At 44.1% G+C, this 72089-nt stretch overlaps 1 protein-coding gene and 1 pseudogene across 3 annotated transcripts; one reads left to right on the forward strand and one right to left on the reverse strand.

The window, feature by feature from the left end:
• Positions 1-5027: 5027 nt before the first annotated feature.
• Positions 5028-50997, reverse strand: EPHA10 (EPH receptor A10). 3 transcript variants are annotated; one of them, XM_043997682.1, is made up of 17 exons: positions 50726-50997; positions 48879-48943; positions 45271-45985; positions 36297-36452; positions 35262-35648; positions 26363-26496; positions 23798-23969; positions 23474-23582; positions 13912-13970; positions 13575-13700; positions 11525-11590; positions 10409-10470; positions 9681-9884; positions 9175-9324; positions 8566-8825; positions 8109-8213; positions 5028-7703 (listed from the first exon to the last, which is right to left on the reverse strand). In XM_043997682.1, exons 1-17 carry the CDS (start codon positions 50829-50831, stop codon positions 7589-7591), a joined length of 2991 nt encoding a protein of 996 aa, XP_043853617.1. In that variant the 5' UTR covers positions 50832-50997; the 3' UTR covers positions 5028-7588. The 3 variants fall into 3 exon arrangements, with proteins under 3 accessions (XP_043853617.1, XP_043853616.1, XP_043853618.1); XM_043997681.1 differs by having other exon boundaries at positions 11525-11710; XM_043997683.1 differs by lacking the exons at positions 35262-35648; positions 36297-36452 and having other exon boundaries at positions 11525-11710.
• On the forward strand, positions 30901-31305 carry LOC122746206 (annotated as a pseudogene).
• Positions 50998-72089: the final 21092 nt, after the last annotated feature.

Here is a 72089-nt window from a genome sequence, read left to right on the forward strand (position 1 = left end):
TGATACAAAAGCAATACATTTTTGTTGGTTTTGGAGGCTTGCATTAGGGATTGGGGAAAATACATTTAGGTAAGACAGGACTCAGCAGTTAAGAGTTCAGTGTCAGCATCAAAAGAGGAGTACTCCAAGGATATGTGCTCTTTGACATTTTTATTAATGATTTGGAATTTTAAAAACAATGTGGATAGTATGCCCATCAAATTTGCAAATGATACTAAGCTGGGAGGGAATGCTAAAACATTGTGTGACTAAACTAGAACAGTGGCTCGATCCTAACGATGAAATTCAATAGGAATAAAGGCAAATTCTTATACTTGGTTACAAAAAGGTCAACTTTGAAATTATAATTTGGGAAGGCATGGGTGGTCAATTATTCTGAAAAAGATCTTAGAGTTTTAGTGAACCACAAGCTCAATAGTCAGCAGTTTGATTCATTGGCCAAAGAAGCTCAAGTAATCCTGGGCTGCTTCCTGGGATGGGGAAGATGGTTGATCCCCGGTGCTCCACCCTATCAAACCTCATTTGGAATATTTTGTTCTGTTCTAGACCTTATTAAGTATTAAGCTGGAATGGTGCCTATTTAAGGACACTAAGACACTGGAGAATGTCCATAGTACAGTAATCAGGGCGGTCTTGAGGTCATCGGAGGTTAGTCGAGGGAACTGAGGATGCTCAGCTTGAAGAGGAGCCCCCAGTTGGGTGTGCTGGGTGTCTCCAAGGATCTGAAGGGCTGTCATGGGAAGGGAGGGTTTAGCCTTCGTTCATTTAATCCCAGAGGGCTACATCAGGAGCAGTGAGTAGGAAGAGCAAAGTGGCAAATTGGGGTTTGAGAGCTGTGCTGCTTGAGGATGGGTCCCCCCTCTGTGGAGGTCTTTGAGCAGAGGCCCACTCGCTCATCGAGCATGTTATGGCAAGGATTCCTTTCACGTACAGATTGGACTACACAGCTGCTGCGCTCCCAACTCTCCAATTCTAGAATTCTTTGGATTCCTGTCCTCAAGGAACTTACAGTAGAGGGAAGGGGAAGGAAACAGGCATTTATATAGCATTTACTATGTGCCAGACACTGTGCCAAGTGCTTTATAAATATATCTTTTAATAAATATCTCATTAGATTTCAACAACCCTGCAAAGTAAGCCCTCATTTTACAGCTAAGGAAACCGAGACAAAGATTAGTTAAGTGACTTGCCCAGGGTCACAGAGCTATTAAATGTCCGAGAACCAGATTTAAACTTCCTAACTCCAGGTTCAGGATTCTCTTCACTGGGCCACCTAGTAGGGTGATAAGACAGACAATAAGAACTATAACACCTGTATTTATGGAAAATGCATCAGAACGCAAAGAGCAGATGAACTGCCAAATCCTGTTGAGTCTTACTCCCCCTATTTCCACTGTAATTACCCTAAGTTTATATCCTTGTTTCTCAACCTATTTTAAGACCCCCCCCAACTAACTGGCATCCTTGACACCGGCATCACCCTCCTCCTTTCCGTGCCAACAGATCCACGCTCCTGGTACACCCCTTCTCAGAAACCTTCAGTGTCTACCGGAAAAAAAAAAAAAAAGGTCAAAATCCTGAGCTTGGTATTCAAGGCTTTTGATGAAGTGGCTCCAGTCTGTGCACACGGTGAATCAGACAGTCTCTGGTGCCACCAACAGAGCTTCCATCTGCTTTGACACCAGCTGCCACAGCAGCTGGTGCTAAAACTCTGGCAGGCTGAGTCCACAGCTCCAATGGAAACGTGGAGTTACAGATGTTTGTCTAACTCCTAAAGGCTAGCATCTGCAAGGTGAAGGCCTTCGAGCAGCTTTGACGCTATTGTGCAGTTGTTTCCACTAGAATGGGCAATCAAGGCTTAACTGAGGAAAAACCCTGGATTCTTTTTCTCCCAGAGCAAACATCTATCTAACATTTAGTGTTCGCTTTCTGGTATGTTTTAGGAAAGACACTGGCATCTTAGAGAGTGAATAGTGTAAAAAAGGGACATTGATGGAATGGATTGGGTGAAGGAACAGCAGGATGCTTAGCTGGGAGAAGACACGAGGGGTGGGGGAAATGTGTGCAGTGTTGGTATGAGGAAAAGAGATTAGGGCCAAGAAGGTGGATTTCTACTCAGCTTAGGGAAGGAAGAACTTGCTAGCAATCAGGGATGTCTGAGGCTGGAGCAGGCTACCCTATTTAGGTGGTGAGGGCTCTTACAGAAGGTCCTTATGGAGAGGGAGAATGATCCCTTATTTGGCATGAATTCCCTGCATTATGGCTTGACTCCTAATGAAAGACACATCCGCCCTTCTGTAACTGACAAAAACCAACTGTGATCTATGAGAAAAAGGGATGGATTTTCCGAGCATGAGATCTGGGCTTAAATTCCCTTTCTCCTACTTCCTACCTGGTTGACTTTAGGTCTTTTAAGCTTTCTGTGCCTCCATTTGTTATGTGCTTATCAAATTCAATCAACTTCCTCGCCTGCCACTGTACCTAATAAGGCCTGACTGGTCCCTGCGGCCGATCCTTACCCAGAGCCAGCCCCTCGTCCCATGGAGGTTCAGACCTGGGGACTCGACAGGGAGGAGAATGGGGATGGGTCATGAAGAAGCCTGTTCATTTCACAGAGAGCAGCATCCCACTTAGCTCTCCTGCCGTCTGACAAGCAGGAATCTCTAACCTTTTGATGCAGCATCCTATTGTGGAAAGAACCACTGACCTAGAAATCAGGATACTTGTTGTTTACTTGTTCAGTCATGTCTGACCTTCTGTGACCCCAATTGGGGTTTTCTTGGCAGAGATATTAGAGCAGTTTGCCATTTCCTTCTCCAGCTCATTCTACAGATGAGGAAACTGGAGCAAACAGGGTGAAGTGATTTGTCCAGGGTCACCCAGCTAGTAAGTGCCTGAGGAGAGTTTGGACTCAGTCAAGTCTTTCTGACTCCAGGCCGGGTGCTCTATCCACTGTGCCACCTAGCTGCCAAAACATGTGAGTTGACATTTACTGGTTGTGTGAGCTTAGGTCTCTCCCCTCTTCTGTGCCTCAATTTCCTCATTTGCAAAATGAGAATAATAATAGTTTACATTTACATAGTACTTAAAAATACTCTCCCAATTTTGCAAATGAGGAAACTGAGGTCCAGAGCAGGTTAGTACCTTCCCCGTGGTCACGTGGCTAAAAAGTGAGCTTCAAATTCAAGTTCCTCCTGACCCCAAGCCCAAATCACTTTTCACTATACCAATTAATAATCAATGGCTTTGTTAATCACACTTGTAATGCCTAAAGGCTTGTCTGACTGCCTGTGTCTACATCTCCGGATTATTGCATATTTTAAAGTTGTCAGGAGAGTTTTTATAATTTTAATATTAACTTGTTACAATCCCGTTTTCCGTTTGGCACGGGCATACAGAAAGCACAGGCTTGTTGCCCGCCTCCCCTCCTGCCAAATTCTTGTTGCTCTCCTCTTGTAACCAGGATCCTTCATTCTGCCAAGCACGGCCCAACTCTTTCACACCAGGATTCTCCTGGAAGATGCTCCTAGTAATGCTATGAATCATGAAGCTCCATGATCTCAGACGGCATCCCAACCACAGCTGAACCCAATAGGCATTATGAAGACTCATGATGGGTGTGAGCATCTTGTAGCATAAGGGCTTATGTATAAGGACTGCCACAGGGACATTAAGGATAGGAGACAGCGGGCCATGGAAGATAGAGGACCTACCTTAGCATCGGGAATACCCAATGATCAAGCCCTGCCTCTGAAGTCTATGAACCTGGTCGATCTGGGTCAGATCACTTAAGCTTTCAGGCCTCCTCCAGGCTTTCAAAGACTACAAGTTTCTGACATCAGTAGAGGGAGTGTTCCACATTTTTGGAGTCACATACTCAGACCAAAAGCAAGCTAAGGGAGCTGGGTGGCCAGTAAAGGGAATGTTCCAGTTGTGTAGCAAGAGTGAAGAGGTGACTAACGGTGGACAGTGGCGATGGTGTGAGAGGAAGGGTGACAGGGACAAGGACACTGGCATCTGAGAAATATTGAACCACCCAGAGAAAGGCCTCCTGCAGGTGGAGGGGAACCACAGGTAGAGGATTTATGGGAAGAGCTGGATGAGGAGGCCCGAGTCAGGACCAGCATCCAGGCCTCAGGTGAGCAGAGGGACTGGGGCTTAGCACAGCCTCTGCGACTTATTATATACTTGACCGGCACAACCTAAGTGTGTGAGGACGGTCTGATGCCCCAACTATGGAGTAAGGAGCACAGATACACAAAGCCTTTTGTTCTTTGATAGTTTCTTCTCCAAAAGAATTCTGGCCCTTCCATCTCTTTACTCCCCAATTCAGCCATCCAGCTGAGATGCCCTGGGAACAGGGGAAGGTGGCAGTCAAGTATCTGGGGAAGGTGGGATTATCTGTTTGGTTTCTGGGCATTTGCATTGCTTACTCACCACTCCCGCTCCCTGCTGAGCTCTGCAAAGGCTCAAAACAGGCAAAAAGATGCCTAGGGGCAGCCTAGACCTAAAAGAGGGATTTCAGGGGACAAGCTTTTACCCTATCTCTACCAAAGGAGTCCCACAGGAGGAACCTTAGCTGGTTGGAGACCCACTTCAGCTGTTCTTTGCACAGAGAAAGTGCTTGGTAAGAGTGAATCAAAGGGCAGCTAGGTGGCACAGTGGATAGAGTACCTGCCCTGGAGTCAGGAGTACCTGAGTTCAAATTCGGCCTCAGACACTTAACACTTACTAGCTGTGTGACCCTGGGCAAGTCACTTAACCCCAATTGCCTCACTTAAAAAAAATTTTTAAGTGAATCAGGTAGAACTCCTCGTCTCAACCCACCTCTCCAATCCTGAAGGATCAGAGATCTTGGATTAAGGACGATGCTTCCAGCCCCTTTAAAAAATGCAATAATAAATTCCCAACCTGGCCAGTGTTCCCTTTAATAGCCCCGAGGCTGTGTGGATCTTTCTGGGCCAGGCCCCCCCCCCCGCCCCCCCTCATCATCATCGTCATCACTCGCATCGTTGACCACACAGGAGTTCCCTTTATTTCACAGTCCAGGTGTCCATACGTCTTTATTATTGCATGTAGCAGACAGGACCCCATAAATACAAAACATCTCCAAAATTAAAGAAAGAAATCAAATCACAAAGAACTCCCCGCCCCATCACACCCCACCCCCTCCGCCCCATAGGCTTACACTGTGGTGAAATTAACAACTTTCATAGAAAAATAGATTTGTATAGAATGGGGGGGTGTACCATGTATAACTTGGGTTATCATCACAGAGTATCAGAGCTGGGGGGGGGCCTCCACAAAGACAGAGAATGTTTCCTACCACCATTTCTTTTACAGTAATGCCCTTTACAGCATTCTCCCTAAATCATACTCCAGCACCCCCATCCACCTTGGGACAGCTCTGATGGGAAGGAAATTGTCCCTCCCTGCTCCTGGTCCTGTCCTCTGGGGCTAAGCAGATCCAACCCAATTCCTCTTCCCTGTGATAGCCCTTCAGGTATTTTAAGACAGGCTACCAGCTCCATCAAGGTTTACTTCTCGTCCAAGTTAAACATCACTAGTTCTTTCAGCCCATCTTTAGATGTCACAAGCTACAGTCCAAAAAAGTCTGAAGTCAGCTAACTAGCTGGAGCCTAGGATCACACTCAGGGGAGGAAAAGATCACTCCACTCAGCACCAATAGTTCCCGTCTACACAGAGGTTTCCTCCACAGTAGTCAGCGATGTTTTGCCTTGCAGAAATAATGTGACTGGGAGTGGGAGGGTGAGGGACTTTTTTTCCTCTTTGGGTTTTTTTCCCCCTTTTTTTCCTGCTGTGGGTTCCAGACTAGCGACCCTTGGAAATCTGTTGGTCTGTACCTGGTCCAATACAGACCAATCAGGATTAACTCCTCCCTCTCCCTGGTCTTGTGGCCTTCTGCTTCTGCCCAGCCCACCTAACTTCCCTCCTCCCCAGCCTACCCCACTTATGCCAGGCATTGAACTTGCAACTCACTCGTGCGTCCCAAACCATCATGGATCATCATCAGCTGTGCCGTCCAGCTGTGCCCTACCTCCTGGCTATCTCTATACCCATCCTTCAAAGTCCAGGTCAGCTCCCACCTATTCTAAAAGAACTTCCAAGGCTTCCCTCCTCTGGGCCACTATATCAGAGGGGAATAAAAAACACCAAAGGGTTTTCTAGGAGGCAGCCTGGTGAAATGGGAAAAGCCCTACTCAAAGAAACCTCTGTTCTAGTCCCAGCTCTCCTACTCATTCAGCAACTCAGAATAAGCTGCTTCCTCTCTCTGGGACTCACTTTCTCCATCCATAAAATGGGAAGGCTGGACTCAATTACCTCAGCTGTCTTATAGATCTGACATTCTAGGATTCTCTTCCCTACACTCTGAACACCGGAAAATAGGGCTTTTATGTGCTGAGAACAGAGAAAGCAGCTCCAAGTTCTTACCTGGGGTACAGGGGGGAGTGGGGAGGGAAGGCAAAACTCCTGCTAGTTTATAAAGGAATTCAAAGTAAGAAGCCTGTTTGTCTTCCTCATCCCCCTGGGCTGGCAGCAGGAGTGTGGCAGATCCAGGGTGAATTACTCAGAAGGTGGGTTCCTCTCTGACTCCAGGGTGAAAAGGAACTGGCAGCAATAAAGACTGAAGCTAGACCTGTTGAAGAACTTTCAAGGAGGCAGTGATGTCTTTAAACAGGACAGATTCTCATTGGTCTGGGAGTCAGGGGGATGGATGATAATGGGAGGAGATGACATGGCCTTGAAGAGGTGATAGTTTCGACAAGACTCCGGAGGGCAACAGAGGAACAGAAGACAGACAGAGATTTGTCTCTATAAGCACCTGAGACTGGGAATTCTCAGACCAACCTTCAGGTTAGCTAGCTAGATCCCAAGGTTTCTGGGCGGCTCCCCAGTGCCCACCCGGGCTCCTCTCATGCATGAGAGCTGGGGGTCAGGGAGGGGAGGGGCACCCCGGAGGATCCCTATCTGGCCAACATTCCTAGGACGAGGGAGAACCACGGAAACAGATGTTCCCTTCCAAAGCTCTGGCTCCCTACTCCTCAATCCTCTGAGTCCAATGCCAGAGGGACAAAATAGGGTGTGTGTGGAAGAGAAAAGTGGATGGACTGGGAGAACTGAGAAGGCTCAGCATGTGTACTTCCCAGAGCCCCTCATCTGCTCTCACAGGCCTGAGGGTCCCACAGATTTGGGTATAAAGACTGATTATTGAGATCAGGGGATAGGGATGGGAATTAAGGGGCAGGAAGCTACTAAGGGAACAGAGCAGGTTGGGACTGAGGAGCAGGAGAGTCACTGGTCCCCCCTGCCAATCACACCTGCCCCACTCCTCCAGGCAGGCTCTGTACCCTGGGATCCACTCCAAACTGGGATCCAGCTTAGAGTCTGGTGGCTTGAGGTCAGAAAAGATATCAGAAGCCCGAGGAGGCCACCAACCTCCGGGCAGAGTATGGGCTCCAGATCCCCTGGAGCCCAGCTAGAGAACAGGGCTGAATGGGGAATGGGGCAGGGCACAAGAGCCAGTGTCCTTGGGCCTCACCAACAGGTGACAAAGGGGGAATCCGGCTCACACTTGAACCCCCTGCCCCTGCAGCTCAATTACTCGTGCCCGGAGCATTCGAATCCCACTCAGGAGGATGTCTCGATGTGCTCGAGGAAAGATCCCCAGGCTGAACAAGTCACTGTGGACAAAGGAGAGTTAGGACCTGCTCTGGGAGGGGAAGGCATTCTACAATCCTTTCCTCTCCTGCTTCTGAACTCTCCTCCCACCTTTCCCCGTCCTTCCCCATCCGTAACAACTTCCTCCCTAGCAGATTCTCTAACCACTGTTGTTATGCCCTCTTCCCTCCTTGCCAAGTCTGGCTCCTGGGTCAGGGATAGGGCCCATCCAGAAGCAGGGAGCATAAATGAAGAAGGGGCTCAGCTGCCACCCCTGCAGCTCTGGACAGAGCACAGGGTCTTCAGAACAAAGGTCAAGCTGCCACCATCAGACTAGGGAGCCCCTAACAGGCCAGAGCCCAAGTCCCCATCTCCCCAAGGCCAAAGCCTGGATCTCCACACCCTTCCTCCTACTTCCCAGGACTCACTCAAGATTCATCATGGCCACAGACTCGAGGCAGTCATAACCAGCAGCAGCAAACCTGTCCTTGTACTGGTCCAGATTTAGGGCCTCCAGCCACTCATCCACAGAACTGAAGGAAGGGAAGGTAGAAAAAGGACAATCACACAGGGAGTCCATGGGACAGGGTAGCAGAGCAGACAGTCAGATGAAACTCTGAGAGCCACCTAGAACTAATGGGTGGCAGGGCTTTGCTTGGCATAGGTAAAAACGCCAGGGTTATCCCTGGTATTGGTGAACCTATCAGGGCATATGCTTGGGACAGATAGGTGGGTGGACTGCTTGTTCCTGGCACCTATGAGGGTATCAGGAACTGTATGGCATTCTTGGGGGCATCAGGCATAGGCAGTGCCAGCGTATCAGGAATGTACCTGGCAGTAGTTGGGACATGCCTGGTATAGATAAAGGAGATTTGGGAGACATACCTGGGACAGGTGAGAGTGAGGATGTCAGGGATATATCTAGGACAGGTGAGGTTGTCTGGGACATATCTGGGACAGGTGAGGGTGGCACTTGGGGGAGTCTCTGGGTCTTCCGCCATCTTGCACAGGATACTATGGATCTGTGTGAACCTAGGCCGCTCCCTTGGGTCCTTCCTCCAACAATGGAGCATGAGCTGGTGCAGCGAGGAGGGACAACTCCGGGGAGCTGGGAGCCGGAAGCCATCCTCAATGGCCTTGATCACCTGGATCCAGAACATTGGATGGATGGCCAGGGTCATGTGCAAGAGCAGAGGACAGAGCCAAAGACAACAAAAGAGAAGGAAAAGACTTCAAGTCTCCATTCCTTCCCAACCTAGCATCCTCAGCCTAAGGAGACTTTTGTCTGAGGTAGGTATTTGGTGGGGGGAGGGGGGGAAATGGGGTAGGCAGAGAGTCCTAGGGCAGGGACCAGAGGATCCCAGGCTAGGAAGCAGAGGGTCTCAGGGTAGGGACCAGATGGTCTCAAGGCAGAGCATCAGGGGGAAGGTGAGCCTGCCTGAGCTGCTGAGTCCTTGCTGCCCCACCCCAAACCCCAATCCAGGGACCACTCACATCCTGGCTGGACATGTCCCAGTATGGCCGCTCTCCGAACGCCATCACCTCCCACATGAGGATTCCAAAGCTCCACACGTCACTGGATGAGGTAAACTGACCCAACTGGACAGTCTCGGGGGCAGCCCATAGAACTGGGCTCCGGCCACTCTGCAGGGCCAGGCATAGGGACTCAGCCGAAGGCCTAGGCACTTTGAGCCCCACCTCAACACAAGGCTTCTCCCCTCCTATACTGAGAACTCTTTCCTTTACCAAGATGTCTTCCACCAAAACCCTCCACTCCCCAAACGGACCCCTGTCCTCTCCAGGGAGATTCCTCATGACTGATATACCTCCTCCTCCTCCCTCCTCCCCCCTCGCCCTGGGAAATCCATACCTGAAGAAGGCCCCTTATGCTGATCCCCAAGGTGAGCCAACCAGAAACACACCCAGGGAGGCCCATGAATCTGGGTATAGGTAGGGGGAGGCTGAGCAGGGAGGGCAGAGAGAGAGAGAGAATGCCTCACCAAGGTGGTGTAGACAGCTTCAGCCTGGTCCTGGGGACCCTGCCCAAAGCCTGAGATCTTGCAGTCAAGGCTGCTGCTGACTAGGACGTGTCGGGCAGCCAGGCCCCGGTGGACGTAGCCCATCTCAGACAAGTAGCGCATTCCAGATGCCACCCCAGGCAGCAGCCCCAGCAGCTGGCTCACAGTCAGCTGCCCATCATACCTCTAGGAAAGCAGGGAAAGGAGGAGATGCAGACAGCCTCGCAGTAAACTCAGGCCCCACTCTCAGGCTTGAAGAAATGGCTTTTCTTTTAGAGTTCTTGGATTCCTTCCTTCCCTTTCTTCCCCCGAGCTCCCAGCCCAAGTCACTGTATTCCCTGGAGGTAACAGCCTTCCTGGCCTTCACCTTCCCACGAGTGCCCAGTGAGTACATGGACCAATAGAATAGAGTTAGTGAAAAAAAAATGTAAAACCCAGGACCAAATGCTCGTAATCATGTTGATTGTGACCATAACCACGGCTGTAACAGATGAGAGCACTTTCCTCATGACAACATTTCAAGGTAGGGAATGTAAGTAGTTTTATTCCCATTTTACATGTGAGGAAGTCCAGGGTTATTGAGATGAACTAACCTGTCTAGCTAGGAGGTGATGCCTTGGGCCACAGTCTGAGAACTCCAGAACCTTTATCTCCAGCTCTGATCCCCCCCACCAACCCTTGAAGTTTCGAAGGGAGGGTGAAGTACTCACCCTGAGGAAGTCATCCAGGGCCCCATTGCCCATGTACTCAGTGACGATCATCATAGTGATTCCTAGAACCAGGCAGAGATCGCAGAAGCACATGCTTAACCAGATGTTCACATGGGGGTCCCCCATCCACTTCCCCAACCCAAAGCTTCTGGTTCAATCCTGGATCAGGAGAGGGATTAAGGGCCCTTGGGAGGACCCTGGGATTCTCCTCTACCCCTGGCAAGGATAGGAGTGAAGAATGTGGCATTGGGGAGCCCATGGGAAAAGAAAGGGGAGAAGGAACCCAGAAACTCAGCAGGTTTCTCCAGGTCTGAGTCAATGTTTGCCCAGGATGGGATGGGTATGAGATGGGTCTGGGAGGGAACCTGCCTTGCAGAGCAGCATAGGCTTTTAGAGAAGGAAGGGGCCTTAGAATAGAAAATGTGACCATCAAACTTATAGACTCTGTAGATTTTGAATTTCAAGAGGCCATTAGAAATCCTCAAATCCAATCGCCTCATTTTTTTTTAGTGAGGCAATTGGGGTTAAGTGACTTGCCCAGGGTCACACAGCTAGTAAGTGTTAAGTGTATGAGGCTGGATTTGAACTCAGGTACTCCTGAATCCAGGGCCGGTACTCTATCCACCCAATCACCTCATTTTACGGATGGGGAAATAAACCCAGAGAGGGGAAGGGACTTGCTCAATGTCCCATAGAGAGTCAGTGGCAGAGCCAAATTCAAACCCAGCTCCCTTGTTTTCAAAACTCTATAAGATTTAAAATCAGGTTTTTGGTGGATTTGGTGAGTGAGGAGGCAAACAGAGGGGCTAGGGTTGTGGCTGCTGAGTCAAAGAACTGTATCCCCTAAAGTTTCATCACCCTGAGACAAAGCTCTTATTGCTCTGCCTTAGTTACAACTCTTTCTGAAGGTGAGGTGATAAGTCATAAAATAAGAAGTAATAAAAAGGCAGGGAACACTTGGAATCCCTGGTGTCTGGGGGAGCTGCCATGGGGGAGGAAAGGACTTAGAGGAAGGTTTCTTTTTCAGACGATGGGGATCGGACTTCTACCAGCCTGTAGGAAGGATGAGTGACATGGGTGAGGAGGAGGCACCCAAGGTCAAGAGGTGTGACTTGCCTCGGGTGACAACGCCTTCCAGCCGGACGATATTGGAATGGTCAAACTGACCCAGGGCACAGGCTGCTGCGAGGAAACGGAGCTTTTGCTTTTCTGAAGCGCCATCCCTGAGGGTGTGCACAGCCACCAACAGCTCCCGCCCGCCTGGCAGCCTCAGGCAGCCACTGCACAGGTCTCCAAACTGGCCTGTGGGGAATAGGATGGCTCACCAGCCAGCTCCATGGGCCACCCCTCCTTTTCCCCACCCTACTTCAGCTCCACCCCTCCCCCACTCTATTTCATCTCTCTCCTTCCCCCACCCCAACCCCACTGCATCTTCCCCCTTCCCCACTCCAACCCCACTGCAGAGCAGCTGAGCCCACTACTGGGAGAGCCCCAGGAAACATCATGAAGATGATCACCAAACAGTTTCCTGTTTCTAAAGCAAATAAGGACTTACAAAGCAGTACTTTCCTCACAACTGCCCTGTGGGGTAAATAGCCAAAGGTCATAGGCTAGGCTCATAGATGAGCTGGAAGGGACCCCCACCTAATCCAACACCGGGCTAGATGAGAATGCCTTCTCACACATCTCCATTTTATTGGTGAGAAAACTGAGGCTCTTGGGCTTGCCCCAGTCATGTAGCTATAGCAAGTGTCAGTTACTGCAACTGGTCTGAGGGCAGGGCCAGAACCCATCATTTTCTGCATCTGGGCTGGGGGCGTGGTGATGCAGAGTGGGATGGGGGGTGTCATTATTACCCTGCTTAGTTATGGCTCTGTCCTCTGTCTCAGGGGGAGGTAATAATTCCAACCCCTTCTCAACGATCCTCATAGAGGAGTGATCAAAATTCATTTCTCTCTGTCCCTCTCTCTGTCTCTTTCTGTGTTTCTCTCTCCTCTCTCCTTTCTCATGCATTGTGGGAACAGAACAGAAGGATGTCAAGGAATCATGGGAAAATATAGTGAAACAGTCTGTCCTCAGGAAGCTTATATTCTATTGGAGGAGACAACATATACACATATAAGCATATATACATATATGCATGCATATACATGTGTGTATTATATATACATATATACATATACATATATATATATAAATAAAATACACACACACACATAGAGCTCTTCATGACCACATCTGGGGGTTTCTTATTAAAGATACAGGAGTGGTCTGCCATTTCCTTCTCCAGCTCATTTTACAGATGAGGAAACTGAGGCAGATGGGGTTACGTGACTTGCCCAGGGTCACACAGCTAATAAGTGTGTGAGGTTGGTTTTGAACTCAGGGAGATGAGTCTTCCTGACTCCAGGACTAGCGCTCACTCTATCCACTGTGCTTTTTGGATCCAACCTATGATTCCATTGGTAATGGGAACCCCTAGCGAGGAAACTCTCCATACCCATGGAGATCTGTGTCTGCCCTGCAATTTAGAGTTTTAGATAATTACTTGGGGCATCGAGAGGTTAAGTTGCTTGCCCAAGGTCACACAGCCAGTATGGGAAAGAGGTAAGACTTGACCTCAGGTCTTGCTTACTCCAAGATGGCTCCCTAATCACTATGTCATGCTGCCTTTACAAAATAGATACAAGGTAACTTCAGAGGGAGATGAGGCATTAGCAACAAGGGTGGGGGAGGGGTAGAAAAAATTTCATTGAGGAGATGGCACTTGAGCTATGCTTTAAAGTAAACTAGGGGTTCCAAGAGGCAGGGGTGAGGAGGGAGTGCATTCCAGGCATGGGAGACAGCTGGTGCAAAAGCATGAAGATAGGAGATGGAATGGCATTGTTCGTTGAACTGAATTCACACATAGATAATTGAGAGTTCCCATTTTTAGAGGGATGGATTAAGCACCAAGAACAACCCAGAAGAGCTAAGCAGCCTGGGGCCAGGGATAGACATGCCTGGTCAGGCTGCAGTGTTTTCATGAAAACCAAAAGGTAGGGTGTGTGCCTGGCCCAGTCAGCTCTACTACCGTGTGTGTGTGTGTGTGTGTGTGTGTGTGTGTGTGTGTGTGTGTGTGTGCGCACGCACGCGCGCACCAGGAGAGGGGGTGGGAGACACCTACCTGTACCAATGATGCTGTGGACAGACACAGTGGAGCTGTCCAGCTCTTTGGCAAACAGGTGCAAGGCCTGCATGGGATCTGCACAGTTTTCCAGGTCAATATATGTCCTCCTCGTTGGGACCTTAACTGGTATCAGGGACAAAAGATAGATATACCTTTAGGATAAGCTGCTGCCCGGGAAGTAGCATCAGCATGAGGTAGGGGTGGGATGGTATCTCTGCATCCAAGCCTGGGAGGGAATCCCCTCCCCCAACAATCTCTTTGCCCTCTGATGGTGACCAGGGGGAGGAGGTGGTACTGGTCTGTGAAGGAGGGCGGCCAGGGGTCCCAGACTTACAATGGAAGTAGAGCTCTTCATCATTACCATCTCCGAGGCCTTTTCCGTATCCGCACTGCCTGAGAAACAGAGTGGGGGGCACTAAGGAGGGGCAGCACCTGCCCCCCAGCATTGCCCAAGCCCTAGACAGGCCTCTTCCTACACACACACACACACACCCCTAGCCAGAGCCACAATTCCAGGAATCCACACATATTTGCCTGTGTACTTTGAGACTCAGAATGTCAGGGCTCGGAAGGACCTGAGAACACTGGTCTCCAAATTGTTTTTCTATCAGTTACAACAACGGAGCGTGCACTCCTGATTTGCATATTTATTTATTTATAAATTATAGGTCATAGATTTCGAGCTGGAAGGAACTTTGATACTACACGAATCCAACTCTCTCATTTAACAGATTGGAAAACTATTACCAGGACTACTAGTTCCCAGAATTTATATAGAATGCTAAGGTTTGTAAAGTGCTTTACAAATATTATCTCATTTGATCCTCACAATAACCCTGGGAGATGGGTGCTATTTTTTGTTTTGTTTTGTTTCGTTTTGGTTTTTTGCAGGGCAATGAGGGTTAAGTGACTTGCCCAGGGTCACACAGCTAGTAAGTGTCAAATGTCTGAGGCCGGATTTGAACTCAGGTACTCCTGAATCCAGAGCCAGTGCTTTATCCACGGCACCACCTAGCTGCCCGATGGGTGCTATTTTTATCCCTTTTTTATGGATGAGGAAACTCAGGTTAAATTCCCAGAATCCCACAGTCAGTAAGTATCTGAAGCTGGATTTAAACTCAGATCTATCCTGACTCCAGGTCCAGTGTTCTAACCACTGTACTACACAGCTGCCTTGAAGGCACATATAGGTTAAAGAACTTGCCCAGGATCACATCAATGTCTTCCTGACTCTCAGTCCAATCCCCTCTCCCCTGTACCATATTTCTTTTAACATGTAATGTACACAAGTATTACTAATATTTATGTACATTATGAAACCTAAACATAGAAAATTTTAAAGGATGAGATTAAGATTAAAATAATGTTTGGTCCTGGAAACAATTGGGAGCCATTGAGAGTTTATTGGGAGGGAGTGACATGATCAGTCTTTTTCACTTTAGGAATTGTATGGAAGATGACTGGGAGTGAGATGAATCTTGAGGAGGGAGCCTAAATAGAAAGCTATTGTGATATTTCAAGAGAGGTGATGACTTGGGTTAGGGTGGTGGCCGTGGAAGTAGAGAGAAAGAGATGTTGTGGAGGCAGAAACAGCAAGATTTGGCAACTAGCTATGTGAATGAAGCAGAGTAAAGAATTGATGATGACAACAAGGTTGAGAACCCAGATGACTGGAAATAGAAATAGAGAAGCTTGGAAGAAAGGATGAGTTTTGGGGAAAATATAATGTAATGAGAGCTGAGATCAATATAGTCTTCCATCCATGACTGTGCATCCTGTGAAACTCACTCAATCCACTGAAAATTAAAATTTGGGGGTTCAAGCTCCTTTGGGGGTTCACTGCTCATGAGAGCAAAACCCATTCTCTTGGTGGTACCTGCTGGGGCCATTAAGTGATCTGAAAGTCAATGGCACCTGTGCAGCTGCTGCTGTGGGTGGTCAGGTACTGGGTAGGTGTCCCGAACAAATGCTATTTGGCAAGGAAGTGGGAATGTCGGGAACTTGCACAATTGTAGGAGGGAGTAATTGAGGGCTAAGGGTAGACATGGTTGTGTTAGAGACAAACCCCCACAATTTGGTTGTTGAATGGAGGGCTGGGTGCAACCAATTTTCCACATTCTTTTTTTTTTAGGCAACTGGGGTTAAGTGACTTGCCTAGAGTCACACAGCTAGTAAGTGTCAAGTGTCTGAGGCCGGATTTGTACTCAGGTACTCCTGAATCCAGGGCTGCTGCTTTAACCACTGTGCCATCTAGCTGCCCCCAAATCGATTACCTACTTTCTTTCTTTTTTTTAGTGAGTGTGGTAAAATATGAAAGTTTTTAACAGTCAGTTAGGATAACTGAAAGACGCCAGTTTTTCAAGGACCACCCTTTTGGGGACGTGCTGCGCACGTCAAACTGCCTGCGGGACTCGACTTCCGGGGTGGAGAGAACGGAAGTGAGGCTTTTGCCTGCTTGGCGGGACTCCTGATGGCGCGGCACAGACTCTCTCTCTCCAAAGGTGGCCTTTTCGGTTTGGTGAGTTTTTATAAGGAATATAGACTAAGCTTAGACTTAAGACGATTTGTATTGTGTTTCTACTTTCCTATCCTTTGTCCAAATTTAGACATCTAGTTTACTCGGTATTCCTTCATTGTGTTATAGGTCTCCTCCTCACTCACACAGCAAAATCTTTTTGGTATAATGGTATGAGTGTAACTGTCTCCACTGAAAATGTGTTTAATATTAGTAGGAATTTTTTGCCTGCAGTTGAAATAAATTGTAATACCATACTCACGATAGTTCACATGACTGTAACTCTCATTATGGGTATTATCATAGTTGTAATGTGGTAAAATATGAAAGTTTTTAACAGTCGGTTAGGATAACTGAAAGACGCCAGTTTTTCAAGGACCACCCTTTTGGGGAGGAGATGAACAGTCCGCCTGCTGCGCATGTCAGACTGCCTGCCAGGTACAGTGCGCCTGCTGCGCATGTCAGACTGCCTGCCGGGTTTTTTGACTTCCGGGGTGGAGAGAACGAGAGGGGCCTTTTTGCCTGCTTGGCGGGACTCCTGACGGCGCGGCACAGACTCTCTCTCCAAAGGTGGCCTTGTTGGTTTGGTGAGTTGTTATAAGGAATATAGACTAAGCTTAGACTTAAGACGATTTGTATTGTGTTTCTACTTTCCTATCCTTCTAATCAACATCACCTTGTGACTATCATAACTATAAATAAAAAGGTCTATCTAGAAAACCAAAAGCTGCTTCCATTTACTAGTTTGGGAGATAAATTAAGGGAAAGGTTAAGTAGGGGAGATTTATGATCTAATATCCAATTTTAAATCTCACACCTTCTAATCAACATCACCTTGTGACTACCATAACAATAAATAAAAAGGTCTATCTAGAAAACCAAAAGCTTCTTCCATTTACTAGTTTGGGAGATAAATTAAGGGAAAGGTTAAGTAGGGGAGATTTATGATCTAATATCCAATTTTAAATCTCACATGAGGCAGTTGGGGTTAAGTGACTTGCCCAGGGTCACACAGCTAGTAAGTGTTAAGTATCTGAGGCTGGATTTGAACTCAGGTACTCCTGACTCCAGGCCCAGTGCTCTATCCACTGTGCCATCTAGCTGCCCCAATTTTCCACATTCTTGATCAGGTCACAGTTCCCTTTGGAGTCATGTCAAGACCCCCTAGGGGCACCAACTTCGGAGGTCACTGCCTTAGGGTATAAAATGTCACGGGTGGGAGAGAACTCAGAACATAGAATATGAAAACTGCAAGGGTTCTTAGAATATGGGATGTTAGAGTTGGAAGGGACCTAAAAAGAGAGAAAGAAAAAGCAAGGAGGGACTCGATAATAGAAAACATCAGAGCTGGAAAGGACCTTAGAATGTAGGACATCAGATTTCGAACAGACCTGAGAACAGAGAATGAACCAGAAGGAAACCTAGAACTAGAACACAGAATGTGAAGAGCAGAAAGGGCCTTAAAGACCACTTGGTCAATACCATAGTGCTATAAAAAGTAATAAATGTGAAGCATACAAGGAAATACGGACAGAATGACATTGATAGAGTATAGGGATCTTGGAGGCCACTGAACCCAACATTTTATAGACTGAAAGCCACTAAGCCCTCATTTTACAGATGAGGAAACTGAGGCTGAAAGAATTCATGGGATTTGTCCAGCTGTCTAAGGCAGGATTTGAACTCAGGTATTTTTGTTTTGTTTTGTTTTGTTGTGAGGCAATTAGGGTTAAGTGACTTGCCCAGGGTCACACAGCTAGTAAGTGTTAAGTGTCTGAGGCCGAATTTGAACTCAGGTCCTCCTGAATCCAGGGCTGGTGCTTTATCCATTGTGCCACCTAGCTGCCCTGAACTCAGGTATTTGTGACCCCAAGTCCAGCATTATACCCCTTAGCTGACCAATGTGGAATAAAGTCAATTCAGACTAGCAGAACAAGAACGGAATATCAACCTGAAAAGGGACAAAGAACACAATTCTCCCCCACCCCAGTTTGTTGTTCATTTAATTAGTTCTGTCTTATTATATGCTGAGGGTTTTCCTAAATTTTCTTAGGTGGTGTGGGCCACTCATATAATGAGCATGATAAATCATCAACGAACAGCTCGTGCACTTCATTGGAACCAATTCAAGGTGAAGAACTTTAGATGAAAGCCTTCAGCAAGCTGAACAGCACCCTTCTGTGGGTGTGGAGGGAAAGGCCAGGAAGGGATCAGATGAGTGGATTCTAAGGCTGAGTGCATAGGGAGAATGGGGAAACCACTGACAAAAATGAAAGATTGGCTCAAGAAAGATGACGGCTAGTGACTAGAGAGTCTTATTTTACACCTGAAGATTACTTCAGCCCTGGAACTGCACCTCATTTCTTGCCAGAGCCCCCTGCAAGATCACTGGAGTCCTTGAACTCATATCTAATCAATACTTTCTGCCCCTCCCTCCCTCTGATTGCTCCTCCAAGAACCTCCATTTAAGAATGGTACCCAGGGGCAGCTAGGTGGCGCAGTGGATAAAGTACAAGCCCTGGATTCAGGAGGACCTGAGTTCAAATCCGTCCTCAGACACTAGACACTTATTAGCTATGTGACCCTGGACAAGTCATTTAACCCTCACTGCCCTGAAAAAAAAAATAAAAAAAAACAACAAAAAAACCCAGACCAACAAACAAAAATAACGGTGCCCAGATCAGTCATATCTTCATTTCTCACCTGGCTGCATTCTGCTGGCTTCTCCCTCACTTTGTTGGTGTCTTATTACCCTCGTAGACTGTAAGCTCCCTAAGGGCAGGGCCCTGTCTTATTTAAAGCTTATATCTTGGGGTAGCTAGGTGGTGCAGTGGATAAAGCACCAGCTCTGGATTCAGGAGGACCTGAGTTCAAATCAGACCTCAGACACTTGACACTTAATAGCTGTGTGACCCTGGACAAGTTACTTAACCCTCATTGCCCCCCAAAACAAACAAACAAACAAAAATAAAGTTTATGTCTCTCCCAGAGGGTAGAATATGGGTCCTGGAACACAATGAATGTTTGCCTTGAGAAGTGATGCCATAAAAACATTTATGAGGGATGTTAAGAAAGAAAAAGTCCTGAGGACAGGCTTTTAGGCAAGGTCCCATTTAGATGACAGGTAACAGAAACTGAGTCAGCGAAGGGGGAGTTTCAGAGGTAGAAAGATAGCCAGACCACTGGTGTCACAGAATTGACTTAGCATCAGAAGACTGATGCTAAATGCTGTAGGATGGAGGATGAGGAATGAGCAAAGATCCTGTAGTTAGCAATGAGGTCACTGGCGCAACACTGTGCATGGGAGAGAGCTCTATACGTGGAGTCATCAGACCTCAACCTAATTCTACTTCTTCTTACCTGCTGACTCTGAGTCCCCAGCCATAGTCCTATTTCCCTTCAGTCCTTTGTGGCTAAACTCCTGGAAAAAGCCATCTACAATGGGCCCCCCAACTTTCTTTCCTCTCACTCACTTCTTAACCCCTTACAATCCAGCTTCTGACCTCATCTTTGCAGTGACACCACTCTCTCCAAAGTTACTCATGATCTCTTAGTGGCCAAATCCAATGGCCTTTTCTCCTTGACTTCTCTGCAGCCTTGGACACTGTTGATCATTCTCCCTTCCTAGATACCCTTTTCTCTCTTGGTTTTTGGAACAGCATCTCTTATGGTTCTCCTCCTACCCATCTTACCACTCCTTCTTGGCCTCCTTTATGAGATCCTCATCCAGGTCTCACCCTCTAACCATAGGTGTCCTGTATGGTTTTGTCCTGTGCTCTCTTCTCCCTCTCTATTACTTCATTTGCTGATCTCATCAGCTCCTAGGAATTTAATTACCATCTCTTTGCTGACCTCCAATCTCACATCCCCAGCTGCCTTTCAGACATCTCAAACCAGTATATATCTTTTTTTTTCAGGGCAATGAGGGTTAAGTGACTTGCCCAGGATCACACAGCTAGTAAGTGTCAAGTGGCTGAGGTCAGATTTGAATTCAGGTCCTCCTGACTCCAGGACTTGTGCTCTATCTACTGTGCCACATAGCTGCCCTATCTCTGGGCATTTTCACTGGTTCTCCCCCATGACTGGAATGTTCTTCCTCATCATCTCCACTTACTGGCTTCTCTGGCATCCTTTAAGTCCCAACTAAAATTTCATCTTCTATGGGAAACCTTTCTTAACCCTTCTTAATTCTCATGCCTTTCCTCTCTAATTTCCTATTTCTCCTTTATATAGCTCATATGTCTATATTTGTTTGTTGTCTCCCATATTAGATTGTAAGCTTCTTGAGGTCAGGGACTGTCTTTTGCCTCTTTGTGTTTCTTCAGTGCTTAGCATAGGGTCTGGGATCTAGTAGGCCCTTAATAAAAATCTACTAAGTCTCCTGGCTTTTCCAAGCCTCAGTTTTCTAATCCGTAAAATCAGAGGGTTACTCCAGATGCCCAGTGAGGTCCCTCTCAGTTCTCTGATGCTAAACCTTTTAGAGAGTCATTTCAGAGGAGTGGTGTGCATAGATGCTAGACTATGGGGGTTTGAGGACAGAGCAGATGAGGAGGAAGTAGAACCAGATACACATGTATTCTTGGGATGTAGAGGCAAAAGGATAGAGATGGCAGCTCAAGCCAGTAAAAAGGATTAAGCTATTTCAGAATCAGAAAACCAAGTGCATTTGGAGGCAGAGGAAAAGGAGTGGGCTGAGGAGAGAAGGTTAATGGAAGAAGCACGAAGAGATACCATGGTGTAGTAGAAAGGTAGTGTTCCAGCTCAGCTACTTGTCATCTGTGTGACCCTGCACAAGTCACTTCCCTGTCCAGAGCCTCAGTTTCCTTGTCTATAAGATGAAGTATTGACCAACAAGGTCTCTTCTCCAAGTTCTGACTTTCTGATTCTCTGATTCACTGATAGATGGAATAAGGTCCTTATAGGGGGCAGGAGGGGATGGGAGCCAAAGCATGTATCTCCTCTTTCTCTGAGGCAGGAGGGAAAAAGATGAGAGGATAGGGCAGAAGTGATGAGGTGGTTATGAGGGTGTCCCAGTGAAGTCTTCCTGAGCTGGAGAGAGAGAAGCTGGGGTTGGGAGCTGGAGAAATGAGGAACGGCGTGCCTTGCGCTTAGGAGCTGCTTTAGAAATGTTTCCCAAATTGAGTTGGGAAATTTTTTTCTCGGTCTATGTTGGTCTATCTGAAGGCCCTTTTAAAGCAGGAACCTAATCCGCATATCACTTTACACAGCCCCGATTCCAGTCTCCAAAATGCTTCAGGTGATGTCTCCTCATGCCCCACCCACCCACCCCCGAGCTCCGGCTGTCCCTCTTCTCTGTCTCCGGGATTGTCTTCCTTTTCCACTTCAAATGATTTCCTGAGTCTTCCTGGCTGTGAGACACTCTCCCCATTTGGGGCTGTTTAATCTTGTTCTGATTTGGGAACATTCCCAATTATAGGCCGTAAGGCTGCAGTGTCGGTTTGACTAAGGCAGCCTCAGCAACCCACTCTGCTCCCCTCCCCCCTCCTCCCTCTCAGCTCTGATGGGGTTGAGGAGACTGGGCTGGGGGAAGCTCAGAATCTGACCAAGTGGCTTTGAAATGGGCATAATTATCAGCTTCAGAGACTTCCCCATGCATCAGCTCGTTCTTTGCAGCTGTCCCAAGCTCCCCCAGCCTCCAGAAGAAAACTGTTTTTCCCCCCTGAGCCTTCTACCCCCTCACATACATGCACATAATGCACACATGCACAGCAACGTACACACACACACACACACACACACACACACACACACACACACACACACACACACACTGGAGAAAGCTGCAGCAGGTTCCTTTGAAGTGTTGGCTTTTCCAGCAGCCCCCAATCCAAACAGCTTCAGGGAAAAGAGTGAAGCTCCCCGCCTGGATTGGGGCACTGCCCATCTGCGATACAACATCACACAGAACCCCAGCAGCTCAGCAATCTAACAGCAGAAGCCTGGGGCTTTGGATTGTCAGCCTAGCTAGTTGTTGGTGCAATCCCATTCTCTCAATCGAGCAAGTGTTTAAGTGTCTACAGAGTGCCAACCACTATGCTAGTCCTGGTCAATGGGGTACAAATACAAAAAAAAAAGAAGCAGTCCAGGTCCTCATGTATAGTACTTTAGACTATTGAGTGTATTCAAAGAAACTGAGCCTCCACCTGAGGCTGGGTCATTTTTTTTCTTCCATCTTGTCTATACTCCCCTTCTCCGGGTGATAGCACCCCATAATCTCAGTTTTGCTCACAAACCCTTCTGTCCTCCTCTCCTTTCTTGTGTTAATGCCACCTTCCTCCCACCTCATTCACTGTTATGCCCTCCCTAACACAGCCAGGAGTCAGGGAGGGAAGACAGAATTCCTATTCTCTTGGTGAGATCCCTAATTCTGTTTTCTGCTATAAACTGCAGCAGGATTTAGCATCTACACTGATCCCTACCTTCCCATCTCCTCCTCCTTTCCCAGCCTCTTACACATAATGGCAAAGCTGGGAGGGACTGTCGTAGTCCTAAATTCTCACTGTAGCCCAATGAGAAGTGCCCAGCACAAGAGAAAGGGCCAAAAACGAAAACCAAGGTATCCTGCCTGTCAGCCCTAGGCTCTTTCCACTGTGGGTTTCTAGCCCTGGAGAGCCTCCCATCACATTTATTTTCAGGATTAGTTCCAAGGCTTGCTCAGGCACCGGGAGCTCATTTCCCTTGGGGTCCCATGGCCCTCTGAAGCAAATCCTAATCACTAGGAGCAGTAGCCCAGGAAGGCTGGGTCCACCCTCCCTGTTCCTGCTGAGGCCCGGAGGCTGTTAGCGATTTAAGCAGCCAAATCCCATCCTTTTCAGGGAGTAGAGAGAAGGAAGGGGGAAGGGATGGATGGCACATGGATCTGTTCTTGCATCCCCGAATCTGTGTGCCTGTGTGTGCAAGTCCATGTGAGCATGAACATCCTATTTAACTGTGGATGGTGAGTTATATGTAAATGTGCATGCATGCAAAGACACAGAATGCCAACAAGGATCTTGGGTACTGCCCATACAAAGAACCAGAGAGTGTGCAAGCTGAGAGAGACTCTGAAGCCCACCCCTCATTTTACAGATAAGAAAACAGAGGACCAGAGAGAGAAAGAGACTTGCTCAAGGGCAACACTGAGTTAGAAGAGCTGCAACTAGAATCCAGATCTCTGGACTCCCGAGCCAGTCTGCCAAGCATTGCATCTCATCCTCTTCATCTAGGTGGGTGGAGGTCCCTGTTTATGTACATCTGTATGTGTCATGGGGTAGATGGAGTGAACCCGAGTCTCTACACCCTCCCATCCCAGGCACAACAAGCACTGGGAGCCAGGTCAGATGGAAGCATGGGTTTTTAGAAGGGTTTCTAGGCCACTTACCTCTTCCAGATAGCCAACGAACTGAGCCCGAAGCCAAGGATGAGGAGGGCAGCTACAGCGACTATCACAGCAACCACGGCAGGGTTCTGTTTCCTAGACCCTGGGCCAGCTTTGAAGGAAAAGAAGGGATTGGGCAGTGAGTAGGGGGCTGGATGAGGTCATTATCCCAGGGAAGGACCCCAGATCACATTCAGCACTTGGAGTTTCTTGCTCCTCCGAGGAACCCAGGCCTCACCCTGCCCCTCCCTTCCAGAATCTTCCTCCCATTTCTCTTCTCTCTTGGGGAATGTCCTTCTCCTTTCTCCCCAACCATCCAGTACTTACCCTCCACTAGAGTTTCTACTTCTATGCTGGGAGTGAAGTTTCCAACTTCTGGGGAAAGAGAGGGGGAGGCTGCTCGGATTTGGAAAACATAGAGCGTGGCTGGCTTCAGATTATTGACTGTGACAGCAGGCGCTCCCGTACGGACAGTGGCATAGGTCTGTTCCCTCTGACCCTATTGGAAAGGGAGGAAGAGTGCCCTGATTTTCAGGAGATCAGGATCCTCTGCTCAATAAGGTGACAGGTCCTCTCTCCTTAGAAAGAGAGATGGTGGCTCCTTTGCAGAGCTGGGGGACGATCAGGGTAGAACCTAGAATATATTGTCAGATGTAGCCAATGCATCGACTGGTTTTTGATGAACTGTCATTTTTATTTCTTCATTTTAAAGTCTGTGTTACAAGGGGAAAAGACTCACTGATAGGGACAGGGGGAGGGTAGATTTGAAAATGAATGCATGTAAAAACCAAAGGCATCAATAAAAATGTTTTTTTTTTAAGAAAAGGAGGAAGGAGAGGGCAACTAGGTGGCTCAGTGGATAAAAATTTGGCCCTGAATTCAGGAGGACCTGAGTTCAAATCTGGCCTTAGACACTTGACACTAGCTATGTAACTCTGGGCAAGTCACTTAACCCTCATTGCCCCACAAAAAAAAAAAGAAAGAAAGAAAGAAAGAAAAGGAAGAAGGAGATGGTGTTGGAGCTGAAGACATCCTGCTAAAAGTGGTGTCAGGGAGCCCACAGGGTGAGCAAAGGCCTACACAGAGGATGATAGCACAGCAAACTGAGAAGATGCACAGTAAAAACAATGTGCATTCTACCAAATAGGAAATTGAGGATTAAAGCAAAAACCCTATTTTCTCTCTCTGGCCTGCCCCACCCCATACCCTCGTGCACATTTAGGTATCCAAGGGCAGCCTTTCCCTTCTCTCTCCATTTGCTACTGGTAGAATGGGTAGTGACCCCAGATGCAAGTAAGAACCCCATCCTGAGCCCCAGAATGAAAAAGTTGGCCACCAGTGGTGATTTTTTTTTTGGTCAAAGTTACTCCTTATGACTTCCTAAGGGGTGAAAGGGTTGGGATCTGCATAATCACAAATGATTTGAAGTCTTAGAGTCAGAAGTATCTCCCTCAGCTTTCCCTCTTCTTCCCTATGGGACTGTGCATGCAGTAGGTACTTAATAAATCTCATTGTTGTTGAAGTTAAAGTTGTCAAAGGCAAGGAGGGTTTAGACTTTTGCCCTGGGGCAACTGAGACAACGAAGAAGACATGGAGGAAGGAGGGGGGAGGGAGAAAAGACAGCATGTTAGTGAGGGGCTATGGGAAGACACAAGATGCTGACCACCAGAGAGAATTGCTTAGGGAAGCCCATTTATGAGAGATGGCCCATTAGGCATTTTCAAGTCAAGTAGAGAAGGGAGGCGGTTACACCCATAATTCCAGGTGATCCTTGTAACACCATAAATCAGAGTTTACCTGGTCTACCTGAACCACTTCAACATCCCCACCAAGAGGCCATCAAGACTCTGCTTAAAGACCTCAAGGGGTGTATGATGGCTCACTACCTCCCAAGGAAGCCTAGTTAGTTTTGGACAGGTCTGATTGTTAAGAAGGCTTTCCTTGTCACTGAACTGAAATCTGCTTCTCTTTCAACTTCCCTTTATTGTTCCTAGTTCTTCTTTCTGGGGCACAGCAGAAATCTGATCTCTCCTCTCTGTGTTAGACCTACAGATGACACGTATATATAACTTTTTTTTTGTTTTTTTTGTTGTTGTTTTTATTTTGTTTTTTACATATAAGGTATTTTATTTTTTCCGTTACATGTAAAGATAGTTCTCAACTTTTGTTTATACAAGCTTTACAATTTCAGATTTTTCTCCCTCCCTCCCCTCCCTCCCCCCTCCCCTAGACAGCAGGTAATCTGATATAGGTTATATCTATATATCTATATACATATACATATATATATATATATAACTTTTTAAAATGGCTTTGGCTTTTACATCACAATCATTTCTGTAAACACCCCATTTCTTCTCTCTGCTTCCCAAAACTGAACCCTTCCCTGTAACAACAACAAGTAATATATATAGCATTCTGCCCTAGTAGCCTCCTGCCTGTCCACCAAGAGGAGGCAAGCCCTGGATATATTTCTATTCCTCCTATTCTTCCAATCCTGAAAGTCTTCTCATCACCAAGCTAAATATTTCCAGTTCCTTCAGTAGATATGACATAATTTTTGATACTCTCCTTATAATCCAATACAACTCAACAAATGTTTATTAGGTACCTATTATTAGGCACTGTACCAGATGCTGGACATACAAAGGTGGAAAAGGACAGTCCTTTCCTCAACAAGCATCTAATCTTCTAGTTTTCCTATAACTGCTTCCAACCTCTGCTTCTCCCATCTATGGGAGTCTGGCCACAGGAATTAGATTTCCCAGGAACCCTAAATTTAGAAACAGAAAGAACCAAGGGACTCCCTTCCCCCATCCCGTTCGCCCTGTCTTCCTCCCTCCCCCCCTAGAGAAGGTACCTCAGGGACAACCAGGAAGGCCCTGGACTTACCTTCTCAAAGTACTGAATTTCATACTCAGTGTTGTTGGCTCCTGGGGTCCCTGGGAACCCTGGCTCCTCCCAGGAGAGTGAGACACTCTTGGGTTCTACTCGGTCTGGGTGGATCTCAGTCACTCCACTGGATACTGGAAGATGAAGAGGGATATGGGGTATGAGAGTCCCTGGGGAAGGTGAAGGATTGATGAACAACTGCTAGGGGTTGAGCATATGCTGTGTGGGGGGTACTGACATGTTGGCATCTGCTTGTGGGAGAATGGTGGAGTTAGATGAACCAGGCAGAAATTAGATAAGAGGATTGAAGGGCCCTCATCTAAAAAACTGAGCTGTAGATCAATTTCTCAATAATCCTTCCCCCTCTGGCCCCACCATGCCCACCTCTACATATGGTGCTGGTACCAACCCCAAGCTGCTCTGGTCTCACTCAGTAAATAACTGAATTCAGCCTTTAGCCCAGGCTAGGCTGGTGGATTAGGAGAAAAAAAAGACCAGAAATTGGTGGGGCCATAGATAGCTAGACATAGTTAATGGCAAATCTGCAATCTGCAGACCTCAGTAAAATCACTTTCTATGTGGAGATGTACTCTCAAAGACTCAAACAGATATGTGATCTCATTGATTTTAAAGTTCTCTCCAATGATGCAAATCAAAACCCAGCCATCCCTGACTATCCTGTGTCACTCTTGCCCAAATTTAAAGTTCTCAACTAGATCCGTGATCTTATTGATTTGAAAGTTTCCTCCAACTACACCAACCATGCAGACCACAGCCTATCAATGCCCATCCTATGAGACACTCATACATGTCCTTTCAAAGATTTGCCACAAGAGATCTGACCAATGTGTTGAAGGCTTTCCTCACTTTCTTCTGATGCCTGAGGGTACCTGTGGAACATCTGTTATCCTTTGCTTGTAGCATGTGACTGGCCCATCTTCTCTCTGTGTTACACATTTTTTGAGGATATTCTTGACTCCTGCTATTCTACAGAATTCCTTGCTGATTAGATGCTCACACCAACTACACATCCTTGCCTTCTGTGAGATGTTCACCTTTAGTTCTTCAGAAGCAGTGGTGTTCCAGGTCTTACTGCTGTATCGCAACACTGGTGAAATATTTATATTGAAAAGAAGTGCCTTTGCTATTATGGGAAGCTTGAGGTCAGAAATAGTGTTTTGTGATTTGCCCAAAGCAACATACCCTTCTATCCTCCATTTCTCCAATTCTAGGCCCAGTTTATTATTCATCTCCACTCTTTGTCCCAGATACATATAGATGGAGAGAGAGAGAGAGAGAGAGTGAGAGAGAGAGAGAGAGAGAGAGAGAGAGAGTTGGACACTATAGGGTGCCCATCAAGATACATGTTGAAATCTGGGCAATCATATTTTTCATCCCTTTGGACTTTCAGGCCAAGTTCCTTTGAATGATTCTTTATCTCTTCTAGGAAGTCCTACGATGTCTTGGGGTTTGATGTAATAAGCATAATGTTATATGCAAACAGGAGTATCTGGAGGACCTCACCATGCACAGGGAATCCCTCTTTTGCCTGGACTCTCTGCCGTATATTCTGCATCACAGTGGCAAATGTCTATGTTTTCTCAGTGATTCAAATAAATCCATGATCTAATTGATTTGGAATAATGTAAATCAAAGCCGAGCTATTCTGACTATCCTGTGTGACTCTTGTCCATATTTAAAATAAAAATTTTTAATTGCCCAAATTAAAAATTTTTTTAAATGCCCATAATTTTTATCAATTCAGGAGTTTCTTTTGACCATGCAGACCATAGCATATCAATGTCGACCCCGTGAGACACACATGTCTTGTTTGGTATTTCTTTTCAGAGAGTCTTTGAACAGGGTAATATTGGTTATTATATCTTCTTTGGAATATTGAATAATCTTGATTATGTGGATGGGAGACTTTTTGTTGTTCAGTCGTTTCAGTTATGTCTGACTCTGTGACCCTATTTAGGATTTTTTTCTTTTTTTTATTTTAGTGAGGCAATTGGGGTTAAGTGACTTGCCCAGGGTTACACAGCTAGTAAGTGTTAAGTGTCTGAGGCCGGATTTGAACTCAGGTACTCCTGACTCCAGGGCCGGTGCTCTATCCACTGTGCCATCTAGCTGCCCCTAGGATTTTCTTGACAAAGATACTGCAGTGGTTTGCCATTTTCCTCTCCATTTTACAGATAAGGAAACTGAGGCAAACCGGGTTAAGTCACTTGCCTTTGGTCACACAGCTAATGTCTAAGGTCACATTTGAACTCAAGTCTTCCTGACTCCAGGCCTGATACTCTATCCACTGGGCTATCTTGTAAAAGAGCCTATGAGGAAATGTTTCATTCGACTGAATCAAATGCAGGTAACAAACAACGGGTAAAAGGGATCTCATATTTTCTATATCTTTCACTTAATTGTGAGATGATAACAATAGAGTACATTGTTGAATATTATTTGCAAAAGGCAGCTTGTTCTCTACTGTTACTGTTGTTGCTTGTCCTTTCTTCTTGAAGAAGATTGTGACATTGGGCTGTTATGACTTGCAATGAATTGGATTTAAGTGAGGGAGGGCTATCCATTGCTCCACCTAGTAACCCCCTGTTCTCTACTAATACCATCATCAAGGATGCTCTCAATTTGTGCATATATGACCCTCAGAAAGATTTTTTAATAGAAGGTGACATAAGCATTATAAACAAATAGTTGTTCAAATTTTCTCAAAACTCTTTTTTTGGAATCAATAAGATCTAAGTTCCCCCCTGCTTTTGGTATCTTTTGCTCATTTCGGTATCCTGTAAACTAGGGGAAGCTAGGTGGATAAAGCACTGGCCCTGGAGTCAGGAGGACCTGAGTTAAAATTTTACCTCATACACTTACTAGCTGTGTAACCCTGGGCAAGTCACTTAACATCAATTGCCTCAAACATCCAGGGTCATATCTAGTTGTCCTGATATATATCTTGCCACTGGACCCAGATGGCTCTGGAGGAGAGAGTGAAGTTGGTGACTTTGCACAGCCCTCCTTCACTTAAATCCAATTCACCCTGACATCATGGTCCTCTTCAAGAACGAAGGACCAACTACAACAACCTTGTAAACTGGTCCCTAGGTTCCCCTCACAATTGTATCCCCTCCAACATGGATCAGTGACTAGCCCACAGCTAGTAAGTGTCAAGTGTCTGAGGCTGGATTTGAACTCAGGTACTCCTGAATCCAGGGCCAGTGCTTTATCCACTTCGCCACTTAGCCACCCCCCTGTCTATATATTCTTAATCCAATCCAGTGGCTTTACTGATTTTTGTTCCCTTTAGTGCCATTCTACATCTTCTGTAAGCACTTCAGGGACTATGTTGTTAGGATCCAAATGAATGGCTTCACTCTCCTGGATAGAGAAAAGTTTGTAGTAATGATTTTTGTAAAATTTTCCATTGTTCTTATTTGTAGTCAACTTTTTCATCCTTGAACGTTCTTGAGATAACTTTGCTTAGTTGGTTACTTAACAAGCTTGCTTTATACTAGACTAGGTTTACCTTCCAGTGCTTCTTTTTGCTTTAAAAGATGATACTTCTTATAATTACCTATCATCCTCCTTTGTAAGATTTTAAAGATGAGCTTGTATTTTAACCTGGTATTATCTTTGACAACGTAAATCAAATGCTTTTGGGGTACTTTCTATACCCTTTTGGTGTCCTTGTTGTAGCAATTAATTTACACTGGCAAATTTAATTGGTTAATTTACATTAACTTCTGTACTATTATAATGTTGATGTCATGTCTATTGTCCATTTCCCACTTTTCAGTTTCCATAGCTTGTTTAAATAATTTGATATTAAATCTTCTTAGTTGTATGCCATATCCTCTTCTCTTTACTATTCTTTCTTCTTGTTTCCTATAAAATTTTATCTTATTTCTAAATAATTGATGGTTTGACAGTGCACAGAGAATTGACGTGGGGACAACTCCCACATCCATAAGTCCTATACTATCTGTTAAAATGTAGTCAGTTTGATGTTTACCATGCCTCATGCCTACAAATTCTTTTATAAAAAATACTCAACATAAAATCATGAGGCTTCTGTATAATCAACATGTTTTTGGCATTTCTCATTTCTTTCTACTGAATCATGCTTTCCCATATAATTCTTTCCATTCTCATCTGTCTTCACCTTTGCACTCACATTGTTAAGTATCCTAGTATGTGATCATTTAATTTGGAGTATCTTATCAAGATCATCAGGGGCAGCTAGATGGCGAAGTGGATAGAGCACTGGCCTTGGAGTCGGGAGTACCTGAGTTCAAATCTGGCCTCAGACACTTAACACTTACTAGCTGTGTGACCCTGGGCAAGTCACTTAACCCCAATTGCCTCACTAAAAAAAAAAAAAGATCATCATAAAATTCCTCTATCATTTTATCTTCAACAACTGATGTTTTGTAAGCTACAATTATTTTCATTGTATTTTTCCCCCAAACAGTGATCATTATTACTGAAACATGCAAGGATCACATGTCCCTTGAAATACTATTTATCTTTCCACCTCCTCGATCATCAAAGCTCCTGTGAAGAAATATGTGATGAAAGGTGGCAAAAAAAGAAGCAAGTCATCAAATTTACCCTGGATTGTACCCATCCTGTGGAAGATGGTATTATGGGATGCTGCTAATTTTGAGCAGTTTTTACATGAACTAATCAAAGTGAATGAAAAGGCTGGCAACCTTGGTGGTGAAGTTGTAACCACTGAGAGAAGCAAGAGTAAGATAACTGTGACTTCAGAGGTGCCATTTTCTAAAAGGTTTTTGAAGTACCTGACAAAGCAATACCTAAAGAAGAACAATCTTCGGGATTGGCTCCGAGTGGTGGCCAATAGCAAGGAGAGTTACAAATTACAGTACTTCCAGATCAACCAGGATGAAGAGGAAGAAGAGGAAGAGGATTAGACCCTCTTGGGTCTAGAAACATTTTGTATATGATATTGAATAAAACCTAAACAAAAAAAATACTATTTCTTACCATTTGGGGGCATGTGATCAGACCACTCCACAGATACTTTCCTTTGCATCTCCAAGGGGTATTTGTGAGCCATTCTTCCAATTATCTTCTTTGGTCTAATTTTGAATATAGTAAGAATGCCAAGACTGGTATGCTTCAACTCCTCTCACACTATATCTATTCCTTGGTCATTGGATCTCACATTTGAAGCACCAACAGTCAAATTAAAGCAGTCTCTAGCCTGTGCGAAATCTTTCCCACAGCTCTGCCACCATCATTGCAGAAGGTGAAGGGGGAGGGGCATGCAGGACCAAGGGCCATTTAAAATTTTTCTCTGTTTCATGAGTTGTCAAGGTCAAATATGTTTCATCATCAGGTTCCTCTTCATGGTTACTTAGGTTCGTCCTCAGAAAATAGAGTCATTCTGTTTCTAGGGACATACTTCAAGCCCTTCCAGTACTTCATAGGCATCACCTTGAAGAACCCAAGGTCATCTCTGTATCATAGTAAGACATCAGAGTAGGATTTTAGGGGGGCCTTTTGTATCCATATGTTCCACCAAATTAACCAACATGCCAGAGGCCTTCCTTAATTTCTCTTGACATTGCAAGGATATTAGTAAAGCACTCTGGCTGTCCACCTGTTATTCCTGGCTATCTCCAAGTGACCAAGCTGTCTTCTTTTCTTATCATGTTTCCCAGTAAGATCTTTTAGTCTTATTCTTCTTTAAAGTTCCTCATTGGTTATAAGTTAGAGCCATGTGCCTCTCTATTGCCTGCTGTGTAATATTTGTTGTCAGTTTTCCAAAAAGTATTTTGATGGATTTCTTACAACTATTTAATAAATACCAGTGGAATTTTGGTATTAAAAAGATATGACTAGGGGCGGCTAGGTGGCATAGTGGATAAAGCACCAGCCTTGGATTCAGGAGTACCTGAGTTCAAATCCAACCTCAGACACTTACTAGCCGTGTGACCCTAGGCAAGTCACTTAACCCTCACTGCCCACAAAAAAAAAAAGAAAAAGATATGATTGGGGGCAGCTAGGTGGCACAGTGGATAGAGCACCGGCCCTGGAGTCAGGAGTACCTGAGTTCAAATCTGGCCTCAGACACTTAACACTTACTAGCTGTGTGACCCTAGGCAAGTCACTTAACCCCAATTGCAGATATGACTTAGTTTCCAGGAGAAGACTGGGATCATTAAAAGAGTGGTGCACTTTCCTAAAAGTAATCCAACTTGCTCTCCTCCTTTTAAATTCTAATTAGCCATTTGTATTGTCTATACAATATAAACATACTATTTAACAAGCTCTATCAGGTATCCATCTAACTGCATTCATGACTTGGACTTTTTTTTTTTTTTTTGGTCTTTCATACACTTGATCTTTCCTGTATGGATGATCAATACAATCGCTTTTGAAAGTTGGAGGAGAGCTTTCAGGAAGCTCTGCAATGTTATGGGGCTTGATACCACTAACACAATGTCATCTATAAACAGGAGTACCTGGATGACCTCAACAGTGACAGGAATTCCCTTTTTGTCTTGGACTCTGGGCTGGATCTCCTCTATCATGGTGGTGAATACCTTAGGCAAAGCTATAGATCTCCCTGTTTCATTCTTCATCTTATGTTTGTAACCAGTGGGTCTTTGAACAAAATTATTTCTTTTGTTATATTTTTATGGAGTTCTGAATGATGTTGATGGAAGACATCCTGTTAGATTCAAGGTGGTAGTTTGCTCTACCAAATAATTGCTTTTTCATAATCAAAAAGAATAAGTACAGTATGATCTTGAATCCTCTATATCTTTCAGTCATTTTCAGTATTAATAATGTCCGAGATTTCTTCCCTATACACACATATCTTTGGTATCAACCCTTTTTTAGCTACATTATGAACTGATACCTCCATGCCCTTGCATTCTCACCTTCAAAACATACTGGCTCTATTGACACTTGGTCCAACCTTGCTTCTTTGCCATCTTTTTATAGTCCTATTTCTAACCCCCCATAAGAATATCCCTGATGTGATGTTGAGTTCTATCTTCTACCAACCTTTATAGCAAAAGTAGTTTGTTATTTAAAAAACACTTTATATTTCTTATTAATTTTTCTTCTGTTTCTTGACATCTTTTTTACTTGTAAAGTGCCCTTGTTTTGTTGGTGGTGGTGGTGGTAGTCCTTTATTCTCCTGAGGGTGATATGTCCCTTGGGAATGACCTTGCTTAGCTGCCTTTCTTGCTAAGCTTTCTTTAATCAGGTTCTATATTCCACTGCTTTTCTATTTATATGAGGCAATACTACTTAAAATCATACATCATACATCATTCTTCTTCCCTTTTAACAAATGAGTTGATATTCTAAACCAGTTGCCTTGAGCAGTTTAGTCAAGTGTTTTCATACTGGGGTGCACAATTAGGCTCTTTTGGTTTCTTTGTTGTGGCAACTAATTTATGTCAATTAAACTATATAAAATTATTATAATCAGTGCTGATGTCGTTTTTACTGTCTGTTGTTCATTTTTTATCATAATACTATGACGCACTTAACATACATCATCTCAATTCACCCTTATAACAACTCTATGAGGAGGGTACTATTATTATCCCCATTTTACAGATGAGCAAACTGAGATTGACAGAGGGTAAGTGACTTGCTACTTGTTTAAATAGGTCAGGATTGAATTGTCTCAATGGAATGCCATCTTTTTCTCATTATTATATCATTATACATATTCTTCTATAGTCTTTTTCTTTTTATTAATTCTGATCTTTACAAGTTGGTGGTGTAACTCAACACAGACATCATGATGACATCAATGGACAGTCTTTTCCTGTCAAGAGATAATCAGTCTCATATCTTGTGATTTTGAGGGGGTGCTCTCTGTGCATTTTTTTAAAGCCTTCATGAGATTCTATGAAGTCTCTGGCCTCTCTCCTGCCTTTTTCCTGACCCATGCTTTCTAATCTATTTCTCACTATCCATATCTCTTTCTAATCTATTTCTCACTGTCCCTATCTGTTCCCACTTTTGCATGGAAGTCAACAGGTATCAGAGCATGTACTGATTGAATGTGTATTCGGAGGGGTGTTTTATCAAATTTTTAAAGCATAGGTCATCACTCCCCTACTCAATAAACTCCAGTGATTCCCTATTACCTGTAGGAGCAAAAATAAACTCCTCTGTTTTAGCATTTAAAGCCCTCATAATCTGGCCATAATATATCTTTGCAGCCTTATTCCACCTTAGTCCACTTCATGGACTCTATTATAGTTCAGGTGAACCAGGCCTTCTTACATAAAAAGTATTCCATTTCTCACCTCTGTGGATTTGCACTGTTTGTCCCTCCTGCCTTAAATGCACTTTCTCCTTACTTCTGCTCTTAGACTGATTAGTTTCTTTCAAGACTCAGCTCCTGTTCCTTCTTGTATATTAAACTTTTCCTGAGTCACTAACCTGGCCTTCCCAGTAAATCACCACATAGCCGGCAATGTGTACACCCACTGATAGAAGATACACTCCTTATGGGCAGGAACTGTTTTGCTTTTGCCTTTTTGACTGTTATACTCAAGTTTCTATATATAGATGTGTGTGAGCAACACCTGGGAGGAGGGAACAGCGACAACAAACAAACAACAAACAAACAACAACAACAGTGGGAGTGGGGAGGTGGTGTGTAGGAGTGAGGGCAGCTGAGCAGAGGAAATGGGATTTGCCTTCCCTAACAGCCCTCCGGAGCAGAGGAGTCCCTGCCTTGAGGTTACCTTTCCAAAGGGGAGGACTAGCTTCTACTTTCCCCCAAAGGGGAGGAGAAGGTATGGGGAGACTAATCCATCCTAGGGGCCTGCGGACAGGGAATTCGGATGGGCCTAGGAGAACAGATGGGGCAAGCCTGGGGCCTTACCCGCCAGACCCGTGGACACGGTGACTTGGGCATAAGTGGTCCCCACGGCGCCCAGGCCTGAGACGCCGTTGAGAGCTGCCACCCGGATGGTGTAGTGGGAGTGCGGGAGCAGGTTGAGCAAGGTGACTGTTCTCTCTCGCAGTCCGGTCTGGCGCGGCACGAAACTCACGCTGGGCCCACAGGACTCGCAGGTGCCCCCGGAGCCCCCGTGTCCCTGGACAAGACCCTGCCCCTGCCCCACGCCCGGGCCATCCTCGCCGCAACGCTGGCACAGGACCGTGTAAGTGATGTCGGAACGGCCGCCAGAGTCCTCAGGGGGACTCCAGCGCAGCAACAGGGTGGAGCGGCTCAGCCTGTAGACCAGATCCCTGGGGGCAGATGGAGGACCTGGAGTGGGAGCGGGTGCAGTGAGACGGCGTCTGGTTGGCCTACCTGGCCTCGGCAGCGCAGAATGAGGTCCTGGGATGGAGCAGGCAGGGGCGGGACCGCGAGGATCAGGGTTTGGGGAAGGGGTAAGTCTGGAATAGGCCACTAGAGGCGGAGAGTCCGTGAGGTCTGGGATAGACAGTGGCAAAGGTAACGTGGGCTGTCACTCGAGAGAGAATCCGAGGAGCAGAGACTTTGAACGGGAAGAGACCATAGATCTCTAAGACCCAACTCATTTTACAAAAGACGGAAACTGAGAACTGGAAGGGAAGTGACTTGACTGAGGTCACGCTGATAGAAAATAGTGAATAAGAAAGGAGTGCTACCTCGCATTTTGTCTGTTTGTACCTTAGAAAGGCTATGGGGTTTGAAGACTGGAACTGAGAAGCCACAGGAAATGGGACTGGGGCTTTGAAGAGGAGCAGGGCATCGAGTTAGCAGGTAGGACCTGGGATTGGGTGGAGGATGGGGTGGGGCTGCGATTGGGTGGCGGGAGTGGGGCTCTGCCAGGGCTGGAAGATGCGTGAGAGAAGCTAGGGTCCGGAGTTCGGCGCTGCCTGACCAGGTCTGAGGGCATCGCTGGGCCCACCCCCGCCCCGGGTGACTCACGGGTGCAGGAGGCTGAGGGTGGGTCCGCTGGGGAGCGGGAGTAGCTGTCCTGGCAGACGCAGAGCGTGGAGGCGTTGGCCAGAGCGCTGCTATGCTCGGGGCACGGGGAGCAGAGTGGCCTCCGCGGGGACACCTTGTAAAATCCAGGGGGGCAGGCTGTGGAGAGAGGCGACAGTCAGGGCCAGGGGGCGAGATGAAAGGCGGAACGGTCTGGGAGCAAATCTGGGACAGGTGATAGTTAGGAAGGCTCTCCCTTGAGATGGAAAATTCAAGGATCGACCCAATCCCTTTCCTTCTCTACATCTCCACCACCACCCAAATGGGCCCTTAGACCAGCTTTCTTGCCTGGCTCTGGCAGGGCTCTGGGTTGGAGGTGGCTGTGTCCAGACACACATTTAGACTTCCTATACGGCCTCCCTGTTTAGATGTAGGTGCTTTAAGACCCTTTTCTTTCCGCTATGGCCTGGTTGTTATAAGCCATTAATGGCAAGCATCGTCAAAGTTCCTAGGGAGTCAGGAAGACTTTTAGAGACCTGGGCTCTCAGATCTTCCTGTAAGAGCCACAGCTGATCTTCCCAGGGCTTCCCATTTCCCCAATTCTCCCCCCAAAAAGGTTTTCCCCCACACATCTCCATTACAATTGAAAGAATCCTGGAAGAATGAGTTGAAGTAGGCAAATCACTCTCCCTCTATGATCCTCAGTTTCTCCATGTGTAAAATGGGGGTAGTTATATTTTTACTGATTGACCCATGCAGTTACTAACAATATCAAATGAGGCAATGTGTGTGAAGAGCTTAGTGTTGTAGAAATATGAGCTGGTGTTACTAATTTAATGTGGGTAGTAGGGGTGGCAAGGCAAGAAAGCTGTTGCTGCAATGAAAGAGAGACAAATCAGACCATAGGAAGAATTATTTTCCTGTCAAGGGCATAAGATCAGGTGAACAGAGATAACTAAGGACCTTCCTTTCCTTAGAACTTCTTACTGAGTAGCAGAAGTCTTGGGCTGACTGGTTAACTGACCTGAGTGGGGGAAGGGATCATCCTGTCCTAAAGGCAGGGGACTAGACAGGATGACTTGTGGAGACCCTCATCCCTTAGAGGCATCACTAGTCTCTGCTTTCAAGACTAAGCACAGGAAATAATTGGTGAAGGTCTGCTAATTCTCAACCTTGGAAAGGCAGTGTGCCCTTAGTGGGCAAAATCTAAGGCTGAGAATGAGACCTGATCCCCTAAATCTCTTTCCTGAGTCATTTGCTCTTCTTCCTCCATACTATTTAACTTGGTTATCTCATCAATTGCCATGATTTTTCTTTTTCTTTTTTTTCAGTGATGAGTTTTATGGGTTTATTTGATATACTACTACTTTTGGGGGAGGTGAGGCAATTGGGGTCAAGTGACTTGCCCAGGGTCACACAGCTAGTAAGTGTCAAGTGTCCGAGGCCTGATTCGAACCCAGGTACTCCTGAATCCAGGGCTGGTGCTTCATCCACTGCACCATCTAGCTGCCCCAATTGCCATGATTTTTCAATCAATATCTCTATGCAGATGACTCTCAGATCTACCTGTATTAACTTAACCTCTCTTCCAATATCCAGTCTTGCATCTTCAACTGCCTTTTAGACATTTCTAATTGGATTTCCTGTAGATATCTTAAACTCAATATATTTAAAATTTAACTCATTCCCCTCCCCCAAACCTTCCACTTCCTAACTTCCCTATTACTGCTGAGGGTGCCACTATTCTCATCACCACCCAAGCTTTCAATCTTGAAACCATCCTCTACTCTTTACTCTCTCCCCCTATCCCTATATCCAATCCTGCCACTTCTACCTTTTTTATATATACATACATACATGCATGCATGCATACATACACATCTAATATCATATATTATACAATATAATATATGTGTACATGCATATATTATAGGTATACTATATTATATATACATTATAGGTAACATGTCATAAGAAAGTATAATATATTACATATACATACACACATATATAGATCTATAATATCTTCCCTTTTCTCCTGTGAAACTGCAACCACACTGGTATAAGCCCTCATCAGCGCATACCTGTACTGGGTCAGTCTCCCTGTTTCAACTCTTCCCACTCTAATCTATTTTATACTCAGCTGTCAAATGTATCTTTCTAAAGTACAAAGTCTGATTCTATCACCCCCTCCCTCATTCAATAAACTCCAGTTTTATTTATTACTCCTCATTACCTCCAGGAACAAGTATAAAATCCTGTTAGATTTTTGACGCCCTTCATAAACTAATCCCTTTCTATCTTACCAGTTGGCTTACACCCACTTCCCTCCATGTAGTCTACAACCAGTGTGACACCAGGCTTCTTTGCTATTCCTTGAACAAGACATTCCATCTCTTGACCCTGAACATTTTCACTGTCTGTACTCCATACCTGGATAGGTTCAAACACTTGTGCTACCATAGCACTTTTACAGCTTTTAAATAATCTAATAGTGTAATATTGATTATCATAGTTTATTGCCTGTTTTCTTATCCATCAAAGTTGACTGTGAGCTATATGAGGACAGGGACATATGCCGTAGCCACTCACAATAAATATTTTTGAATCTAATTCAGTGAACTAAGGCATTGGGACTAATAGGTAAGGCCTAGAGAGTTGCCTCTCATCTAGCAGTGAGAGGCTTTTGGTACAAATCCTTCCACCTCACCAATATATGACTTAATACAGGGGTTTTTAAGCCTTTTTGCATCATGAACTTTTGTGGCTATCTAGTGAAGCCTATAAACTCTTTCTCAGAATAATGTTTTTATATGCATAACATAAAATAAAAACATATGATTATAAAATAAACCAAAGGTGAGTGAAAATGAAGATATAATTTTTTTCCAGCCAAGTCCATAAACTCCCTGAAATCTATCCACAGATCCCTGAGTTAGTGGATAAATTTTAGGACGTTACCTCGCATGTAACAATGAGAGACTTAATAGATACAATCCTCTCCTTCGTTTGTCAATGAGAAGACTTATAGATGCAAATCCTCAATCAAAACCATCTACGACTTAGTAGATAAGTTCTAGAGAGTTGCTTCTCATTTAGCAATGAGAAACTTCACAAGTACAAGTCTTTGGGATTACTGCTTGCTCCTAGGACTGAAAAGGAGAGAAATGAGAGGAAAGTTTGAGGGACACTCTCCCAGGATAGTTGTCTTCAGGATAAGGCTTGTTTTCCTGAAGATAAACATATGTCTGGGAAGAGTGTATCATCTATGACCCTGTCTGTCTCAGAGCGAAAAGACTTGGGCTCTCCAATAGTTATTGTTTCTGTGATCCTGGAAAAGTAATTTAAGCTTTCTGAGTCACTTTCCTTACCAAGAAAATGAGAATAATAACATGAGTAGTATTGCTTCTTAGGATTTGGGGGAGGAACGAAATTTTTAAAGCTTAAAGTGTTACTCAATGGGGGGTTATTATTTCATTAAAGTGACTTTCATAAGCCCCTAATTTCCAGGCCTCCTGTCCTAAGGTTTGGATCTGAAGGTACAGAACAAAGATACTACAGAGTCTTAGACCAGGGAGTCTCTTCCAGCTCTGTGCTCAGTCTGCTCCCTGCCCCTAGTTGGGGGCATTTAGAGACCTGGGACTTTTTTCAGTTCCCTACATACAACTTCAGACAAAAGCATAGAGAAAGAAAGGGGTGATGACCCTTTCGAACAACAAATGAAACCAAACATTGAAAGGCACTAGCCAAGAAAGGGGAAGATCAAGACAAAGGCCATTTTCAAGGGCTGTCCCCTAGCCCTGTAATGTGATCCTGCTTCACCTCCACCTCCTGGCTTCTCTGACTTCCCTCAGGATTCAGCTAAGAAGCTTTTCTCTGTCGCTTTTAATGCTAGTGTCTTTTCTCTGAGACAACCTACATTTTGTCATGTACATGTCTTGTTTATACCTAGTTGCTTGCACATTGGATCCCCCATTAGACTGTGAGCTCCTCAAGAGCAGGGACTTTATTTTTGGTTTTGGTTTGTTTATTTGCCTTTCTTTGTATCAATATTGCTTAGAACAGGGGCCAACATGTAACAGCTGCTTAATAATGCTTGTTGATTTGTTGACTTGAATCAGAGCTGTCCAAGAGTAGAATAGGTTACCACAGTAGGCAGTGAGCTCCCTGTTACTGTATGTATTAAAACAAAGGTGGAATAAATATTGATCAGGGATATTCTAACAGGAATTCTCAACCAGAGGTCCATGAACTCAGAACTTTTCATATTTTGATGAATACATTTCAACATAATTGATTTCCTTTGTAATTCTATGTATTTTATTTTTTGTATTCAAAAACATTATCCTGAGACCAAAGAGGACTACAGCACAAAAAAAGTTAAGAACCCCTGTAAAAGAAGGAATTCCTGCATTTGGTGAGGAGTTAGCCTAGATCATCAGTTTTCAAATTTGTTGGCCTCAGGACCCCTTAACACTTTTAAAATTATTGAAGATGGGGGCAGCTAGGTGGTGCAGTGGATAGAGCACTGGCCCTGGATTCAGGAGAACCTGAGTTCAAATCCAGACTCAGACACTTGACACTTACTAGCTGTGTGACCCTGGGCAAATCACTTAACCCCAATTGACACACACACACACACACACACACACACACACACACACACACACACACACAATTATTGAAGATATCAAAGAAATTTTGTTTACATGGGTTAAATCTTGATATAATATTAGAAATTAAAACAGACAAAATTTCAAAATATTTATTAATTCACTTAAAAGAACAATAATAAGCTATTGCATGTTAACATGAACAAGATATTTTATGAAAAATATACTTTCCAAAACAGAGAATACTAAAAACATTTTTTTTGCAAATATCTTTAATGTCTGACTTAATAGAAGACAGCTGGATTCTGCTTTTGCAGTCAATCTATTGTGATGTGTTCTTTTGGTTGAAGTATATGAAAAAACTCCAGTTTTTAATGTATGTTTGTAGTTGGAAAAGGGAGTTTTCAAATAAGGAAATAACATCTTAGTGTTATTATGGGAGGGAATGCTGACTTCCCAGGTCCCCTGAAAGGGTGTCAGGGACCCTGGGGGGTCCATGGACCACACTTTGAGAACCTCTGACTTAGATGAACTCTGAGATCACTTTCAATTGTATGATAATCCAAGCTGAGTGTGAATTCAACAATTCAATTTAACAAGCACTTACTATGTGTAGGTCACTGTACAAGAGATACCTAGGGATACAATATCAAATACAAGACAGTCCTTGCTCTCAAGATTCTAAAACTCCAAGGATACACACAATTCCTGGCAGGACTGGAGGATTGTTTTCCTAAAATTTACTTTTTTGTCCATTAAGACTTATCTGCCTTGTTTCTCATACACAGGAGAATGGGTCCAGCATCTGGGAACAGATCACACAAAACCAAAAACTACTGAGACTGGAAGAAGGAGGGTGGCTCTATCACTAAACAATATCCACTGTCACTGCCTATCATTCATCACTAGCCATCACACCATCACTGACAATCACCTACTATTACTATCATTTTGTCGGTCAACAATCAATAGCTTGATGGCACATTGAATAAAGCACTGGACCTGGAGTCAGGAAGACTTGAATTCCAATCTTGTCTCAGACACTTGCTAGCTGTGTGACTCTGGGCAAGTCATCCAACCTCTGTTTGTCTCAGTCTCCTTATCAGCAAAATTGGGATAATAATAGCATCTACCTCTGAGGGTTGTTATGAAGATCAAATGAGATGAAATTTGTGAAGTGTTTGCAAACCTTAAAGCACTGTAAACATTCTACTTGTCCATTAACAAGCATATATTAAGCACTTACTATGTGCCAAGGACTTTGCTAAGAGATAAAGCTAAAAAGAAAGGCAAAATCACTATTACCCACAATCCTTGCATTCGTAACCACTGTTTACCACCACTGAACATCACCCACCATTATCGTTCATTACTTACCATCACCAACTAACAATTTCTCATCAATGCATTCATCATTGGTGGTCATTGCTAGCCATCATTACCCATATCACCCACTATCACTGACCATCACTCACCAACATTGTCATCACCCACCATCACTGAATATCATTTCCCATTTCTCTTCATCACTGTCCATTGCCCATCATTATTACCAGAATTGGTGACCATTGCTATTTATCACTACCCCATCACCAACCGTCACTAACCACCATTCAACTCTTACAAGGTTAGGAGACTTAGGAAACAAGCATCTCTCAGGAGCAAACACCTCTCCATCCTACCCCAGCCCCTCTCCCTCTTTTAGAGCCTCATGAGAACCTACTTCTTTATTTCCTTTAACATTTGATGGTACAATTGGGCAAGACATTTCCTTGCCACATGGGTACTGGGCTTTCTTATGAGGTTTTGGGAGTCTATATGGGCTTAGGCCCAGGCAGTGTCAGGAAAGGTGTGAGAGCTGCCCTCCATTCCCAAAGGTGGTCCCCTGGAGTGGCCATTCTCTTAAGTCTTCCCTCATTTATAGGCTAGTGTTGGGAAGTCCCCTTTTTTCTATCTCTGAGCAGACAGTCTGGGTCCCCCAGGGAGGACAGCTAATGGCCTGATTCCTCCTAAAGAGTGGGAAGGAATTTAATTATATTCATAAGTGACATCAAATATTTTCCCTTCAAGAATGTGCATTATTTAAAACCTATGACAGTAGAAATTAGAGGCTGGGGCTAGACCCTTGGGTTGAGGCTGGCAATAGCGGATCAGAGGCAGAACCCTAGTCAGAGTCCAAATCTGAAGGGAGATGTGGCAAACAGAAAAGCTGATGTGGTAGTCTCCTTTACTACCCTGTTAAGGTCCAAGAATTGTTACTGTGAGCCATATGTCCCTCCACCAATAGAGCTCACAGTTCCCATTAAACCTTAATAGTAGCTATGACAAAAAAAACACCCCAATATCAGCCATTGTAGTCAATCCTACCCACACTTAGGAGGGTATCTTTCCACACTGAGATAGGCTGGTTCTTGGACATCAGACACAGTCTATTGATAGGACTTTTCCAGCTCAACAGAAACTGAAAGCTTTGTGACCTTGGGCAAGCCCCTTCCCTTCAACTTTTGAAATAAGGAGTATTAGAGATGATATCTACAATACATTTGATCTCTAAATCAATGACTGATCATTTGTTGATATATGAAAGAATGGCAGACCAGTCTTTCTGATGCTACTAAATCTTTACAGCTTTTTCCCAGGCCAGGAAAACTTGAGTCTCTGTCCCTCCTTCTTCAATCCTCTCTCAATGTGTCCCTCCTCCCCTGGGTTGGTCCCTGTAGTCAGCAGTCCCTTCAAGCTCATAGAACTACAGGCCAAATCCTCAATGCACCAAAGCCTTGTATACAACAAGGTCCCTCAAAATCTGAGACTTAGGACAGGGGCAGGAACATAGAGGAGACCCACTGGAAAGGGAGATTTAGATGTGGATGGCAAGACAGGGATCTATGAAACAAGTGTTGGGATGGAATGTCTGGAGATCAGAGGGAGCTGGAGAGAGAGATCTCAATTCAACTCATCCAAAATGTTTTACTGGACTATTATGTCCAATGCACTGTATTAGATGTGGAGAAAGGGATACAAAGATAAAGTCAAAAGAATTCTTGCCCCCATGGAGCTCACAACCTAGCAAGGAGATATGATGTATACTCAGATACTTGTGTGATCTATTTACACATCAAAACACAGCCAGGACATCAAAGATATACAAACAAAGTGCTCTGTGATGACTGAAAAGGAGGGTCTATTGACTGAGGGAATCAAGGAAGGCTTCTGGGATGAAGTTCCATTTGAGTTGGGCTTTGAAGTAGGATGGTAACAGGTGGAGATAATGTTGGGGAAGGGAAGGAGATGGAAGAAGACGTAGGGAATGTTTGTGAGCAAAGGCACAGAGATAGGAAAGCATGGGATTTGTATGGTAATTTAGTCTTAATGGAGTGTACTTTACATGCTGGAGAATAGTGGAAGATAAACATGGAAGGGTTGGGTGACATCAAATGGTGGAGGAACCTTGAATGCCAGGCTAAGTAAACTATAGGAGACCAATGAAGGCTACTGGACAGAGTGACATGATCAAAGCAGTGCCTAAGATATGATAGGCACCTAATCTGCCTGCCTTTCTGCTCACCTTAACCCTGAGTTCCCTCTTGTCTTGCCATGAGCCCATATGCAGCTTGGATTTTCCCCAGGGATAATGGGACATTATTCTGGACCTTGATAAGTCAATGGGGAATCTTCACTATTTGTATTTTTCCTGAAGTGGTTGGGGGACAGGGAGGGATCTACAGTGGTCTAAGTCCCAACAGAGTCTATCAAAACCCCTATAGTTATGGAAATGGGAATGGGTCTGCATCAGGCTCTGGAAAGGGATCCCATCCTGGGAAATCAGACCCTCTCCTAACTATCCTGCTCTGACTGTGCCCTCACAAAGATTTCACCTTCAGCTTCCAAAAAGGACTCCCATCTAGTGTAGACCAAGTAAACTTCTCCCCCACCTCATGAAAGTCCTTCCTCATCCATCTGAGTCAATGGATGTAATAGAACACTAGATACATAGGGGACCTGGGTTCAAATTCCAGCTCAACAACTGACCAGCTTTGTGACCTTGGGCAAGTCACTTAACTTCTCACCTTTCTAATCTGTAATATGGGAATTTCTCTACTTCACTGGACTGTTGTGCTTGGAATAATGCTCTGTAAATGTAAGCTATCATTATTACTGTTCTCAGAGGCAGTGCAATGCCCTTCTTAGATTAAATCCTGGATAGTGAGCAAGTCACTTCCCCTTTGAGCTTTGGTTTCTTCATCTGTCAAATAAGAATAATAAGCCCTAGTTTTCCTATTGCCACTGGGTGGTGTTGAGACTTGAATGAGGTCGTGTCTACCAAATGCTTTGTGTTGCCAAAGCGTAGCAGAACGTCCACTTACCTTCACAGGACTCCTCTCGCTCCTGGAAGCCAGCGCTGCAGCTGCACCTGCCCACAGGCACGAGCCACTCCCCATCGGCACTGCAGTGCATTCGAGGGGGAGGGCGGCCGGGCTCCCCCTCCGAATGGGCCACACACGTGCCAGTGACCTCCACCAGCGATGAAAAGGCAGCCTCTGCCACAGTGTCTGGGAAGGCTGCCAGGTTCTGCACTGTGGCCAGGCACTGCTTGTAATACACCCGCACGGAGACGAGGGCCACGCAGGCTCCCACATCTTGGAAGGCCAGGTGGAAGCCGTCCCTGCTCAGTGGCCCGATCTCCCTCACCTCCACGTTGAGTTTCATCTTCCGCTCGCCCAGGTCCCCTTGGGTGAAGCTCTCATCCGCTGCGATGGTAGCCACCTTGCGCTGGCGGCTCTCGCTCAGACTTCCTCCTAGACCAGCCCCGCCCTTTCCCTCCCCTTCTACTCCTGCCCCAGCCTCCGCCTCTGCCTCAGTATAGTAGAGGTTGAAGGTCTCCTTGCAAGATCCTGCCACCCCCGGGATACTGCTACAGTCCCGAAGTGTGAACTTGAGCTCGATGAAAATCCGCTGCCCGCCGCGCCGCCCAATCCAACCTGTCTGCAGCCAGTTGTTCTGGTTGGGTTCCAGCACATTGCACACCTGGTACGTTCGGATTGGTCGGTCGTTCTCATCCACGCCACTGATTTCCTCCCACTGCAGAAAAGGGCAGGAGAGAAAGGGGCAGATAAGTATCCAGCAAGAGAAGAAGGCTCCTGTTTTGTGTAGAATGGTGTGTAGTGCCACACGCAGCACTGAATTTAGAGCTAGAAAATCTGGGTTCAAATTCTGATTCCCCGCTGGCTTCCTGTGTGATGTTGGACAAATCATTCAACTTCCAGGAACCTCAATTTTCTCATGTCAAAAATTGGAGGGGCAGCTAGGTGGCGCAGTGGATAGAGCACCGGCCCTGGAGTCAGGAGTACCTGAGTTCAAATCCAGCCTCAGACACTTAACACTTACTAGCTGTGTGACCCTGAGCAAGTCACTTAACCCCAATTGCCTCACTAAAAAAAAAAATAAATAAAATTATAACAACAGCAACAATAGGTAGCATTTACAGCGGGTCTACTAGGTGCCAGACACTGTGCCGTGTGCCTTATAAAATGTGTTTTATTTGATCCTTTCAGCAATCTTGGGAAGTAGGTGCTATTACTATCACCATTTTACACTTAAGGAAAGTGAGATAGAATTTAAGTGACTTGTCCAAGGTCACACAGTTAATAGGATTTGAACTTGGTCTTCTTGAAGGGCACGTGAGATGATCTCTACGGTTCCTTCCAGCCCTAAAATTCTATGATTTTATGAATTGAACCTTTGACATACAGTGTAACCTTGGCAAGTCCATTCCCCTCTGGTTCTATTGTATGAAAGGAGGGTCTTTGACTGGCCAATTTTTAAGGTTCCTTCAAATTCTGAACCCTATGAAGCTCTAACAACCTTTCCCTCTCTTGTTCTGTTTTACCATCTGTAAAAGTAAGGGATCAGATTAGACTATTCTGACTAAATCCTCTGCTCCCGGATAATTAAACACTCCATAACCTTCAGGGCTTTCTCCTATGTCCATACTCAGGCTGCTCCATGAAAGAACTTGGGTCCAAGTCTTTCCATAAAAGCATATGTGATCTGTGATATATCTTCAGCACTAGGAACTCATCATGTGTAAACTCTCTCCACCAAACCAATCTATGATTTATTAGATAAGTCCTAGGAAATGATCTGACATTCATAGAAGTTAGAGGATAGACTACCAGATTTGGAGCTAGAAAAACTTAGGTTCAAATCCTTCCTTAGACACTAGCTTAGTGACATAGAGGAAGTCACTTAACCTCTCTTATCTGAAGTTTCCTCCTCTGGAAAATGGAGGTGATAATAGCTTTTACCTCATGGTGTTGTTATGAGAGATAAAAAGAGACAATGTCTATAACATGCTTGGAACATCTTAAAAGCAATATGTTAATGTAAACTATTATTATTAAGTGACTTGTCCAGAGTCTCAGATATACTAAGTTTCAGAGGCAGGATTTGAATTCATCATTCCCTGATTCCAAGCCCACCCTCACTTCCTTCATAGGACTGTTGAGAGCATCAAATGGGAAAATGGATGAAGGCCATACAATTTTAAACACTATAGAAATGTGAGCTATTTTATTATCACTATTGACAGATACAATGTGTTAAAGGGGATAGAGGCCTGCCTCCAACACTCAGTGGGTCTGTGACCCTGAGAGCTCTCTTTACCTTACCAGGGGTATCAGTGTTGGACGATGCCTTACATATAACAGATTGTCTATAAATCATAGTTAATTGATTGAGTCTGGGCAATGGGAAGGATCCTGACTTGATCAACAACAAATATTTACCAAAGGCCTATTTTTTCAGGGCACTGTCCAGCACCAATGCCTCTGCAGAAACCATATTTTATAAGGTCAGAGCATGTTAGATCTAACAGATATCTTAGCCATTATATAGTTAATTCCCTCATTTTACACATTAGGAAAGCAATGCCCAGAGAGGGATAAGTGACCTGTCCTAGGTCACTCTGGTAGTATCAGCCCAGATTCCAACCCAGATCCTCCGATTCCAAATCAGATACCCTTTCCATTACACCATGGTGCCCCTTGGTGATTACAGCCTATGAAGTCTAACCAAACTGGCATTATTGATACTTTCTGTTGTTGAAGGGAGTAATAAAAGGATTCATCCAATAGTCATATCTCTTTGTCTTTGATAAACACTGTAAGGACTTCCACTTTAGATTTGCCTGTATAATGATTTTTCATTCAGTTTCATATTAAACAAATCTGAATGCCAGAAGCATACAATAGAAGATGATTTATCCTGCTGAAACATATTGGTTAGTGGGGTGGGGAGCATGGTAGTAAACATTTGCTCTGCCTAATCATTTTGCAAATGGGGAAACTGAGGTAAAATAGAGCAGTTTCGTTTGTCCCCAAACTTTACTTCCCAAGCATTGGCTACAGAAAACAGATGTCAATTACTTTCTTACTGAGCCACTTAATCTAACCCCTTAGTAACCTAGGATCTTCTTTCCCACCCCTATCAGTACACTGACAGATAATCAGACATCTGTAGAGCAGGTGGCTGAGACCAGCTTCCTGGTGGCCAAACTCTGCACCTGAGCTGCAGTGACAGCAGCTGCATTGCAGTACAGATCTCACACCAACTGGGCCCTGGAAACTCAGAACTCTTGAGCTCAGAATCTTGATGTCTGGAATTCTGGGGCCCACAACAGACAGGCTATATGAACTGTGTTCTTCAAAGGAGTAGAAAAGGGGAGAAGGTAAGGTAGATATGGTCAGTTACTCCCAGAGAAGAGCAGTTGGCTCCTTGGACTGACTAATTGGCAAGAGGCACCAAGTCTCCCAATTGGCCATGGTCTAGAGAGAGAAGGGCTGCAGCCCAGAGCTACCTAGGAATCTGTCACTAAAGAGGTTTCTGGCCTCTGCCTACATGAGGGTGGAAGGACTCACCACTCCCATTTCCACCCTTACCAATCAAGGAGCAGGAAAGAGAAGGAAATACTCACCCCGTTACTGGGTAGTGCAGTCCAGCCAAGCTCAGCTTGGGATTCTTTGGAATCTAGAAGGACAACTAGAAAGAGGGAATGATACAGGTTAGTGTGGTGGGAGGGGTGAGATATCCCAAACAAGATTAAGGGGTGCAGGAAGATAAATCAGGGTGGACAATGAAAGGGCTCCTTTTATGTCCCTAGATCCCTGAGGAGGAAGGCCTATGGCTGGAATGAGGAGTGAACAATTCTAGTCTCTGGGTAGAGATTTTAAGCTGACTTATCTAAAAAGAGAATCAGAAACCCTTAGGAGTCCCTTGAGACAACTGACTCCTCAGACTGTATGATTTTTGTAAGCCAGAGGAATATTATAGGAACTGGTTATAGCAGAGTTCCATAGGCCATCTGGCCTCTCTTTATAGAGATAGAGATGACAAATCCCTCTGTATGCAGGGGAATATCCAGGACAACAGAGTGCAGCCCCCTTCCCAGGACCATTCCCAATCTCTGTCATTGCTCCCCTCCTCATTTGGCATTCCAGTGTGTGTGAGGTGTAAATCAGATTATGATATTTAATATTGGAAGTGCTCTGGGACATCACTGAGTACAATCCTATCTCCTTACATATGAAGTACTGGGGAAGTGGAGAGAGTGACTTGAATAAGGAAAGGCATATAGGTAGTAAGAGAGCTGGGATTTGAATCCATTTGGAGGGGGAGTCAAAGTAGAAACTCAAATGAGTTTGCAAGGTCTCTCTCCACCAGTCCAAACTCAAACTATCCCCTTACACTCCACGTCTAAATCCTCATATATGGGAAGGATTAAGTCCTCTCTACATTTTCTCTAGGTATCTTTTCTCATGTCCTTCACGCAATCTTAGAGAAGGAAGGGAAATAGCTTTGAACTCCACAGGGGTAGCCCCCTTAAACACCTGCTGGCTGTCCCTTGGGGGAGGTATGGGGACACTGATTAGCCCCTCTGTTAATGAGGCAGCATCTCAAAAATCGCCCAGAGACAGACTACTATGCCAGAGAGCTGCCCTAGGATAACCAACTGGAGCCAGAGATGGGGAGCGGCCCCCAGAACAGTCTTTGCTTCCAGACGTATGTCTCGGCCCAGCTACAGCCAACAGAGGGAGGAGCCCAGCTGCTGGGTCCGCCCTATTCTGACCAGAGAGGCGGCTAAGGCTGGCAGCACCATGGACAGCGGCTCGGGCTCTTGCTAGTCTTGTTTCCTGGCCTCTAGGTTGATCTCACCCGCGTTCAGTCTTCCTCATTTCCCACGTCTTCCCATCTCTTCAGCCCTCAGATCTCTTTGAGATCTACCCACCATGTTTATCTCTTCCTCGTCCCCCGTCCCCCTCGCAAAGGTCTCCCTTATACATCCCGCAATAACCCCTTCTCTCAGACACCTCTTCAGTCTTTTGGAAGTTCTCTTCCGCGTCCCGGACCCCCAGTATTCGGCCCCATCTGCAGTTCTTGGACATCGCCCCAAGACACGGAAGCCCCCTCTAGTCTGCCAGACACTCCCTCCCCCTGTCTCTCCGAACCTCTTTCCTCCAAGTACCACAAAATGCCCCGCCTCCCAGTACTCCCCACCCCCACCCCCCATAGCCCTATCATCCTATGTTCTGTCTCTTTTTGGTCTCCTGGACTCCCCCCCCCCTCAGTCTCTCTACCTTCCTAGTCTTTGGCCCTGTCTACGCACACACACCCCCCACCCACCCACCCCCAGTCTCCCTAGCCTCTCCTGACTCTGTGGCTCTCCAGGCTCCAGACCCTCCAGCCCTCTGGGCCCTAGATCCTCGACCCCGACAGTTGGCCCCTGCAGCTCTCCAGCCCCCTGGCTTTGGGTCCCGGACTCACCCTCTTCGGCTGTGCCAGGCCGGCTGGGCCCCAAAAGCAACGAGAAGAAGAGCGGCTGCAGGCAGATAAGCAGGCGCTGGGGGCTCGGGCAAGCGCCAATCTCCATGGTCCAGCTGACAGAGATGTCAGTGCGGCAGCCTGGACCCTAGCTCCAGCCCTGGCCCTGGCTCCAGCCCCGGCCGTAGCCCTAGCCCCAGTCCTGGCCCCCGCCCCACGGAGCCGCGCTCCGGACCCCGGCCCAGGCTGGGGGCGGGGACGCATCTGAGACCGTCACCTGCCGGGGCCAAACAGCAAACGCAGTCCGTGGGACTCAGCCAATCTACATCCAAGGAAGGCGGGGCTTCCCCACTGGGAGGCGGAGCTCTGGAAGGAATGAGGCGGGGCTAGGGCCGCGGGAGGGGGGAAGGTTTGGCCACCAATCCCTGTGGAGCAGTAGGCGCAGGGGGCGTGGTCCCACGAACCGAAGATCCGCACGTGTTCACGCGTGGGAGAATCGCCTCTTAGGGACCTGAGAGCCCCTGAACATGCAGGGCGGGGCACCCGGTAAAGCCTGTGGGTTGAGGAAGGAAAGATGGGGTGTCTACGGAAAGGGGGACAGACCCACCCTCGTATCCCAGAGTGGGGAGTGGGAGGAGGCTTAGATCTCCCGCCCCAAGGGAAACTGCTCTATCAGGGACCGAGGCCCGGGAGGACCTTCGTGGGTGCTGGGTGCCCGGGACCCCGGGGCAAAACTTTCCCCATCTCAAGGCTACGGACCTCTCCTCCACAAGGAGGGGACTGGAGAGAGTCTCGTGAGGCTCTGGCTTTTCCCAAAGTGGCTTTTCTCGCGTGCATACACCTGGATGTAAGCTGGAGAGCTGGACTGTGGCTGGTGACCCGCGGTCTATTTGGACCCCGACCCGCGGGGCCTCCGAGCCTCTTCTCCGACTCGATGGGCGCCACCACGTCTTTCATTGGGTGGGTGGGTGGGGGGCGGGGAGGGCACCGTATTTGGTTTTTCTTCATAGGCCTTCGCGTCACAGCTCCACCTGGGGAGGACACAGGGGCTGCAGAATCTGTGGAGAATCCGTCTTCTCTCTTATTCTCATCCCCCGCCCCTCCCTTACCAGCTTCAGCTCCTACCCCACTCCTGTTTAAACGGGGTCCAGGAACCCCGGATTGGCTAAGCCCTTCCGAAGAAGGGAGGACTGGCCGGCCTGGCTGGGACTGGTGCTGTGTTTGTATTAGGTGGTGCGAGCGTGAAATTATTTGTATCTTTCCGCTCTGCAGTTAAGCGGCAAAATAGAGAGGGGGGAAAATCAGTCCTTGACCTTGAGCGAAGGTTGTCTATGTGGTCAGGATCAACCCAGTGTGTGCGTGTACGATGTGTAGGGGAGAGGACGGGGGGAGGGGAGGGATCTTGGACAGGATGACTTCCAACCATTACTCTCCCCAACCAAGGCCACAGCATCCCTAATTACAGGATGCAGAAGGGGCAGTATATGTGCCTGCAAGTGTGTTTGTGTGGAACGTCTGCAGAGCCTGTACACACGCTGGGCAAAGTTTGAAAATGGCGCCCCCTATGGGTTGTCTGCTGGAGCTTTCGCCATGAGGTTGACCTTACAAAATTAGGCCATGCCTAGTATTTAGAAAAAAGTGTAGGGAGGATTTTCTAGGTTTAAACCCCACTATTTATTTTTTAAGCTTCATTTTTAAAAAAAGAGTCCATATTGTCAAAACTATGGATAACGATTCTTTTTCAAAACAGGCCATAGCTGTGTGGTCAAGGATGGGACTCTGCACCTCTATGGGCCTTGTTTTCCTCATCTGGAAAATAACAATAATAATATAAGCCCTACCTATCTCCATATGGTCATGATGGAGATCAGATGAGATGACTGACATGATGCTCTGTTAAAGATAAATTATTATAAATATTTTTCAAAAGAACAGGTCAAAATCATGTCTGTTCTTCAATATTGGTACCAAATTATTAAAGCCAAAGTGCAAGTCTTTCTATTGAAAAAAGAGGGGGTGACTACATAAAGAAAGTGGCATGGTGTCAGAGACACCCTTTAAGGCAGCTGTGTTCAGGTGTTTTTTTTGGGGGGGTGGTTATGTAGAGCAAATGTTCGTTGGTTGGTATGTATCATCTGTGTCAAAGCAAAATGTATGAAAATATTTTTAAAGCATCCACCATCATGACCCAATAAGCTTCCTATTTTATTTAACCCTAGTGCACACTCTATATATTTGTGTCTATTCAAATACCTATCTATAGGTACAAAGAAATAGAGATGGAACCTGTGACTTCAATAGGAAGTCCCTCTATTAAGGTAAGCACCTTTTCTGCAATTTATGGTCATGAAGAGTTGCCTAGATCAGGGCTTCTTAAACTTTTTTCACTCCCAACTCCTTTTAGCCTGAGAACATTTTGACACAACCTGGGGTATATAGGTATATAAAATAGGTATACATAACCTTTTACTGTTGCCAAATTTTTCATGACCTCCACATTCAGTTACCCATCTGGGATCTTGACCCACAGTTTAAGAAGCTAGGGCCTAGAACACTTAGAGGTTAAATGACCTGCCTAGGGTCACACAGCCAGTATGTGTCAAGGAGGGAGAGGAACTGTCACCAGGTTTTCCTGGCTCCCAAGCCAGTTAGTTCTCTATCCACTAGGCTATGGCAGTCTCTCCTGGTTCATATCTTATTTTATTCATCAAATATTTACTTAATCCTCACTATGAGATTAGGAAACTGGGGAGAGAATACCTGGTGGGTTTTTGCCTTCAAGGAATTTAGAATCTAATAGTCACTTACCTATGTGTTATTTTTTGTGGGGAATTAAGTGGGTCTACTATGTATTAGAAGATGAACATGACAATTTTCTCCCATAAAGTTGTGTCCCTGTGTTCTGGGGGTGGGGAGTAAGAAAAAAGAGGGGGAGTTGTTCCCTGGTGAGCAGAATATATTTCTCTATCTCCCAAAGGAAGTCTTAGACAGAGACAGAGATACAGATAAGTACTAGCTTTTTCGAAAAGATGATCAGTACGTACCTCCAGGTCAGCAAGCCATAGGGGAAATTCTTGAGGTCATCTGACTCAATATTAACTGCCCCCCCCCAACTGGGGGAGGGCCCAGGAAGAAGGAATGGAGTTAGTTCTTAGGCTTGGAAGTTCTTACAGCTTGAAAGGTGAATGGGAAGGCAGAGGGGGATATTGGGCAGGGACAGCAGCCCTGAGGAGACCTCTTTTATATTGCTGGAGATGGGTTGTTTGAATCCCAACATTCCTCCCAAGCTCCCTCATATCTTCATAGCTCTATGGAAGGTTACCCAGTCCTATTCCCCACCCCCATTTCATTCAGCCCTAGGGAAATTGGTAAAGGGATGCTTTTAGGTGGCACTTAGTAGGTGCTTAATCAGTGTTTGCACCTCCAACCGTTCATTTACTAAAATAGCCCCTTCCTAACCCCACAGAGCTCCCACTGTGGTTTTCACTCCAACTCTCTTACCTTAGTAATACAACCCTCCCCCCACCATACACAAACACAAACAGCAGCTGAAGCCTCACACTGCAGCCCTAGCAATTTGGCTGTAGTTCACATAGTGACCCGTAGCCCTCAGTGACCTAGTCCTGGTGCCTCTAGACTCAGGCAGAACTGGGATGTGAGGAATCTAGGTCGGTTCTTTCCGTCAGGTGTAGGGTACTAAACCAGGTAGGGCACGGGAATTTAGGGGCTCACAGCCCAACCCCCAAAGCTGACACCTGAGAGTAGGCGTGAGAGAAATTTTCCAGGGATTTGGCTTTCTCAGAAAAATTCAAGGAGAAAAAAAATGTGAATGGACCGAGAGGGGAGAAACGCAGGTGTCCGTAGATAAATGCAGATATATGCAAATTGGGCGTAGCAGCGCTAGAGCCCTGGTGCTAATGAGCTATCTCAGATCAAGCAGAAGCAGCCCCAGGGCCAGGCTCTGGAGCAAAATACGAGCAAATTAAAGGGGAGGCAGACTTAGGTCAGAGCGCAAGTCTACAAGGCCAGGCAGATATTATCTGGGTAATTCAAGTAGCCAAACCGATTTGGGGCCTAACTGAGATAGTCACCTTCCCGGGCAGAGAAAGCTCTGTCCAGGTGCTGTCCGCCGCGCATCCAAGGTTTCACCTGCGGCTGCAGGCCATCCGCTAAGCGACGAGAAGGAATTAGGCCCTTTGGGCCAGCTGGGGGTAACCATCTGGCCGCCCTGGGGCCCGGCGCCTGCAGGTCACCATCCCGCAGGTCCAGGGACCTCTTCCCGGCTCCCGCCCCTGGCACCCACCGTTTCTCCAGGTGGCGGACCCGGAGGCGGGTCTTTCCCGAATGTCCACGCCGCCTGCGGGGACGGAGGTGTGTGCGTGCGTGCGTGTGTATTTGGGGGGGGGGGCGGTGTGTGTGTGTGTGTGTGTGTGTGTGTGTGTGTGTGTGTATGTGTTTGTGCTCGTGCTCGAGTATGTGTGTGAAGGGAGACCTCAGTGGCCTTGACAAGGGGGTCGGGCGATGGCGGCAGTTTCCCGACCCCCACCCCCTATTGCAGTCTCCTCTGCACATCCTGAAGAAGAGAAGAGGGAGCAAGCAGGAATGGGAGGGCCAGTCTGGTAGATTCAGCTACTAGAACGTGCTTTCTAGAAGACAGCGCCTCTCCCGCCGCTGCCCCGCCCCCTGTCTGTCTGCCTCCCTCTCTCCGCTCTTCTCTCCTTCCTCTCTTCTCTATCCTTCAGTCTTCAACCTGGTCTGTTCTCTGACTTTCTCTTTTCTCCCTCCTCTGTTTTGTCTCTCTTTCCTTCTTTTTCTGTCTCTCCTTTTCTTCTCCGCTGTTTCTCCCTCTCTTTTTTCTGTCTTCCTCTTTGCCTCCCTCTTTCCTCCTCCCAGTCTGTCTCTTTCTTCCTGCTTATCTCTATCACCCTTCTGTCTGTCTGTCCACTTGTCTCCTTTAAAAGTTATTGAAAACTAACCATTGCGGAGAAAATGGATTTTCCACTCCTTTTTCCAGCTCCTCTAGTCAGAAAGTAAATCCAGATGAGAGCCCTGACACCGAAGGTCAGCTTTTCTATGGAGGAGGCTTGCTGAGATGTCGTGCAGATAATACAGAGCTGATCCAGGGCAGAGGGTGGAGGAGGGGGAAGACCTGGAGGCTGACCTCAAAGGCATCTTTTTTACCTCTTCACTGGGGTCCTACCTCATAAATAGAGCAGAATTCCTGTCTCCTCCCCCACCTCCCACCTCCAGGGAAGGCTAAACTCTAAAAGCAATGGAGGCTGTGGAGGGAGGGGTGGGGGTGGGGGGTAAACAAGGCTACAGGCTTGCCAAAAGAAATCGCAGAAAGTGTCCAAAGAGAAGCTTTTCCTGTTTTTTACTTAGAAATATATAAACCATTCAACTTAACATCTCTCATTTTTAATAATTGGATCGTTCTTTTGTTGTTATTTTTACGTCTCCTTCATTTTTAATATATACTCCTCTCCACAGGAAGCCACTCCTTGTAACAAAGTTTGAAAAAGAGAGGGGAAAAAAACAGCTCAGCAAAATGAACCAACCGATTAATCAAAACTAAGCATAGGCAACACTCCATATCCATAGTCCACCACCTCTGTAAAGAAAGAATAAGAAATGCATTTTTTATCTCTATTTTCGACAACAAAGATTGCACAAATCTTTATTCAATAAATAAAGGGCAGCAGATTTAGAGCTGAAAGGGACTTCAGAAGCTACCATCCTTATTTGACAGATGAGAAAACTAAGGCACCCAAAGGATAAGTTACCTACTCACTGTCACATAGTTAACACTTGAGTCAGGATTTGAATCCAAGTATCTTTGACTCCAAGTTCAATGCCCCAGCCATGAAACCATTTTATTTCATATGGTGGTGAGAGAATGAGAAGGAAGGAAGAAAAAGTATGGAGGAGGGGGGGAAACAGAATGAAAGGAAAAGGAAAATGGGAAGAAATGAGAAGAGGAAAAGAGACAGCAGAGAGAAAGAGAGACAGAGAGACAAATGGACATGAAGATAGAGAAACATGGTGAAATGGAACCAGAAAAAGGGAAACATTTTTAGAAGCATTGTTGGAATATAAACTGCTTTTTCTATAACCTTCTGCCATACTTTAAGTATCAGAATGATTCATCCTTGTCTTTTACAATACTGATAACTTGATTCACCAGCCTCTCACATATCTTCAACTACTCTTTAATTTCAGTGGCTCTGTTCCCTGTGGCTTCCTCTAACTCCTCTACTGGCATTTAAAGCCCTTCATAATCTGACTCCAAACTACTTTCCCAGATGGATTTCAGTAACTTTCTCTTGAGTTCTATGAGCTTTTAGGTTCCGGGCAAATTGGCTTATATTATGTCCCCACCCCCACCCCAGACAGCACATTACATCTCCTGCCTCCATGACTTTGTATGAGTGGTACCCCATGTCTGGAATACTGTCCCTCCTCATTGAAGCCTCTAGGAGTCCTTATCTTCCTTCAAGCCTCAGCTCAAGTGCCACCTACTACATAATGTCCTTTCTGATCTCTCCAGTGGCTAGCACTAACTCCTCACCCCTTAGCAAAATGATATATTCAGGGAAGTCATAAAATCAGATTACAAATCATTCAGCAAGAATTTCAAAGGGGCCTACCATAATGCACAACATATTTCATTAGAGTATGCACACTGATCCTTTTTTATTTAAAAAGCAGGGGGGCAGCTAGGTGGCACAGTGGATAAAGCACTGGCTCTGGAGTCAGGAGTACCTGAGTTCAAATCTGGCCTCAGACACTTGACACTTACTAGCTGTGTGACCCTGGGCAAGTCACTTAACTCTCATCGCCCCACAAAACAACAACAACAAAAAAACACTAGTTGTGTGACCCTGGGCAAGTAACTCAACCCTCACCCCCCCCCAAACCAACCAAACAAACAAACAACCCGAACAAAAAACCCAGCAAACATTTATTAAATACTTAATCATAAAGGACATTATTTTCATCTGTAAAATTAAAGTAATTAAAACTTAACTAAATTTTATAAAATGAACAACCTAGCTTTATCCTAAAAAGAAAAACATAAAACAAGACAGAAAATACCAAAGTTTAGCTGTAGTGATAAGCAGGAATACATAAAAATAGTCAATTTTCATCATCTTTATCTTTAATGAACTCACTGAAATTGGTCAAACTAGATGAAGATCATCTTCCTGTCATAGAGAGTAATGCATCCCTTATCAGATGTTAAAGTTTAAAATTTTTAATCAAATTACAGTAATGACCTAATGAAGTCAATTCTTGTTCAATGTACAATATTCCTCTCCTCATTGTCTGGGGACAAAAAAACAAAACAGTCCCTGTCCTCAAGGTGCTTACATTCTATCTTAAGAAACAACAGGTATACAGTGACCATGAAGGTGACTGAAGCAAGTGCTGTGGGGGGCTTAGAACTTGGTAAGATCACCCACTGCATCCCAGGCTATTGTCCTGACTTTTGTCATCTACTTTTGGTGTCTACCTTTCACCTAACTCTCACCTGTGGCTTGCTCAGTGACCACACTCCAGTAAAAACTTCTCAGTGGATGTGCTAAACCAGACTGAGGCTAATTGACAGGCCTCCAACCCATCAGTAAGTTAGAGGGGATGTCTACCCCAAGAATGTGAAGGCTTCTTCTGGTGGAATGAGCAGATGAGAACAATTCATTCCAATGGCCATGAAAGTGGTTGGAGCAGGGCTGTGGAGTGCTTAGAGTTTGGTCAGACATTGAAGATGCCATGGTCATGCACCATATCCCAGGCCATTGCCAGTCACCTTTACTTTTTTTCTTGCCCTTGAACTTCAATGACATGTGAAGAGAGAGTGAGGTTGATGATTTTGTGCAACTCTACTTTGATTAAATCTAATTCACAGTAAATCAAGACATCACCCATGATGTCGTTGGTCCTTTTTGAAAAACAAAGGACTAAGGGGGCAGCTAGGTGGCACAGTGGATAAAGCACTGGCCCTGGATTCAGGAGGACCTGAGTTCAAATCCGACCTCAGACACTTGACACTTACTAGCTGTGTGACCCTGGGCAAGTCACTTAACTCTCATCGCCCCACAAAACAACAACAAAAAAAAACACAGAAAGAAAGAAAGAAAGAAAGAAAGAAAGAAAGAAAGAAAGAAAGAAAGAAAGAAAGAAAGAAAGAAAGACAGACAGACAGACAAATGACTAACAACAACAATGTAAACATTTGACTAAAATTTTTTGGTAAAGGTATCTTTCCAAGATGAATGTACTAAGGGATTGTTGAAGTCATGAATTGGCCTAATATTATGGGATGTACGGAATTATTCAAATAAAGTGACTAAAACCTCTATGCCTTTTGAGATCCCACTCCTGGGCATATACCTTAAGGAATTAAATGGTAAAATAAAGGCACCTATACCTCAAAATATCAGCAGTTTTTGTATTGGCAAAGAATTGTAAACAAAGTAGATACCCATTCACTGGGGAATGGCTGAATAATTTGTAGCCCATGAATATAATGTAATATCATAATCATCAATGATGCAGAGATATGGGAGGGTGGAGTTTGTTATATGCTCAGAGCATTGACTCCCTGTATATTCAAATCTGTGAGCCCTAAGCAGAAGTTTTAAGCTATGTTATATAGATTTTGGTAATAGGCAGGAAGGATACAATTGAATTTTATAGTAAGCAGAAGGGGAAGGCAATGATTTACATGTTACAGAACAAATGGCAGAAGGAGATCAGTAAACACTTGAGACATAGCTGGAATTTGCAAACTAACCATTAATACCAGAGCTAAAGTTAACATTTCAGCTTGATTGCAAGGACCCTAGCTAGTTATGTGACTTGCTCATCTTAAGTAAATGGGGATAATAATGTTGAGCGAGAAATTATTTTATCACACTGTTTTAAGAGATGATAAATATAATGAATACAGAAAAACATGGGAAGCTGATTCAGAATGAAATTAATGGAACCAGAAAAATAATATATACAATCACTACCGTGAAAATCGAAGGATCAAAAAACAAAATGATAGACACTGAATGCTGTGAAATGATGATAATCAAGTTTGATTCCAAAGGATAAATATGAAAAGATACCTCTCCTGCTTCTTTGCAGAAGTGGGGGGGGGGCCCTATGGGTATAGAACATTGAATATAATTTCTGACTATCTTTAGATGTTGATTAGTTCTACTCACATTTCCCCCATTTAAAAAATTATTTATTATAAAAGATTGCTCTATGGGAGGGGAGGGGGAAGGACACATGGGGAAATGCATGGGAAGATGAAAAAAGATATCAATAACATTTATTTAAAATAATTTTTTTTAAATAGTGTCTACTATTGTGCTATGAGAAACAATGACTAGGGTGCTCTCAGAAAAACCTAGAAAGCCTTACAAAACTGACACAAAGTGAAATGAACAGAACCAGGAGAACATTGTAGACAATGACAGCTACATTGTGTGATGATCAGCTGTGAATGATTTCACTATTCTCAGCAATACAATGATATGAGACGATTCTGAAGAACTTATGATGAAAGCTGGTGTCCATCTCCAGAGAAAGAACTGGTAGAGTAGGAATGCAGATGGAAGAGATTTTTTCTTAACTTTCTTAATTTGGGGGGTTTTCTTTGTGTTTTCTTTCACTGCGTGACTTACATGGAAATGTGTTTAGCATAACTACACACGTACAACCTATTTCAAATTGCTTACCTTCTCAATGGAGGAGGAAGGGAGGGAGAGAATCTGGAATTCAAAATTTGGAGAAAAAAAGTTTAAAATTGTTCTTATATGCCATTGGGGGAAAATAAAATATTAAATTTTTTAAAAATAGTATATTTTCAAAGTTCTGCCGTGAGATGAGAGATCAGCAGGGACTCTCCATTGGTTGGAGCTCTCTTTCTTCTTCATAGTGGAGAATGGTAGACATCTTCTGCTGCAGGCTACTAGGAAGTCTGGGAAGTTAAAGTCACACCTCAAATCCCCACTTGACTCCCTAGAAGAGTCCATTGGAATGGATGACAAAGTGTTATTTCAAGGGAGGGAAGGAGGCAGTAAGGGAAGATCACTTTCATTTTGGATGGACAAACAGTTAAGTAATGAATTTTTGAGTGGGAGGGAAGTGAATCCTGGCCTTGTATGTCTTAAAAACCATTCACCAGTGTTTTAAAGTCAGTACCAGCCTTTAATTACTCTGCAAGAAAAAAACAAACCAACAACCAGAACTTCTTGGTAAAGCAAAGTTCTTATCTGGAATATCCATCACCTGTCATTCTAGATGCTACCATTTGACGGCATTGATATGATAAAGCAGGGAAACCAGGGTGGTTAAATGCCTTGAGTCCATGTTTGTTAGATGTTTGTTGTTCATTCATTTCAGTTGTGTTTGACTCTTTGTGACCCCATTTGAGGTTTTCTTGGCAAAGATACTGGAGTGGTTTTGCCATTTCCTTCTCCAGCTCATTTTACAGATGAGGAAACTGAAGCAAAAAAGCTTAAGTGACTTCTCCAGGGTCACGCAGCTAAAAAGCATCTGAGGCCACATTTGAAATCAGGTCTTCTTGACTCTCATCCCTGCACTCTATCCATGTACCAGGAATTCTCAGTAAAGTGTTTTTGTTATTCTGGAGGTGGAGTGGAAATGGTGGATTTGTTATGGTAAAAAATAAATAAATGAACGAGAGTGAGATTTTCTAGGAGAATGGGAAAATACAAAGCTTGGTAAAGGTGTGAGAAGAGATATCTTTGTGTGTGTGTATACATACATACATACATACACACACATATTTATATGTATGTATATAACTGGGTCTACCTAGGTTATTCAACAATCAATAGATTGTTATATATATGTTATTTGTATTAGAATAAAGAATATAAAAACAGTATCAGGTGGTTCCTGCCCACAAAAAATATATAATCTAGGTGGGAATTCCAAATTAGTGTACACAGGGTAAGTGGAAGAACAGGTATGGGAGGGGAGAGAAGGGAAAGAGAGAAGGAAAAGGTGTACGCCTCATGAACATATTCACACCATGGAATCTACATAAAAACATATATTCAATTCACATATATAAACCTATGAAGGAGGCAACAAGGATTTATGGAAAGATTCCTGGGTTAGTCATTTAATTTCCCTAGGATTCAATTTCTCCATCTGAGATCGAGCAAATCTCTGAATTCCCTTCCAGCTCTTATGTTCTATGAACACTTAGAATAAATGAAAAACCCTGTAAGGACCAATTCCCCAAAGTCTTAGTTGAAATCTGAATGTTGCTAGGCGGGCCTTACCAAGGAGACAAAATGAACAGAGAGGAGACAAATGTGCCCCCACTGAAGGATCTAAACACACAGGGACATAGGAAGGGGTATGTTGGTAAATGCTTAACAACTGGTTGGAGGGAAGGGGCAGGAAAAGAATGCAGGACAAACTTTTTAAGTTTAATCTACATTATTATCATTATCTCTTGTCGTGTTATTAATTCTGGACAACGAACAAAATAAATCAAGCCCCAATTTGAAGCATTTGCCATTTCTGTGGTGTGAATGAACACCATAAAACTTTCACAATCAGCTCTGGTTTGAGCTGGCTCCAGCACACTTGTGGATAAAAGACTCCAGGGGAGTATGAAATCTTTGTGGGATAAAGGAATCAGATTAGACCTCATGGAAGAAGTGGAATAAGAGGTAAGCTTTGAGTGGTATAGGATTCAGATAGGTCAAAAGGGAAGGATAGGGCAGCTAGGTGCTGTAGTGGATAAAGCACTGGCTCTGGATTCAGGAGGACCTGAGTTTAAATCCAGCCTCAGACACTTGACACTTACTAGCTGTGTGACCCTGAGCAAGTAACTTAACCCTCATTGCCCACAAAAATAGGGAAAGATAGAGCATAATATATTACAAATGGTGGCAACTGGCATAGGGGGTCTTTGCTGTGGTAGAGAGCACTGCACCTCATGCAGGAGTCCTTTTTAAAATTCAATTGTATTCAATTGTAGGGATGCTTTCTCTCCTCCTACCTTTCCACTCTCTGCTCCCCTCAACCCTCATTGAGAAACCCATTACAAATATGTATAATTATAATTAAAGAAAGGAAATTCCTGATTTGACCATGTCCCCATGCCTTTCCCCCACCCACCAAAAAAGGTCTTAGCCTGTACTTTGAATTCATTACTTTTCTAACTGGATGTGGGTAGCATGTTTTATCATGGGTCCTCTGAAATTGCATTTGGTCATTGTGTTGATCAGAATTCTTAAATCTTTCAGAGTTGTTTGTATTTACAATATTGTTGCTATTGTATTCACTCTGCATCTGCTCATACAAATCTTTTTTTTAAATAAGAAACTGCAATCTATTATGTACAACTTGCCTTTTCTTTTAAATAGATAAAAAACTTTTTACTAGCTGTGTGACCCTGGGCAAGTCACTTAACCCTCATTGCCCTGCAAAACAAACAAACAAAACCAAAAACAAAACAAATATATAATAAAACTTTCATGTAACTTTCTTTTTTCCTCCTCCTTCCCCCTCTCCCTGCCCTAAAGATGACTACCATTAGACAAACATGCGTACATGTATGTGTATATGTACATGTACATGTATGTGTGTATGTAAAGCCATACTATACATACTTCTATTTATCAGTTCCTTCTCTGAATGCAGACAGCACCTTCCTTCATAGGTCCTTTGTAGTTAATTTGGGTATTTCACAGAAGTCTTCCCAGACTTCTCTGAAATTTTCCCTTCATCCTGTCCTCTAGCATGATAATATTCCATCACATTCATATACTATAACTTGTTTGAGCATTTCCCAATTGATGGGTGCTCCTTTAGTTTCTTATTCTTTGCCACCACAAAAAGAGCTGCTATAAATAATTATGTACACATAGTTCCTTTTCTTCTTGCTTTGATCTCTTTGGGGTATACATCTAGCAGCAGTTATCACTGAAAAAAACAACAACTGTGTGCACAGTTTAATAGTTCCAAATTGCCTTCCAGAATGCCTAAACTAATTCAGAGTTCCACTAACAATGCATTATGTAATTGTTCTCCCACAGCCCCTCCAGAATTTACCATTTTCCTTTTTTGGTTAACTGCCAAGATGTCAGGTATGAAGTGGTACCTAAGAATTATTTTAATTGACATTTATTTAATTATTAATAATTTAGAGCATTTTTGTACATCTATGAATAACTTGGATTTCTTCTTCTAAAAATGATTTATATCATTTGACTCACTTTTGTTCTTAGAAATTGATGTCCATTTTCTATAAAGTTATTATGCCTTCCACATCCTGAATTTCCCCATCACAGTTTCAATATATCATGGGTTGGCACGAGAAATTAAATGGGAATTTTGGGGGAGTTTTGTGGAAGCCACAGATGACACTCAAAGGCCAGAAGATGACACAGAGGCTATGATGAAATACGTAATGCAAATTGTAAAATAAGGTACTGTAAATACCCCATAAAAGACTAAGAAAAAATTCAGACTTCTTTTCTGGTATGAAGGAAGGACCAAAAAAGTTTTAGGTGGATTTTCCAGATCGTAGGGACACCCTGCTGTGCCCTTAACCCCCACAATGTGGAAGAGGTAAATGTATATCTTAGAAATGAGATCTTTATCAGAGAAATTTGCTGTGAAGTGTTTTTCCTCCATTTACCTGCCACTCTTTGAGTTCCAGATGCACTGATTTTGTTTGTGCAAAACTTTTTTTTTTAATATTAACCCAGAAGCTTGCAACCTTTTTTTGTTGTTACATGGCTCTCTTTCACAGTCTGGTATGTTTTCAATGCATAAAATTAAGAAAATCTATGCTTAGAAAACAAACCAATTTTATTAAAATACAGTTATCAAAATATTTTTTAAAATAAGTTTGTTGGGGGTGGGCAGTTAGGTGGCACAGTGAGTAGAGCACCACCCCTGGATTCAGGAGGACCTGAGTTCAAATCCGGCCTCAGACACTTAACACTTACTAGCTGTGTGACCCTGGGCAAGTTACTTAACCCCAATTGCCTCACTAAAAAACAAACAGGAAGATGTGAGTTCAAGTCCCACTTTTGTGGGCTGTGTGACCTGAAGTGAACATCTCTCCTCTTAATGCTGTAGACAACTTTATTGAAAGAAGAGGAGATGCTGACCTGCATTGGCAGAGGGAATTTCCTCTCCTAGGAATTCTCTAGAAGATTGAAACTACAGTTCCAATCCCTGTCCTCATCTTTATTCTTCCTTCCATTCTGCCCCCAAAAGCCATCCTTTATAATTAAAAAAAAAATCTTCAGAAAGAGAAAGAATGAAAAGGAAGTTCCACAAAACTAGAAGACATTTTTAAAAGTCTGACATTATAGACAGTCACATGGACCCCCATTTCTGCAAAAGTAGCTAGTAAAGGTGTCTTTGCATCTCTTCTATGGGGCCAACCTTGTTCATTATAATTTTATAGCTTTAGTTTCAATTGTTCTGTTCTTTATTATTTTTCTATTGAAATTTTTATAGTCATTGCATATTTTTCCTGATCCCATTTACTTGTCTTTGTATACAATCACACAAAGTCTTCTATGCTTCTTTGAATTCATCACATTTATTGTTTTTTTCCAACACAATAATATTCCATTATATTCATATGCCACAATTTTATTTAATTTATGAAACTAATTCATGAACATCTGCTTTGTTTCCAGGTCTTTGCTACAACAAAAAGTGCTGCCATAAATATTTTTATATGTGGAACCTTTAATTTTATCATTGACCTCCTTAGAGTATTTACCTTGGACTATGGTCAAAGGGTATGGACACTTTAGTCACTTTATTTACTTAATTCAAAATTGCTTTCCAGAACAATTGAATCAATTCATAGTTTTAAAAACACTGAATTAATGTGTTTGTCTTGTCTCAATCCCTCCAACATTGACAATTTCTTTGCCAATTTACTGGGCATGAGGTGAAATCTTAGAGCTGCATCCAATTGGCAGAGATGACAAAAATGGAAAATGGCAATTGTTTAAAGGGCTATTGGAAAACAAGAATATTAATAGCACTATTGGTGGAACTGTGAATGGGTACATCCATTCTGGAAAACGATTTGAAATTATAACCCCAGAGGCACTCAGCTGTGTATACCCTTTGACTGGGCAACACCACTGTTAGGCACATAAGCCAAAGTGATAAAAGAAAGCAAAAAAAAGACCCATATGTACAAAGACATTTACAGTAGCATTTTTTGTTATAGCAAAGAAGTGAAAATTAACGAGGTGCCCATCAAGAAATTGATGGATATAGTAATGTAATGGAATATTAATGTGGGGTTTTTTGTTTGTTTTTTGTTTTTTGGTGGGGCAATGGGGGTTAAGTGACTTGCCCAGGGTCACACAGCTAGTAAGTGTCAAGTGTCTGAGGCCAGACTTGAACTCAGGTACTCCTGAATCCAGGGCTGGTGCTTTATCCACTGTGCCACCTAGCCACCCCTAATGTGTTTTTTTAATTACAAAAGAGATAGAAGTAAGAAAACTAGCATTTATTAAGCACCAGGAATAGTGCTTAGTGCTTTAAAAATATTCTCTCTCTCAATTCTCACAACAATGCTAGGAGGTAGGTACTATTATTATCCCCATTTTACAGTTGAAAAAACTGAGGCAAATAGAGGTTAAGTAACTTGCTCAGAATCACACAGCCAGTAAGTTTCTGAGGTGGGATTTGATTTCAGGCCTTTCTTACTCCAGACCCAGTGTTTTATACCCACTATACCACTCATTGCCTCTGGTTTTAGAAAAACATGGAAAGAATTGCATGAACATGTAATAAGTAATGAACCAGTAATAAGTTTTATAATAATAACATTGCAAAGACAACGTTGAAAGACTTAAGAATTTTGGAGGGTGAAGCCAAGATGGCAGATTAGGGGCAGCTACCTAGTTGAACTCTCCCAACATTCCCCTCCAAATGACTTTAAAATAATGCCTCAAATCAGATTTTGAAGAAGCAGATTCAACAAAAAGTTCAGGGTGAGACATTTTCCTGGCCTAAGAAAACTTACAAATGCAGCAGGAAAAGTCTGTGACACCAGGGTGGAAGCCTGTGATGAACCCACACCTGAGGTGGCAGCAGCAACTTAGGGAGCCCTCAGCCCAGAAATCATGAAGAAGTTGGGCAACTGGTCAGAAGGAGATTATAAGGGACCATTTGTTGGCATTGGGTATAGCTGGTGCTGACAGGCAACTCTATTGCCCATATGCATTTCTGGGTTGTGATTCCAGGGTGGAGAAGAGCAGTGGGAGTCAATCACATGGGAGCAGGGACCCTGGTCACAGTTTCAAGGCAAAGAGAATTGCTATTATGGTTAGCTGCAGAGGACAAGGGATTCTTCCTTGGTAAAGACCAAAACAGATCAAGAGAGCAGTGACCAGTACCTCTTCCAGGATAACACCACTTTGGAAGCACCAAAAACTTACAGGCCCACCCCCACTCCAGAACTAGCTCTGAAAACAGAAGCACCAAAAAGCCTGAAGCTTGGGACAGTGCTTCACCACCCCCAAGGGAGCTGGATCCAACTTTAACATAAAGTTCAAAGTAAAAAAATAGGCTGGAAAAATGAGCAAACAACAACAACAAAAAGACTATAACCATAAAAAGCTTTTCTGGTAGCAGGAAAGACAAAAACATAAACTCAGAAGAATACAATGATATGAAAATAGCTACCCAAAAAGCTTCAAAGAGAAATGCTAATTGCACCCAAGTTCAATGAGAACTTTTGGAAGAATTAAAGAAAGAGATGAGTGGTAGAAGGAAAATTAAGAAAAGAAAGGAGAGTGATGAAGTAAAATTTTGAAAAGAGAATTAACAGGTTGGTAAAAGAGGCACAAAAATACTAAAGAAAACACCACCTTAAAAAACAGAACTAATGGTAAAAGAAGCACAAAGATTCACTGCAAAAAAGTACTCCTTAAAAAACAAAATTGGCTGAATTTTTAAAAGTACAAAAGCTTACTGAAGAAAATAATTCTTAAAAATTAGAATTGGGCAACTGAAAGCTAATGTATTCATGAGATGTCAAGAAACAATAAAACAAGGGGGCAGCTAGGTGGCACAGTGGATAAAGCACCGGCCCTCGAATCAGGAGTACCTGAGTTCAAATCTGGCCTGAGACACTTAACACTTACTGGCTGAGTGATCCTTGGGCAAGTCACTTAACCCCAATTGCCTCACTAAAAAACAAAAACAAACAAACAAACAAAAAAAGAAACAATAAAACAAAGTCAAAAAAGAAGAAAATGTGAAATATCTAATAAAAAAAACAACTAACCTGGAAAATAGATGGAGACATAATTTAAGAATTATTGCACTACCTGAAAGCCATGATCAAAGAAAGAACTTAGACATCATATTTCAAGAAAATTTCAAGAAAAACTGCCCCAATATTTTAGATCTATAAGGTAAAATAGAAATGGAAAGAATCCACTGACTACCACCTGAAAGAAATCTCAAAATGAATACTTGTCAGGATCACACAAGATTTAGTAGCTTCCACATTATAGGAGCATAGAATTTGGAATATAATATTCTGGAAGACAAAGGAGCTAGGATTACCACCAAGGAAGGAGAGTGGCAGCCTCCCTCAAAACAGAGCAGGATTTATTTAACAAGAACGAACTTAAAAAAAAACACAAACAGGATCAGTAGGATCAAGGGAAAGGAAATAAAATGGGGAAAGGGAAATTATACAACCTGAACAACACCACCGCCCAGGAATCAGCTGAGAATACACAACAGCGTTCTGTCGCCTTCCAGCTTCCAGCTGGAATGGCGAATCTCCTCCCTCCTTCCCAGCAGACCCCAGGCTGACCACACAGAGCCCCCAGCCAATTGGCTGGCCGCTCTGACAGTCACATGACTGCCCTGACTAGGCTTCCAATCATTATAATTTTGCCAGGCCCATGTAGGCATTGGCGAGTGGTGATGATGTGAGGTGCCAGCACCATGACTATGGCTACAACCAGTGGGTGGAGCACCATGCCATTTGTGGAGCCACAGAGGCCAGTGTGGGCACCAAGGTTTTTTTTTTTTTAATTCTAGCCAAAAGATGGGATCACGAAAACCTCAAATAACAATTAATTCTTTATATCTGCAAAACTGAGTGTAATCCCTTAGGGGTAAAAATGGATATTTAATGCAATAGAGGATGTTTGAGAATTCCTGGAGAAGAGAGAGAGCAGAGCTGAATAGAAAGTCTGACATTCAAACACAAGACTCAAGAGAAGCATAAAAAGGTAAGCATGGAAGAGTAATCATGAGGGACTCAATAAAATGAAATTATTTACATTCCTATATGTGAATATGATACATGTAATTCCTAAGAACTTTATAATTATTAGGAGAGTTAAATGGATTTTATACAGATAGTGGGCACGGGTGTGAATTGATTATATTGGAAAGATGTCAAAAAAATGAAGGAGTGAGAAAGAAGAAAAGGGGACATGGGGAAAGGAAAGGCAGAATGGGAGAATGTTCTCACATAAAAGAGGTGCACAAGGAAGAGCTTTTACAATGGAAGGGAAAATAGTGAGGGGAACAGTGTCAGGTAATTCTTGAACTTCTGTAATGGAATTTATTAATTTGATCATTGACAATGCTATGCTAAGGTTTAGTAAAAATACAGCAATTCAAACAGTTAAAGAAGAGAATCCAGCTTTCCAGACCAGAGTCCAGAATCCAGTTTCCTCCTGATGACATCTTACCACTTCAAGAAGACAAGAGAACTCAGAGATTTTATATGTTTTGTTAGTTTTTACTATCTCCTTTCTGTTATAATATACACTATCTGTAACATGTACTCTCTGCAGAGGCTCTCACTTTGCAAGACTAATGTCAAAGCGTCGGTTCATGAGGACAAAAAAAATCGCCCCTCTGGACAAAACTTTCCTCTCTTCCTTTTCTATATTGTTGTTCACATATTATTAGTTAGCAATAGTTATTATATTCTTTTTACTGTTCCGTCAAGGAAATATTTTGTTTCTTGAGGAACAAAAGGGGAGAATGTGGTAAAAAGTTTTAAAAGTCGGTTAGATAATGGAGAGATGCCAGTTTTTTTTTTTTAGGACCACCCTTTTGGGGAGGAGACCAACAGCATGAGCTACACACACCAGTCCGCACACCAGTCCGCCTGCGACGCACACCAGATTGCCTGCTGAGCACTCGACTTCCGGGGTGCGAGCTTAAAAGGCAAGGAGAGAATGGAAGTGGGCCTTTTTTTCCTGCTTCGCTGATCTGGCTGCGCTGCACAGACAGACGTTGACTGGGGTTTGACTCGGCCCGGCTCTCAGTTAACAGCACGCGCTTGACTCGGTCTCTCTCCCCAAAGGTGGCCTTCGGCTTTTGGTGAGTTTTATACGGAATATAGACTAAGCCTAGACTTAAGACGATTTGTATTGTATTTCTACTTTCCTATCCTTCTAATCAACATCGCCTTGTGACTACCATACAATAAAAGCTCTATCTAGAAAACCAGAAGCTTCTTCCATTTACTAGTCTGGGAGATAAATTAAGGGAAAGGTTAAGTAGGGGAGATTTATGATCTAATATCCAATTTTAATCTCACACTTCACTGTTATTGGAATTGGTTAAAGAAGGAAGAATATATATGTGTGTATGTATGTATGTTTGTCTACATTGACAAAGTATTAGGAGACCCCCTGTTTTCCAGAGCTAAGGCCTAGCAAGCAAGCTGTGCCCTGAGCTTGGCAGGACAACAATCCTTTGCAGTCACTTTCTGGATGATCTCACCCTCTGAGCTAGTCAAATAATTCACCAGATGTTCTCTGATCAAAGACAAGCATAGGACAAACTTGGAAAGTCCTTCAATGAATTAAACCTGTCACATACTTGCTGTTACCCTCATTGTCAGGGATACATCTCACTGGGCAGTCACTAGTATAAGTACTGAGATCTCCCCACACTAGAGGTGAGGCCCTGGCACATGTGTCTATAACTTCTCCTTGCTTGCAAACCTTTTTCCTCACTTTGAAAATAAAACTTCTCTCTAATTCTGGACTCACCTGTTTCTGGCCTGCTCTGTTTGGCTCTGGCCATTCACAGGCTAGATGCCAGTTCTGTTTGGTTGACAACATATATACATATATGTGTATATATATTTACATAGATGTATGTATGTATATGTATATGTATATGTATATGTATATGTATATGTATATGTATATGTATATGTATATGTATATGTATATGTATATGTATATGTATATGTATATGTATATGACCTTTAAAAAAACAGAATTAGGGGGCAGCTAGATGGCGCAGTGGTTAAAGCACCGGCCCTGGATTCAGGAGTACCTGAGTTCAAATCCGGCCTCAGACACTTGACACTTACTAGCTGTGTGACCCTGGGCAAGTCACTTAACCCCCATTGCCTAAAAAAAAAAAAAACAACCAGAATTAGCCTAATGGTAAAAGAGGGACAACAATTCAACCAAAAAAGGAACTACTTAATACACACATACACAAAGTTGTTTGTAGAATTGCCACTAACCTAATAGGGAAATAGGAGGGGAAGGGGATAAGAGAAAGGAAAGGCATAATAAAGGAGATGATGTATTAAAGGAAGCAGTGGTTACAAACAAAATAAACTTTTGAGAATGAACAGGATAAAGGGGGACAGAAGATAATGGGATAGAAGGAAATATACAGTTATTAATCATAACTGTTAATGTGAATGGAATGAGCTCACCCATAAAACAAAAGCAGATAGCAGAATGTATTAGAGACCAGAATCCAAAAATATGTTGTTTATAAGAGACACACAAAACAGAAAGACACATAGAATTAAAATAATGAGCTGGAGCAGAATCTAATATGTCCTAGGTGAAGTAAAAAAAAAAGGGGGGGTGCTATCTCACATCTATCAGAAATGACAAATGTGGGAGGGAATGAAAAAATAGTTTTACTGATGAATTCTTAGTGGAGAAGTGAACTGGTCCACCCATTCTGGATAATAATTTGGAACTATGCCCAAATGGCTTAAAACACATGCATACCTTTTGACCTAGAAATACCACAACTAGGTCTGTATTCCAAAGAGATCAAAGGAAAAGGAAAGGGACCTAAATGTATGAAAATGTTTATAGCAGATCTTTTTGTAGTAGCAAAGAATTAGAAATTGAAGGGATGTTATCAATTGGGGAATGGCTGAAAAAGATGTGGTATATGATTATGATGGAGTACTATTGTAGTATAAGAAATTTCAAGGCCGGGTGGTTTTAGAAAAACAAGACATGAACTCATGCAAAGTGAAGTGAGAACAACTGGGAGATCATTGTGCACAGTAACAGCAACATTATAA

The sequence above is a fragment of the Dromiciops gliroides genome, chromosome 3, assembly GCF_019393635.1.
Source record: "Dromiciops gliroides isolate mDroGli1 chromosome 3, mDroGli1.pri, whole genome shotgun sequence".
Taxonomy (NCBI): Eukaryota; Metazoa; Chordata; class Mammalia; order Microbiotheria; family Microbiotheriidae; genus Dromiciops; species Dromiciops gliroides.

Excerpts from the sequence above, each read along its gene's own strand:
- EPHA10 (XM_043997681.1), bottom strand. The coding sequence starts at position 50,831 with ATGGAGATTGGCGCTTGCCCGAGCCCCCAGCGCCTGCTTATCTGCCTG. Across the intron at positions 23,583-23,797 it reads AGTAGAAACTCTAGTGGAGG|CTGGCCCAGGGTCTAGGAAA; the intron begins GTAAGTACTGGA and ends TTTCCTTCAAAG. Across the intron at positions 7,704-8,108 it reads GTGGCCATGATGAATCTTGA|TGACTTGTTCAGCCTGGGGA; the intron begins GTGAGTCCTGGG and ends CTTTGTCCACAG.